At 32.3% G+C, this 72,089-nt stretch overlaps 4 protein-coding genes across 4 annotated transcripts; all 4 read right to left on the bottom strand.

The window, feature by feature from the left end:
- Positions 1 to 1,347: 1,347 nt before the first annotated feature.
- Positions 1,348 to 2,908, bottom strand: LOC117692829 (uncharacterized). Its single transcript, XM_034482027.2, has 2 exons — positions 2,752 to 2,908; positions 1,348 to 2,599 (listed from the first exon to the last, which is right to left on the bottom strand). Exon 2 carries the CDS (start codon positions 2,372 to 2,374, stop codon positions 1,430 to 1,432), a length of 945 nt encoding a protein of 314 aa, XP_034337918.2. The 5' UTR covers positions 2,375 to 2,599; positions 2,752 to 2,908; the 3' UTR covers positions 1,348 to 1,429.
- A 19,319-nt stretch (positions 2,909 to 22,227) lies between these two features.
- On the bottom strand, positions 22,228 to 24,542 carry LOC105340789 (putative ankyrin repeat protein PA3287). Its single transcript, XM_011447008.4, has 4 exons — positions 24,062 to 24,542; positions 23,587 to 23,688; positions 23,083 to 23,289; positions 22,228 to 22,638 (listed from the first exon to the last, which is right to left on the bottom strand). Exons 1-4 carry the CDS (start codon positions 24,360 to 24,362, stop codon positions 22,427 to 22,429), a joined length of 822 nt encoding a protein of 273 aa, XP_011445310.1. The 5' UTR covers positions 24,363 to 24,542; the 3' UTR covers positions 22,228 to 22,426.
- A 29,285-nt stretch (positions 24,543 to 53,827) lies between these two features.
- LOC105340790 (ankycorbin) lies at positions 53,828 to 56,703 on the bottom strand. The gene is made up of 5 exons (XM_011447009.4): positions 56,680 to 56,703; positions 56,238 to 56,568; positions 54,800 to 54,901; positions 54,487 to 54,693; positions 53,828 to 54,362 (listed from the first exon to the last, which is right to left on the bottom strand). Exons 2-5 carry the CDS (start codon positions 56,545 to 56,547, stop codon positions 54,160 to 54,162), a joined length of 822 nt encoding a protein of 273 aa, XP_011445311.3. The 5' UTR covers positions 56,548 to 56,568; positions 56,680 to 56,703; the 3' UTR covers positions 53,828 to 54,159.
- Positions 56,704 to 61,263: 4,560 nt separating this feature from the next.
- LOC105340791 (putative ankyrin repeat protein PA3287) lies at positions 61,264 to 62,812 on the bottom strand. The gene is made up of 5 exons (XM_011447010.4): positions 62,713 to 62,812; positions 62,310 to 62,587; positions 62,044 to 62,145; positions 61,702 to 61,911; positions 61,264 to 61,583 (listed from the first exon to the last, which is right to left on the bottom strand). Exons 2-5 carry the CDS (start codon positions 62,566 to 62,568, stop codon positions 61,411 to 61,413), a joined length of 744 nt encoding a protein of 247 aa, XP_011445312.3. The 5' UTR covers positions 62,569 to 62,587; positions 62,713 to 62,812; the 3' UTR covers positions 61,264 to 61,410.
- Between the last annotated feature and the right edge of the window lie 9,277 nt (positions 62,813 to 72,089).

Raw genomic sequence — 72,089 nt, 5'->3', positions numbered from 1 at the left:
TCGTATAGTCCAAATGGTGTAGTAAATGCTGTTTTGTGTTTGTCGTTCTCTTCTACTGCAACTTGGTTATATCCTGAAGTCAAATCCATGGTCGAGAAATAACGGGAACCACACAGTGTATCAAATGATTCTTCAACACGGGGGAGAGGATATGCGTCTTTGATTGTCTTAGAGTTTAACTTCCGATAATCAACGCACAGACGTAATTCACCATTCTTCTTGCGAACGATAACAATTGGTGATGCATACGCACTGGTACTTTCTCTTATAATATCCCTATGTAATAGCTCTCTATGTTGTTTAACTTCCTCAAATTGCGTCGGGGGAATGCGTCGGTACGGTAGATTGACCGATTCTCCATCTGTCAGCGTTATTTTGTGTTTTACCGTATCTGTAAATCCTGTGTCTAAATCCGACTTTGAAAATACGTCATGATATCTGTGAAATAGTAATTCTATGCTTCGTTTCTCTTGGTCTGTCGCGTCAACTTTGTCCAAGTTTACAGGAATACGAAACTCTGGATCACAGAAACGTTCGTTAGTAGATTCTGTCACATAACACTGCACAAATATTTCCTGTACTGTGCCACAATTGGAAAATTGCACAGGGTCACTAATTTCATTGATAACTTCTTCTCCTTTTGATAATATAGCAGCGCGTGTTCGAGGTGAAATCCAGACATCAGAATCAGTTATGTTCGCTAGCCGCAAATAGAAATGGCTCTTGATCACTTGAACGAATGTCCGGACTATAACAATGCTGTCACTCAGGTGCTCGCTATGCGACAATGGTTCTGCTACGGCTGAGTAATTTCCAGGTATTGGCGGCCCAGTAGCGTTGATCACGATCACAGATCTTGCGGGGACTCTAACGGGATGTCGCGCAGACACTTTAGCAAAACCATACACAGTCCTGTTCTCTTGATCACACACTCGGAATGCTGACTTAATTTTCGAATTGCAGGATATTTCAGATACTTTCTCGTGATAATAATTTCCATGTTTTTGAATAAAAATGTCTCTGCACTGTCCAATAATGTTCATTCCTAAAATGCCGGGGATATTGTGTTTACGTTTCCGAGTCATTCCATCTTCTGTATCTTTAATTATTAGGATACCGCGATCTTCTATAACGTTTCCCATACATTCAACATCAGCTTCTATGTATCCGATATAAGGGATTGAAATTCCGTTTGCTGCTTTTAAATTCAATTTCACATCATTCTTTATATTCTTACAGAGTGTTTCGATGTTGTTTCTATAAAAACTTTCCGTAATTGTAGTCACCATAGACCCAGTGTCTAATAAACAGTTAATTTCTACACCAAGCATTTTAATTTTAACTGTAGGGCTTTGACCAATAATATGATTGACACAGGTGGAGTCCTCTTTATTTCCTACTGATGTCGGACTCTGCTCATCAGCAGGATCTATTTTCCCGATTGTTGGTAATTTGCCGAAGTGAGATTTCGTGGACAGTTTCTTTGGATATGATTTTCGCTTTTACATGTATAGCAACAGCGGTGGTTTAACTGTGGATATGGTACTCGGTATTGTTCTTTGGATTTGGATACAGTTTGCCGTTCAAGTAACTTTGTAAGATTGTCGATGTTTTGTTCCTGCCGTTGTATGACTTCTAAGTATTTGTCAATTCCGTGAGTAGTTTTCTCTGACTTCTGTGAAGATTCAGCGGCCTGTTTTTCTGTAGTATGTCTGTCTGTTGAGCACTTTGAGCGGTTCTTTTCTTCATCCTCTGAAAACAGTATTGTTTCGTCCCGGAAGTCCAAAAAATGTATATCCGGCTGTTGACGAATAAGTCGTTTTAATTCTCTACGTAATGAGATATCATTCACATTTTGCGCAAATTGTTCACACAGGGTCAAATCAGGGTTTGGAATAATATCTGTGTTTTTCGTCGTAATTTTCTTGATGAGGTTCATCAGAGCGTAACTGTATTCTCGTAAAGACTCCCCTTCCATCTGTTTTCGCTCAAAGAAATTTCTCTGTAGGACTGTTATTCCTTCTTTGTCTCCAAATGTTTCACTTAAAATACGCAACACTTTTGTTGGATTGCTTCTTTCTTCATATGGCCGATATTTGATTTCTTCTTTTGCCAATCCAGTCAGATTTGAATATATGAAGTCGGTACTTTCTTCTCTATTCATACGGTGACTTTTGATGACATGTTCAACTTCTTCTATCCAGTCGTCGACATGAATATCGTCTTTATCTTCATTTCCGCTGAATTTCTGCACATTACGGACTGGTTTTAGATAAGTAGTTTTGGATTTGTATTCTTCGTTGTCCTCATCTATGCGTTTATCGAGTTCTTTTTGTAGAGTTTTTATTTGTTGTCTTAATTTCTTTGTCGTCATGGTTCGGCGTTTAAAGGTATTTCTATCAAAAGAGGTAACGGTACGTTCCGGACTTTTCACAGGTGAGTTGTTTTCAGCGATGACTGCTCACTGGATTTTGTAGACATTCTTCCTCACACAAGAATCACCATTGACTGTAGATACCGGCGACGCCATTTGTGACCGAGTAAATAATAAAGACACGGTTCTGTGTTCAGGATATTTTATATGTACAAAAAGGTGATTCTGTAAATAAATATAAACACATATAAATATATACAATTTATACACAATAATTCGTTACGGTTTAAATAAAGCTTTAAACTTTATTATAATCTTAGTTTACTTTATGTAGATACTAAGAAAAGTTATGTTATATAAATTAATACAATAAATACCTTGTGCGAGGTGTTGGTGTACAAAATCGCCGGACCCACAGTGAAACAAAATCAAAAGTAACCGGGATTTATAATAATAGAAATGATCTGATTCGATAATACTAGCCAATGGGAACAACGGCCAATAGAAAAGTGAAGAAAGTGTTCACCAACTCAATCCACCTACGCACAAGAACAAGCGTAATTGGTAAATAATTAGATATTGTAAATTTTAAATCTGCCCACACTAACATAACAGAAATTGATGTGAATTTTGTAATGAATGAGACAGACACAAGTATTACAAGCTCAAACGCTTCCAATGATAAAGAATGTGATACAGAACATAAGAAACGGTGAATGATAATTCTTTATATTTTGAAGATCGTATGCAAGTAACTTAGGTTGATGAGAGGTTATTTTCGTTAATCCTTTAAGTACTCAAAACTGATCAAAGTACTCTAAAACGATAGGAGCAACGTTCTACCGATCATTTAAAGAAATGTATTTGCTCCATGTCAGTACTTTGGGAATTCTAAGATACAGATATCAATGTTATTTACAAGTTAGTTGACCATACAGTTTCAAAAACACTCGAAAAAGTCGGGGGAAAAATCTCAAAATTAGTTATCTACCTAACTATTTGGATTGACCTCTGTACCTCCTAAAACTCAAGGGTATTTTGACTTAAGAGTACAAGCAACTTTCGACCAAGGTTAATCAATCAAAATGATATTAATAACTTCATAACTTGCTCTAAGATCTGCTTATGCAAAGTATGTATTCCCCTTTGCTTTGTTTAATTGGCAATCGGAGAAACCATTTCAACCAATGCAAGTTGAGGGAATAGAAGAAACAATTCCATTTGGTCTTCATATCCAGAAAATAATATTGCTACTGGAAGGTTACTATCCAAACGCATTGATTACCCACATAATCCTGCCCATTTCTGTGGAATATCATCGCAAGCCTGGAGAAAATGCGAAAAATCAAAAGCAACAGCTATTAAGAGAATCTGCTGTATTGACAAAAAAAATAAATAAAATAAAAACAAGGGCACCGCAAAGCGGAGCATCACCTTGCGACATGACTTGTTGTAGGGGGAAATTATTTAGGAAAATACATGTAAATTTTTCCGACCAAAATAATCAGATCAAAATGAATATGACACAAGTATTTCTAAAAACCACTTTGAATTCATAATATATATTTTATCCTTATCCCCAAGCTTTTGTGGTGTATAAATTAGGGGGGGGGGGGTTACATGTACTTAGTTGCACAGTTTTTTTAGTATTCCTATCAAAAACTCAACACATGTAAACATATGCTTTAAAATTAAATAATTTAAATTCATTAAGAGACATTCATTTTTATATAAGCATTCATAAACGATCCGTGTATATTATGAAACGTAGCTGTAGATCAAGTCTGCTCTGATTGACAATTCTAGTTGCTTGTGGTATGTCAACCCATAGTAGTAGATATGCAGCTATTATTAATATGAAACAATCTTCGTGTGATAAATGTGCGATATCTGTTAAAGTCTCTTCTGAATTTTGGACTAGATCTTTTGTAAGTAATACGGGAAAATTTGTCCGAAAGTCGACTGCTTGTTTCGATGTCAATCGGATGACTTTAATTTCTTGCCCGCTTCAACTTTTACCTATGGGCAATCTTCTTACCTTCTAATACTCTATAACGTTTGGTTTTTTTTTTGTTTTACCTTTACTAGATTAAAATCCCAAAATATCAAGTTGTTGATTTGAACTGCATACAGTAGCGATTTACTTAAAGTTGTACATAAAATTACCGGAAATGTCTAATGTCAAGTCGTACATAAAATCATGTTTTAACTTGGCTTTTTTACGATAATTTGAAACATATTAAATTAATTGACTTGGAAATAAATAGGGTTTGTCTTTTTACCATGCCAAAGAAGTGTACAAAGTTTGGTGAATATTTATGAGAGGGTTTTCTTGGAATTTTGCCAAATAGTTGACAATGGACACACATACATACATACATACATACATACATACATACATACATACATACACACACACGTACAACAGCGATGCTGTATGTATCCCCCTCGCACAAGTTGCGCGAGGGGATAAAAATGGTATGACGCCTGCAATACCCCGGGTATCTCTGCGATTGAACGTATTGGAAAACTAATTTCAATTTTGTTTAAAAGATGTAGATTTCACTTGTTTTTCACTACATGGCCGCTACTTAAATGGTACACCAGCAGTCACATTTGAAGGAATGTTAATTGACATTGATACCGCAATTCAAATGCACAATTTAACCAACTCGTTTAATACAAGATATATTGGCAGTCTTGTTGGGGAAACGACTGACGGTATATTACAGTCATTGCATCCAAATTCTCAAGTTTCTATTAAAGCCAGGGATGTATCATCAATTATGTCTAGTGTTGTTGGTGGTTTGTCATGCAAGACCAATCCGAACAGGTGTCTTGAACTTTTACTACATAATATATTAATGGATCAGAGAAAATACAGTATACAAGTTTATTTTTAACCCGTATAGTTTTCGCTCATCATTTACATTTAAAGAGTTTGAGATACTGGAGGTCGTCCTGTCCTCTGACATCATGGGCTAAAAGAGCGAAAATAAGACGGGGCGAATATTTCATTGCATATAGAATGAAAATACCAAATATCGAAGCATTATTCAAAAAATGTTTTTACTTTTTGTAAACATTGTAAAATACTACAAACTGTCGAATAAATAATATAGTTTTAATGGGTTAGCTTCTAATTTCAGGGGTTTTCACATGTAAACTAGTCGCACAAAATAAGATACATCCTTCATATGATGCCGACTCTTCAGAACGTCAAACAATAGATTCAATAAATGAGGAAAATTGTGCCAAGGTGTTCAATTTTACTGTAAATTGTCAATATAATTATTTTGGTATTGTTAGTTAATATGTAATGACAAATGAAATATCTTCCTTTTATAAAACTAATCAGTTCGTATATATCAGATTATACATGTATAAATATAAAAATAATTATTTCCGAGATCATACTTTTGACCTTCTGCGGAAAAAACCTGCAAACAAATCATTAATTGGAAAAGTATCAGGTCCGCAACCTCCCTCCCGTTGCGCTCTGCCAGTACCTCAATAACACAAAACAGACGAATCAAAGATTTAACCTACAAAACGTCTTGGTATCGAAATATAAATTTTGTTGAATATCAAGACGTCAAATTAGGATATAAAGACATGCATATGACATTTGTTATTACATGCATATATTCGTGTAATGATTGTAAGAAATAGACAATTATATGCAGAAAACCATTCACGAAACAATTTTTTTAATTATATTGATAGCCATATGAAAACATGATAATTTCAAAGCTTTTACAAGTATTTCTAGTCCTCTTTCAATAGCTGTTTGAAATTCTCTATGATTGATAAAATCAAATTTTTAAAAAAAATGACAAACTTATATACATGTACAATTGAAGAAAAACATAAAAAATAACAAGAAAAAGAAATTGCTGACCCGACATAAAATTCTTCAAAATAAAACAAGTTTATCAGAAAATATAGGTTAATTAATTTTTAAGCTTTCTGCTTAAGGAAATCGTCAAATTACCATTAAATAATAATTATCCAGTTCTTATTCTGTTGTAGAACACAACAAAAATACAGGTTATGATATGAGGACAAATCAAGTCAAAATACTCATATACCATACTTTGAACACGCCTACTTATGTCTGTTGAGAAATAACCTGTATTTAAACAATTGCCTACGACATCACTGTTTCAGGAGTGGTTTTATTGACTTTTTGAAATTAACACTTTCAGGCATCTTCTCACTGCCTATTTTTGTCGCAATTGTGGCAGGAATGCCTCTGTTCTGAAATCTTTTTTATGCAGTGTTTCGAATGTTTTTTTAGTGTTAAAAGCTTTTATTACAATATGAGCAATGTTGTACTTTGTCTTCATGAGATGACAAATGCCGTTTTGAACTGTAATTGTCTTTGAATTTACGTTCACATATACAATAGTTATTACCAACCCCTTATGCTTAAACCTTGAATGGTTTGAGAATGCACATGGAGTGTGGTATGCTCGTCCACATTGGGGACAGAGGATTTCTTGGCTCTGTATGGACATGTCTTATATGAAGATTCAAGTTATGTCCCCTAGCAAATACATTTGGGCAATAATTACTTTTAAATGGGTTGTTTTTTACCGATCGTCACTTTCGTTCCTTACCGAAAGGTTTCAAACAAAACATGTTTTTAGCGAGTTTAACTGATTTCATTGGCTGATAAGCACTTGGCAAATGTTTAACAGGTCAGTTCGTCCTTTTCTGGTCCTGAGACAAAATACTTGTCTCAGCGAGATCTCAGATTTGGCAGAGATTAGAACAATAAAACTTTGAAGAAAGGTATACTTGTGTTTGCAGATATGTTAAACATGTTTTATTTGAATGATGGTATCCTCTGGTTGTCACAGGAAGAACTTCAAAGATTGATTTTTTCATTATCATTTTTTTCACATGGAAGTAACGTCTGGAAATTTCCTTCACAGTAATTATTATATACACTATTTTTTTCCAACAATTAAAGTCACATACATATCAGAACGGAAAACGTTTTTGTTGCTTTTGCAACAAGAGTCTAGTTTTTACTTGGCAAATAATCGTTACTTTAATTTATAAAAACGGATCTGAAAGACGTGAATGTCATAATGAAGGAGACTTGTTCAAAACATGATGGTATAAGCTCTTGTCGCATATCTGCTGGGTTTTTTTTCTGTGGCGATATATTCCATATCACACACAGTATATGCGATATTCAAATACGTGCCATCCCCTTAAAATTTCAAAAGAAACAACGGATTAAATATATTTTTTTATTTCAAAATACCATTGACAAATTCACATGTCAGGCTTTCAAACTTTTGAAAAAATGAACATTTAATTGAAATAGGTGGAATTTAATCTTATACCCAGTGAAGTCAGCTCAAAAGTGTTCAAAAGGTAACATATCATTTATATTCTTAATCTATCTTTCATCTTCTATTTAAAATATCTACAAATTTTATTTTAGTAACATAACGTTACTTAGCATGTATTTTAAAATACAGCACAAATCTAATGAAGAGTAAAAACTGAATACTTAAATCTATCATACCGTCTATATTTTTTTTAATTAAATCAACGCATATTATGAGCTCATCAAAATATCTAAAGTTCATTTTGCCTCAAATTAAAATATTTAATCACCAAGGTGTTAATATATCCAATATCTATTTGGTCAATTGTGTTTCCTTTAAGTGATCTTGCTCTCTTGGAAAGCGATAATTTGTTTCAAAATTTTAAGTTCCCTTAATTGCATCATTTGTCGAGGTCCAGGCAAAAAAGGTATTCAGTATTAATATTAGGAATGGACAGGATGAAATCATTAGCCAGACTTCATGTATGGTGGCTCGGTTTGGGCTTTGATATTGAGAACAAAGTATTTTTATGCGAATCCGTAGGGCTCAGTTGCCCAACTGACCTTAAAAGCTCAAGCCAATCCATGTTTATGGGCTAACGCTTCCTGGAAACGAGTACACATGGACTACGCTGGACCCTTTATGTAGCGCATGTTTTAATAGTAGTACACGCATCTTCAAAGTGGATTGATGTGATGCTGATGACTTCAACTACCTGGGAGAGTACTCTCAATGCTTCGAGATACCTTTTTTCTTCAAACTGGTTACCTGTAGAAATCGTTTCAGACAACGGATCCCAATAAGTGTCCCAAGAATTTGAAACCTTTTTAAACAAGAACCCAATACATACGTCACATTTAGTTCCACCATATCATCCTGCTTCCAATGGGGAGGCGGAAAAAGACGTTCGTACTTTGAAACATGAAATGAAAAACATGGCAAGTGAGACAAGATTTAAATAATAAATTTGCAGTATTTATGTTGTCGTATCGCTTTTTCCGTATACAACTATCAATAAGACACCAAGCGAGGTGTTCTTCAACAGAAAACTTCGCATAAGAATGGCAGTGGCGAAGCACCCTTTACGCAAATCCCAAACAAAAACACATAATTTTTGCAGAGCACAGGTTTATGACTTTATTTTTTTTTAAACACATCGAATTGCCTCTTATACTTTACGGAATAATCAGCGTAAGTACAAAATTGTCATCGTAAACCTTGTAATTACTATAAATCTTGAAAACACCGTCTTTCTTTACATAACATTAATTCTTACTTTATTTTTCTACATTTAGTTATAGGTAACTACGTAAGTATATCAATACAAGGCAATCTAAATTCGTTTTTGAAAGCAAAACACGACGAAGGCAAAGACGATCGCGGCATCATTAAAGAAAGTGAGATCAGTCCTTCATGCACGAAGTACGAAACGGTCACAATAATAAATTTGATCAAAAGTTTGTCATATAAGGTTCGTAGATTTTATTTTTGCAAAAAAGAGCTGTTTCAAAACGCTATATAAGAAAAGTCATGTGCAGTTGGTTTCCGCTGGGCATCCGTGTTTCATATACACATTCTTTTAAATTCAACATTTCCCTTACACACACAGTATGTTGAAATTGTAACATTTTGAGACAATTATTTCATCATTTAAAAAAACCCGAAAACTCCAAAAGGTAAAATCTAGTTGTCTGACCGTATCCACCGTAAATTACTTTCTACTGAAAAGAATACTCGAGAATTCAATGTTGGTGATACTGTCACCTTGCGTGATTATCGTGGGAACAAAGACTCTTGGATAAAATGTACCATCTTGAGAATACCTGGACCTGTTAATTACCAATGGAGTGTTTGCGGTGTGCTGTGGAAAAGACATGTAGACCAGATACCTAAATGTTATGCCATGTGCCAATTAAAGGTTCGGAGTCAATAGAACCAAGCGTGTTTGACTGCATGGTTCCCCTAAGTGGACCGCTGAAAAGTGGTTAGAAACCAATCAACAATTCAGGTGATGTTATAACTCCCAAGAATTATTGTACAGTGAACAAACTACAAGTGATGACCACAAAATTTCTGTACACCATGAAAACATCAGTCCAACGAAAATGAACGGAAACCGCAAATAAGTGGAATTTATTAGGTCCAAGGGGCATAACTCTGTTGAAAATCGCTCGATCGTATCCAAAATCGAACTCGATATTATATTAATAAATGTGTATACCAAATTTCATTTCAATTCGTGCAACCTCTGCGAAGAAAATGAACGGAAATTGGTGTTGGGACTGATCGACCGACAGACAGACAGACTGACGGAAAGCAGCAAAGCAATATGCCCTCCCTTCTCTGAAGGGGGGCATTAAAAAATGAAACAATTATTGCGATTTTAGTATAAATGGAAAGATAGGTAAAGTTAGCTACTAGTAACTGGCTACGAGAAGTAAGAAAACCTAGCTACTAGTAACTGGCTACGAGATAAAATCAAAGTTCGCTACTCGTAACTGGCTACATGTACTAGTAACTGGCTTCGAGAAGTACGAAAAGCTAGCTACTAGTAACTGGCTTCGAGATGAAAGAAACTTGGCTTCTAGTTACTTGTTATTGTCCATGTGAGAACACATACCTAGGATTTATATTTATGTTCTTAAGATGTACAATGCACTATATCACTGTCAATTGTCAATATATCTCAAGTAGCTGAATATATATATTAAAGATATATATCAGACATGCTAATATCAACATTCTGTCAAGTCATCCATATAATATTACAACACAACTACTCAGATATCTCTCTTTCTGTAGTCAGCTACTTGTGCATTTCCTTACAAATATCTTTATTTTTTGGCGGTTTTGTCAATATATCTCAAGTAGCTGTATATATAAATTGAAGATATATGCCAGACCTGCTTAAATCAACATTCATTCAAGTCATCAACATAATATTACGACACAGGTACTCAGATATCTCTCTTTATGTAGTCAGCTACTAGTGCATTTCGTTACAAATATCTCCATTTTTAACAAGTTAGTTCATACACCTCAAGTAGCTGTATATATAGATTGAAGATATTAAAGTGTGGTTAATTTAAACGTTTGTAAGGTCATCCCATCGATATTACGACACAATTACTCAGATATATCTCTTTATGTCGTCAGCTACTAGTGCATTTTGCTGGTTAATAAACCTCAAGTAACTTTATATACAGATCAAAGATTTCTACAAGTCTGTTTAATTTGAACATTCTATAAGGTCACCTACATGATTTTATAACACAATTATTCATATATCTCTTAAAATCTCGTAAGCTACTGGTACATTTTGTTACAAATATATTTGGGGGGGGGGGGGTTCTATCAACATATCTCAAGTAGCTGTATATATATTTTTTAATGATAATTACATGTACAAGTCTTGCTTATTTCAACATTCTGTTAGGTCATCCACAGGATAACACGGCAACAGTACTCAGATATCTCTCCTTACCGCGTCATCTACTAGTGCATTTCGTTACAAATATCTCCATTTTTAACAGTTAAATTCATGCACCTAAAATAGCTGTAAATATAGATTGAAGATATCTACAATTGTGGTTAATTTAAACGTTGTGTAAGGTTCTCGATATGTGTTACGACACAATTACTCAGATATCTCTCTTTATGTCGACAGCTACTAGAGCATTTTGCTAAAATATCTTTATTTTTGGCGGTTTTGTCATTATATCTCAGGTACCTGTATACTAAGATTCAAGATATTTACAAGTCTGGTTAATTTGAACATTCTATAAGGTCACCTATATGATACGACACAATTACTCCGATATCCTTTTAAATCTCGTCAGCTACTAAAACATTTTGTTACAAATATCCTTTGTTTTTAAGAGGCAAGACGACTGCACTAGGTTTTTGATGAAAATAGAAACACATAACATATTTGAAGATGAAAATAGACCATTTATTCAAATAAATGGCAAAGATGTAAAAAAAAAAAAAAACCCAGTAAATATTGAGGGGGTCAGACGGGACTACAAAAACACCGCTGATACATTTTCAAAATATTATGCAACTTATAATGTATCATCTGACCCCCTACATACAAAACATAAAAAGTATGGCCCTGAACAGATAGGTAAAGCTAGCTACTAGTAACTGGCAAGGAAATGAAAGAAAAGTTAGCTGTATTGTATATATATCTTTACAACATTTTCTAAAAAAAACATGTGTCACTTTACAACATTGGGTTTTGATGTTTATTCAAGTTACTTCGTTTCAAAGACAAAACTTGGTTTATTTCTTGAATTCCTGTTCCTACTATGAAATACACCTCTATCATATAAGGATATCATGTGGTGTTTATTACATATATAATGTACGAAGTCCAGAAAAAGAGCCAATAGACCTAAAATTCATAACGAGAAAGCAAGTATTATGATACACAGGACTTAGCACTAATCATTATGCACATACAAATGAATAAAATGACTAGCATAATAAACAACCAGCCAACCAAAGACTAAGTTACAATGAATAAACAACGAGTTCAAAAAACGTACGCATTCAAATAAAGAATGGATTGACGTTGACAGTGTACCGAAAATCTTTGGTCAAACATATCAGAGCTTCCTAGCCAAAATAGATAAACAAAACAGATCTATGCTTGTGATCTATTTATCCAACTTATATAAACTAGATCATTTGATATGCCTAATAAAGAAAAGAACAGACATATTGCTACGTCACAAAAATGTATTTACATGTTGTCAGTTCTGTTTTATTTATAAATGAACGTATTTGATCAAAACTTGATTACAGAAATTTCCAAGTCATCAAATAAAAATCCATTTCTTTTCTATCAATTCTATCGATGCCTGTCATTTTAGGTAAAACCTGAAAACTGATTCTCTCAGTTGCTCTAACTTTTGACATATATTAATGGACAACTGTTTCATTTGATCTACATCTAAAACGTTCAAGTTTTACAAATCTGTTTTTATTTCGAAGACCATCATAACAATACCATGGCTCATCGGATTTAGACCTCATCAACAAACAGAAGTGGCCATATCTATTCAGAGTTGCTGCATACAAATCGTACTGCTGGTCAATAACGTTGATGGGATCTTCTAAGGAACTGATTATCAGTCTGTCTACAGCAGACGCCAAGTCAACTGATACAAATAATAATACAGGTATCGATTCAAAGTGTTGAATCGTTTCTGTATTGCCACCGCATCTTACCGGACAACGGGACGATGTTCCATGTTCCCAATCAAATAAAAGGTTTTGGATTGTATTTTGGTTACTCCTTTCCAGTCCTAATTCGATAATGTCATGTCGGAAGGACCTTCTCTTTGATATTGTTGAAAGATCTTCGACTAATTGTGACGCAATCTCTAATGGAGTTGAAGTCTGCAGTCTTGCCAATACATACAACCAAAATTTTCTTACATCCTTTATATTTGTGGATTGAACAATTAGATTTTGAAAGATTTTTTTACCATGTGCGCAGCGCAGATGTGCAGAACAGTGCATCTTGATGACATATACATGGATGAAGTTATGCTGTTCCAACAATCTATTAAATAATTAACCAAACTGCAAGAATTAAGAGCCCGGCATGCAGCATTAATCATGGCAAAGCTAAAATCAGTCTCAATATTTCTTGGGGCTCGATAAAGACTGCCTGTGGTAATTGCATGTCTTATGCGCAAAAGAAAATTGGTGATTGATGGAGTTGTATGGTCATTTGTCAGCATCTCTGCAACTCGAATTCCTCCCCTGTGTCGCCTAGTTTGGAGAACAAGACAATTCATGTAAAGTCGTTTGGGTTGATCCATCGGTCTTTTCATAGATAAACCTGTTGCATCAAAGTACAAGTAGCAATCATCTTGTCTGCAAGCGTCCCGAAACAAGTTTATTTGTTCGGCGCAAAAATTTATCACAAAAAATGGTTCAAAACCGATGAATTTAATATAGCCATTGACTGGTTTAGCGACTATATCTATAATCTCTAATGTTCTTTTTACTGCATATATTTCTCGAATACCACATTCGCTTATTTTCTCGTACTGTCTTTCTTCTGCTCTTATTTGATTTAGGACATCTTTGGTAGGAACACCTGAAAATTACCGGCGTTAAGCGTTTCTCCCCATACTTTTCGTGTGCACATAAAAAGATGAAGTGAATGAAAGAAAATAACCAGTGAAATTGAAGTTATAAGTAAACTTTGCCCCCCCCCCCCCCCACCCACATCCCCTTACAGATACGATTTTTACAATCTTTATGATTTTAAATTTTTTGTTTGTTCGTCAATATTTAATTTATAAACTAGATATCTTTAATGTACAGAAACTCGAGTAACATGGAAAGTGTTAAAAATGAAGATATTTGTAACGAAATGCATTAGTAGCTGACGAGATTATGAGTGATATCTGAGTAGTTGTGCCGTAATATCATGTGGATGACCTAATAGAATGTTGAAATAAGCAAGACTGGTTAATATGAGCAATCTATACATAAAGCTACTTGAAAAATGTTGACAAAATCCTAAAAAAAAAATAGAAATATTTTTAACAAAATGTTTTAGAAGCTGACGAGATTTAAAGGGATATCTAAGTAATTGGGTCATAATATCATGTAATATAATATCATTAAATAAACCACACAAGTAGATATCTTCATTCTTTTTACACAGTTACTTGAGGTTTATCAACAACTAAACTGTTAAAAATGGAAGTTTTTATAACAAAATGCACTGGTAGCCGACGAGATTGAAAGAGATACATGTATATGAGTAATTACGAGGGTCAATCAAAAAATACGAAGCCAATGTGGCTGTCTATCATATTTTCTTCATGAAAGTCATACTTAACAGATTAATCTGTGCATCAACACTTATGTCATTGATATGCGAAGTTTAAGTCCATTTGATGAAATGGTATTTTTGTTACCCCTTTTTAAAAACAACATGTTTTGTCACCACGGCGCACGGTAACGTTCAAAACATGACGTCAAGATTAAACACGCACAGTTTATAGATATACCCCATCTTTATATCACGCTTAGTCTCTTCTGCCTTTCTCCGTACAATTTAAAATGGCACTGAACCACTTAACATCTTATTTTCACACATTTGTTCGAGAATCATAAGTTAGTTCTTCGAAGTTTTCATTTTCTAACCGTGTATCTATTAGTTTACAGTAAGGATAACCCTGAACGTCTGTTGACGTTACTTATTTTTTGACCAAATATTTACAGATAGTCTACTCTCTCGGGGACTGTTTTATATTCAAAATACAATTACCACCAACCCCATAAAATTTATTACAGTTAAACACAAACTTGCAAATAATTGTTGACTTATTTTTTGCACCATTGAGCATTTTTACAACTTGTATCGGCTTTTTCCTTGATAAAATCCATTTTTTTTGTACTTCTCGTTGCGCCGTGACGTCCGCCGACGTCGATGTTTTTAGTCAATTCCAAAGAGGACTACCTGTCTTTAGTTACAAATATCTGTTCAACAAAACAATATATCCCATCATTATTTGGAACATGGAATTCCATGACTAAACTTAATGTGAGGTTTCAATATTATTTGGTTTTAAGCCCAATTTATAGAGATATTACTTTCAACATTATATGGTTTATTGTTGACATAACACAAATGTTGACCGTGCGCCGTGACCTCATTTTTGCAGGATTTGATTGTAAATAATTTTTAGAAATAAAGGAATTTATTAACTTTTTTTCTTGCAAATTGTTTGAAACTATTGCTAAATTATGTCTTCCAAATTTAGTAATGATATGACGTTAAGTAACATAGCTATGACAAAAGTCTTCGTATTTTTTTATTGACCCTCGTATGTCGTAATATCATGTGGATGTCCTAATATATTATGAAAATGAACATGACTTGTAAATATCAGCAATCTATATACAGCTACTTGAGATATATTGACAAAACCGCCAAAAAATAAAGATATTTGTAACAAAATGTACTAGTAGCTGACTTCATAAAGAGAGATATCTGAGTAATTGTGTCGTAATATTATGTGGATGACATGACAGAATGTTGATATTAGCAGGTCTGGCATATATCAATTTATATATACAGCTACTTTAGATATATTGACAAAACCGCCAAAATATAAAGATATTTGTAACAAAATGCACTAGTAGCTGACTACATTAAGATATCTTAATATATCTGAGTAACTGTGTCGTAATATTATGTGGATGACTTGACAGAATGTTGATATCAGCATGTCCGGCATATATCTTCAATTTATATATACAGCTACTTGAGATATATTGACAATTGACAGTGATATAGTGCAATGTACATCTTAAGAACACAAATAGAAATCCTAGGTGTGTGTTCTCACATGGACAGTAACAAGTAACTAGAAGCCAAGTTTCTTTCATCTCGTAGCCAGTTACTAGTAGCTAGCTTTTCGTACTTCTCGAAGCCAGTTACTAGTAGCCAGTTACGAGTAGCCAACTTTGATTTTATCTCTTAGCAAGTTACTAGTAGCTAGGTTTTCTTACTTCTCGTAGCCAGTTACTAGTCGCTAACTTTAACTCTTTACACATTTTTATCACATAATGCTTAATATGTTGAACCATATTTTTGTCCATTTTTGTATATACTTTGTCCGAGATTTCATTATCTTATTCTATAAAATTGAAATAAAAAAACCAGTCTGCATTGTTGGATATTTAGAGGAGCGGGCAGGGATGAAAAATCTAAACTGAAATGTGTATATGTTATAACATGTACGTGGCCTTAATGCTGTTTGTTGCAGCTGACTGCAAAAATACACATTTTTATTGTATTTATTTCAAATTAGTAAATGAGTATATTGTGTATCTCTCTCTAAAGGACTATAAATGATATAGGCCTTAAATGGCCCCTTAAAATGAACATCATTTTACGGTAATTCTTTGTTTTCTTTGCACAGATTCCCAAGATTCATAAGAGAAGTTCTGGGATGTAAAGGTTTTTTTTTTAGTGATAAACGTCAATTTTCTGCTACTATTAGACTCCCTGGATGAAATCTAAATCTTTAAAACCTTATTGTGCATCTATAGGACAGCCCCTATCATATCCCAAGACATGATGTGTCTATTCATTAAATCATGAGAAGAGTTGGGGGATGTAGGGTTTTTTTTTAAGTGACAATCCATGATTAGAAATCATTTTTCAAAACCTTTTTGCACAGCTATAGGACATCCCCTATCATATCCCAAAAGTTGACGTGTTCATAAGAGGAGTTCTTGGATGTAGGTTTTTTTGGAGCGATAAACATCAATTTTCTGCAACTATTCGACTCCCTGGATGAAATTCAAATCTTTAAAACTTTATTGCACATCTATAGGACAGCCTCTATCATATCCCATGATATGATGATGTGTCTATCTATTAAATCATAAGAGGAGTTCTGGAATGTAGGTTTTTTTTAATGATAAACGTCAATTTTCTACTATTTGACTCCCTGGATAAAATCTTAATTTTTAAAACCTTAATGCACATTTATAGGACAGCCCCAATCATAACCTAAGAGATGACGCAGTAACTCCAAAAGTTGTAAGAGGAGTTCTGTGAACCATACTTTTTTTTGCCAAAAATCGTCATTTTTTGTTGCCCACCAATCCCCGTGATAAAAAAAAATCCAAAAACTGATAGCACTTCATAATGACACCCCAAATCATATTCTAGAAGATCATTTGGCTACTGCAAAAAATTTTGACGTTTTTTAAACCAGATTTTTCGTTCAAAAAAAAAACACGTCATTTTTCAGCCACCACAAGACCCCCAAGACAAAATTGAAATTTCACAAATCTTATTGTGCATCTGTAGGATAACAAAAAACATATCCCATTAGAAGAAGGTTTTTTGGGGGGAAAAACGTCATCTTTTTACCAATTAATGACCCTCAGGACTACCAGAGAATTTTTTAAACCTTTTTACAAAACAACATGACATCCCTTACCAGCCTTCAAGAGTTCAGTTTGCTGGTTTATAAGATGTAAGAGCAGTTTGAGAAAGTAAAATGTGACAGACGGACGGACGGACGGACAGACGGAACAGGGTAACAACAATATACCCGAACTTTCTTTAGAAAGTGCGGGTATAACTAAACAGTTTGAAAGTACTTCAGCTATTTGTATGGAAAATTGGGTGAATCATTTTTCAATTCTTCTAACGTTCAATGAAAATAACCCTTTTAAACTTAATTTGACTTAGAAATTTCGCTAAAAATTGATTTTGACTTGATTTTAAATGAATTTATTTTCTCTTAACAACAATGGTAAAATTATTTGATAAACCTTTTAATGCCGGTTAGATACCACTAGCATGGAATCAACCATTTATTATTGTTCTTTACAAGTCAGGCGATCCAAATAATTGTAACAATTACAGGGGCTTGAGTGAAAGTTATTTAGTGGACTACTGCAGACAAGATTGTCAATTATCTAAAAAAGTAACACTCTTTTAAGTCCTTTCTAATCTGGCGTTAGTAAACAACGTGGTACAACTGACAATGTCTTTGTCTTTAAAAATCTAATTAACAGATATGCTTATTGAAAAAAAAAAACATAGAGTAATATGCTTGCTTTGTTGATTTTGAAAAAGCATTTGCTTTTTTTCATAAGCTTTTAAATAAAGGTATTGGAGGTAATTTTTATAGAATTATTGAACATGTATATTCTACTATTCTATGCTGTGACACAATCAAATGTTTAGAGTGACTTTTGAGTCCGACACTTTTTGACATTTTATTGATGACTTTACAAAATATTTGGATTTTTCTAAAATATGCCCGGTTAAACTAAACATCTGCTTTAAAAGCTTATTTTTGCAGATGTTGTATTACTTATATCAGAATGAGGGTTACAATATTGTATTGAATCATTGGAAAGATATTGTAGTGACTGAATTTAGAAGTTAATACAAAAAAAACTAATGCTATGGTACTTTCTAGTAAGAACCTTAAAGATTTGAATTGTAAATAAATGAGGTATAAAGAAGATATTATTTCCTAAAAAGTAATGGTAAATTGAAATATTGCTACAGCCAATTAATAAGTACACAAAATCTAAACAAGTTTGAAATTCAACCATACTTAATCTTTTCTATTTCTAAGAAGATTTGTTCTTTTTTTTACTCAATTAAGAATAAATTCTCACAAATTACAGATAGAGGTTGGCGGATATTATAACCCTTTTATTCAAAGGGACGAAAGATATTTTATTTATTGCCACACTGTTGTTGAAGATCAACATCAAATAACTGTGAACGCTAACCCCCGTTTCCCGCCTACATTTTATTTCGGAATTTCTGTCAGATATTTAAAAACAGAGTTATCTACTAAAAGGTATTATCAAATTCTAATAAATTTATATCAAAATAAAATTTGTAGCCTAATTGTTAATTTTTAAGCATAATGATTACGTTTACTCAGGGTTTAAGATTTCAAAAAATATTTTTACAAAGTTCAATATCTGAAGTCCAAATTTGTTTTAAAAACAAAAAATAACAACGTAATTAACAAATAACGATATTGATATCCATGATATGTTTATTTAAGGAAGATGTGCTCCGACAAAGGAAGATTTAAATTGAAACAGAGGAAATTCGGACTACTGTTTTCATTTTCTTATTTATTCTCTTAAAAACACTCTGTTGCGATGTAATTGCAAAAGTTAAGTTTGTATGTGTTTTTTCATATCATTTTACATAGTTTATGGTTGTATTTATTCGTCTATAAATTTATATCACTGGCTGGCACGCGATTGAAAAAATCTTTAAAATAAATAAAATCGATTCAAGATAAAATATCTCGAAATTTTGATCATTGACCTTATAAAATGTTAATGTCAACATTATACAGACAATTAAAACAGTTTTAGGCAATCAATGGTTTGGAGCACCTATTAGTCAGTTTTTTGTAAAACTCAATCAAAAATAGGTACACTTTTGGAAATTGATAGAGGAAATTCGGACTAAATTAAACTTAAAATATGAGCTTAGAACGATTCATTCAGATATGAAATTACTTAAGCTATTCGATTTTTACTTTTATTTGATAGTGAAAAATAGCACCACAATAGTGGGTCTACAATGAACAATAAGTAGTTTCTCGTTTCTTATAGTGGATTTTTTTTCGCCCCTGAGTAAACGTAATTCTTAAACAAAAGCTTTGCTTACGGGGGGGGGGGGGGGGGGGGTTAAAAGAAATTCATTGAAATCGGTCTTTCTCACTGAGGAAAATATTATTTAGCGGCCGATATGTACATAAAAACAATAATCACATGTTTACATTGGATGTTAATTTTTTTTTTTTTTTAATTCATACTTGTTAATTGTTTGTTGAAACGTTACAAAGTTAAATGCACATTTTGGAATATATTTTGGTCTGTAGACATATGGCCCCTCCCCCCCGGTGAAACTACAAACCCTTACGTATAAATATGATAAAACCCATCAAAAGGATTTTTTGTTTCACTGGGGGAAAGAGGTTTTTTTCACTCCGTATTCCGTTAGTTTCTATTATGAAATGGGCTATTTTAACCAAAAATACAAAGTTATCTCTCTTTGTTTGACCAAATCATCTAATACATGTAGTATATTTAATGAAAATATACATTAACGTTTACATTATTATAAAAAATAAATTTACTTAGACATTTATCAAAAAATGACTTTTAGTTAGGCAGCTAGACAATGCTATCGTTCGCAGTTCTTTTATTTATATGTCCTCTTCATAAACAACTACGGAGTGAATATCGTTCACTTTTGAATAACGCATGTACATGTATATCTTGTAAAATTCTTAACCAGCAGATGTTATATTAACAAGAAATACTTTTGATTTCATACGTGATGCATTTAACATAAAAATGTACTAATTATATTTGTATACTGTATGTATGACTTTCGCCACATCTGGTTTTTGTCAATAAATTGAATTGACGTATATACGTACATTTTATACATAAAGTCCGTTTCTCAGTTCTTGTTTACTTTCATTCAAAGAACGATCCTGAAATCACACTCGCATTTATTTACCGGTATAAATGAATTACACATACAGTGGCTGGTACAGGACAGCCATGCGTAAGCCTTGCTGCGTCAATATTGTTAGGTCTCAGGTGCAACTGTAAATCATGTTAATGACTGGTGTCAGGATAATAACATTCTGTGTCAACCTGGAGCTCGGATAAAAAGCATACTAGTTCTTTGATGACGATTCATAATCATTTACTTAGCTTTTTCAAAATTGAATTTAGTATCATGTTTTTAAAAAAAAGATAAGAGAAAGGATTTGTTGCATGGCAACAGATTTTGAAAGTAATGCATATCACATCGATATCAAAGAAAGCTTACATAACTACCGTTAACTGACAGACATTAAACAGAGTTTCAACAAAACGTTTCTGTTATTAAAAATTGTAAAAATGGTAATCAAGCAGCTGAATTTAGTGGATGACTCATGAAAAAGATATGTGCGTAGCACAGGTATTCGCATTTTATAGGTCAAAGCATGTCGGTTGTTTAAAGTCAATTCGGCCTGGGACATATTGTATTTGACTGAACATAATTCTTCAGGAGTCCAACTTCGTTGTGTTTTTTTTAAACTCGATAGATAAATCATTTTATATTTATGCCAGGTGTGACCCATTATGAATCCAGTACACTTGCTAGGTTTCATGAACATATGCTATGTATATTATAACCGTCTTCAAATACAGACAGGTAAATTTATCATTGGACCTTTTAGATATTAATATTTTTGGCCCATAAGAGAAAATATCCTATTTCATGTTATCCTTCAAAAACTTTTGCTTAAAGTGGAATAACACATTGTCACAAAATGTTTTACTAAAGTGATTTTATCGACGATAACATGTAACTTACTGCTTAGCCGAGTGGATAAAACGTCGGGCCTGTGATCCGTACATCCCGAGTTGTTACTTACTATTTGTTTTTTTAGATATTCATTTTTTATCCCCAATCTGCAAAGTTTTCGCTCATATGTCATACCGGTATGTACAGTTTATTTTTTGTTATATCGTTCATAATCAAATAATTTACTGTTAAGTCAAGTGACTTTTTCCAGGTGTGTAATTCCACCTTAATTTGATATATATGTTGATTTAATTATATTGTTGTCATGCTGTAAATTTTAAATTTACCGGGTGGCAGTAAATACAAAATTTGCAACATGACAACTGTTGTAAATTTTGTATTTACTGTTAACCATAAATTTACAACATGACATTGTTTATTACGAATACAAATACCAGATTTTCCAAGCACACTTTATATTTTTATGAAGCTCTTATTTCCTGATACTTGAAAATGAAGGAAATATAAAAGTAATTTCTCTCCGATTTATGCAGTGTCTCACATACGCATGTTGAATGATATATGCGAATGTTTTACTCTTCCTCGCGAAATGAAAAGATACTAAACGATGCTTTTACAACATAAATTTATTGTGTTTTTGGTATTACCACCTTCTGATTACATGCACTATTTTTATTTGCTTAAATTCCATGACAAAATTGTCCTCGTACAATTTATTCTGAATTTGTGCGTACATCTTCAAGATAGCGTGGGTTTTAAAAACAATCATATATATTAAATTATAACTGCGAAAACACATTAACAAATCAACACATGTTGATGTGAATTAAGTTATCTGTTAATTGTCATCACATGGAGACTAGAATGTCCATCAGGGGCTTTCCGAACACTGAAGTAAGACATAAGGGAATCTTGGTTTTCGTTATGGTTCATTCCACATGACACTTTCCGAAGAACGCGGCTCATTCGACCATGAGACTTTTTTATTTCAATATCAAGACCTTCTCTCATCAACCACTCCTTGTCCTTTTCTAGAGAGTAATCTGAAAGATAAAGCATTTCAAATGAAAATAGAATTGCTTCAAATGTTATCTCTTCCCACACCTTACTGGGTGGCAAATTAGCACCCGTTTGTTTCCGTTTACGTACATGTCTCCTTGAGGTAATTTCCTTTAGTTTTACGCGTAAACATGCATTGGCAAATAAGGTAAATGATCGCATATAGGTCGTTGTATCAGAACTTAGAAAGAACGAAACGCTCGTACGTGGGTGTCTGCTTTTAGAGACATGAACAAAATGGTCTTCCTACTAACCTAACTTGAAGTTTATCATTGATTAGTGATACAAAGCTTTTAAATCATTCTTTTAAAAATATCTCGGATGTATTGGAACTTTCTTTGATAAAAATATCAGGATAAACAAGAAGAATTGAAAAAAAAATTACATTAGACTTCAAAAATATATCATTTACATATATGAAATATTACCTGCTTTCAGAAGTTTTGAAGCTATTTTGACACATCCGCTATCTAGAGTGTTGATAGCGATAAACAATGCGCTATGCCCCAGTGCATCCGTGGCGTTAACATCAGATCCATGCTTGATTAAGTAATCGGCTATTTCGTAGTTGCAGTCTTGTAAGGCGATCAGCAAGGATGTTTTCCCAGTTTTATCCCTTATTTCTACATCAGCACCTGTCAAAAATGGAGGTAACATGCACTTTCCATACATTTGATTCAACTAAAATACTAGGACACTTTAATATATACATGCATTCAAGGAAAAATAATTTATTTATTTTTTTTATTAACATTGTCTTTGTCAATAAAATTTAACCAAAAAATGAAAATTGAGAGATGCATGATGCATTTACAAGGACAATTAAAGGAAAAAGAAGTTACAAGCATGGTTTTTAGTTTTTGCTTTTTCTTTTTGTTAAACTGATAAATAGTGTTTTATTTGAAACATGAGGGGGAAATTAGAGAATATACCTGCTTTCATTAAAAGTTTGACGAGTTCCAAATCATTCAATGTAATTGCACACATCAGAGGTGTTTGACCCAAGTCGTTAATACCGTCAACCTGGCACCGATCTGTTCATGAGAAAAGCGCATTACTTGAAAGTAACATACATTTCATTCTACTCCAAAAGCGCATTATATAAATTTCCCTGACTACACTTTTTTTTTACAGAATTGTATAATTTTATTTTTTAAAAACCCAAATATTTACATTTTTCTAAAAAGAAAAAATAATAATTTCATATACTATTTTGTTCTTTTATGAATTTTTGCCTATAAAAGAAGAAAATTTGTAGTTATTTATATTTTCGTAATTTTTTGCATAAATAAACAAAACTATACAAATACTAACAAAATACAACTTAAGAGTAAACATTGTTTCAATATTTAACTAAATCGTTCTTTTGAGAAAAACTTGATACTTTGGGCAACTGCACGTATTTACCATCACATAAAAACATTTCCACGATGTCAGGATCTCCTGCTTCAACTGCCAAGTGTATAAGGGAATTTCCGTTTTTATTTCGAAGATTTGGGTTCTTTCCTAATTTTAAGTAATTCTTAACTGTTTCTTCATCGCCTGATAACACACATTGAAATATATCATTTCCTATTGCAACAGTATCAGGAAAATCTTGTGTTTCGAGAATCTCTCCGTTAGAAGCCAATCTTTTTCGTCTTATCAATATTGGTGCTTTTTGGGAAAACCTTCTTCTTGGGTATGTTTTCATGGTTATCTTGTCCATTGTTTTCACACAGCGTAAAACAAAACCAATAATTGATATTCTCAAAAAATCGGCGTCTTTTGTCCTTTACACGGCCGTTTATACATTTTTACAAAGTGCGTGTATCACTGACTTCCACTAAAAGCAAAGATACTAAGGTTGAAACCTTTTACATCTCATAAAAGTGACAGTTGACTCCTCCTCATTCAATGCTTTATAGAGCTTCAACCCCAATCTTGACAACGAGGTCATGCACACTGACAACTTCACAGACGGTTGCAGAAGCGCATTATGCTCGGTTGAGATAAAGAAAATATAAAAATATGATGGATGATATGGCAATACAACAAAATGTGAATGAAAGGTTATCAAATCAATGTTCGTCAGTTCTGCTTGGCTTTCTTTAGGAAATACGGTTTCATTATTTTCGCCAGGCTGTTTGAAACCGGTATACAAAAATGCAGCTGGTCGTCAAAATGCACCATTTTAAGAAGCACTGTATCGAAAATCGTGTTTACTTCATTTTCCTATATTCTTGTTACAAATAACATGTGATTAAGAAATTTTGTTTATCAATATTGAAATGATGATGTAAATGTATTTTCGTTCATTTTATACATGTACATGTAGATTGAGAGTTAATTTATCGGATGATAAGTGGTCTCTGAACTTTAGCTTTACTTATTTACTAATTTAAGGTGAATGCAGTGCAGAGGCCCCATTCAAGGAGTCCGTTTCAAGTGACTTGTCCAGAGGCCTTTGACGGCTTGGTTCATCATAAAAATAAGGTCAAGGTCAAATTATCAAGAGGAAATAAACTTCCTTTTCGTTCATCTTGACATACTGTTGTCACGTACGATACATGCTAGATATTTTTTTAAGGTGTCACAAACGTCTACAACCAACCACAAATATCTGAGTGTACTCATTTTTTTCGGTAATATTTAATTATATTTAACAAGCAGCGAGGGTACATGCCATTTAAACATCACAGATAAATTCGTTTAGTTTTTAAATAAAAAGTTACATTTTAAAAAAGGGTCGTAATAAATGTAGTAGCATTTTTATAATACACGGATTTTCCTTCATAAACAAGGATCTCTGTAAAAAGAATTTTAAACTACTTGAAGTAATACCGGTAAAATTATAACCAGCTACTCGCTCCCTCTTTGCAGTTTTACGTTTACAGACACAGTAATTTAAACAATGCATAAAAATTAGTGATTTTTTAAAAACATTTTATATGTACACATGAACGTGTTTTATAAGAAGCAAGTAAGTTTAGTTTGTAAACCAAAGACCATGTGTTCAAGTAGTAGTCCTATGGGATTTAGTGACTCAGGTGACATATTGCTATTGGATCTCTGTAAAAAGAATTTTAAACTACTTACATGCTTGAGTTTCTGATAGACAAGATCTATGTAGTTTTTGGAAATCCAGTCTTCCAACAATCTGTTGGAATTCCCATGGGTACCAATTGTGCCCCATTGTTAGCAGACCTATTTTTGTATGAAGCAGAATTTATTAAACAACTTTTACGTGTAAAAAAAATCACTCGCTGTGGCCTTCAACTCGACATTTGGGTATATTGACGACGTATTATCAATTAATAATTGTTATTTCCATGCTTACGTCGACTCGATATAATCCAAGTGAACTTGAAATAAGATACCACTGAGTCTGCGTCATCTGTTTCATATTTGAATATTTTACTGGAAATGGACGTTGATGGTAACCTAACAACAAAACTTTATGATTAACGAGATGAATCAATTTTTCTATAGTCAACTTTCCTTACTTATGTAGCAATATACCTTCATCACCTGCTTATGGTGTTTTTGTCTCTCAGTTAATTCGATAGACAAGGGCATGTTCTTCGTATGATCAGTTTCTTAGGCGAGGCAAGCTACTGACAAACAAGTTGATAAAACAGGACTATCATCAGTTTCGTTTGAAGTCATCTTTTCGTAAGTTCTATGGTCGATACAACGACCTTATCAGCAAGTACAATCTTCCACTGGGTCGCATGCTGACTGACGTTTTTCATACTAATTGTTAGACCATAATTAATCACCTAATTGTCAACAGAGTTTTCCTTTTTTTTTCTCGATTACGACAAAGAGCACACGGCGGGTGTGACCGGTCAGCAGAGGATTCTCACTCCTCCATGGCACCTGATCCTATCGCAACCTTTAAGAGGTCCATGTTAGCTATGCTTTGAATTTGTATTTCGTTTTATGGATTTTTGAGATAGTTGAAAGTTTGTTATTATCATTTTTTCATTGTAGTAATACCGGTAGAATTATAACCCTCTTCTCGCTCCCTCTTTGCTGTTTTACATTTAGAGGTCCAGTAATGTAAACAATCATAAAAGATGGTGAAATATATTATTTTGTCATTATGTTAATACCGGTAAAATTATAACCCGCTACTCGCTCCCTCTTTGCTGTTTTACATTTAGAGGTCCAGTAATGTTAACAATCATAAAAGATGGTGAAACATGTCATTTTGTCATTGTTGTAATACCGGTAAAATTATAACCCGCTACTCGCTCCCTCTTTGCTGTTTTACATTTAGAGGTCCAGTAATGTAAACAATCACAAAAGATGGTGAAACATGTCATTTTGTCATTGTTGTAATACCGGTAAAATTATAACCCTCTTCTCGCTTACTCTTTGCTGTTTTACATTTAGAGGTCCAGTAATGTAAACAATCATAAAAGATGGTGATATTTTCAACATATTTTATAAAGATGACTTTAGCTTATTATTGCATTTACATACATGTATCAACGTCTTTTATAGGAAGCGAATAAGCTTAGTTTGTAAACCTAAGACCACGAGTTGAAGTCCTATGAGATTTTGTGACTCGGGTGACATATGGCTATTCGTCATTATGATTGTGTTTCGTGTGTTAACAAATTTACACGTTTTTCAACTTCTCTGAGCCAAAAAAGCCTATAATTTAAAAGATTTGGCGAATGAAATCTGTAAAGTAAGAGGAATATATTAAAATGTTTAGGAAATATTGCACAACCCCAGAGAGTAACGAATTTGGTTTAGAACTGTACTAGCAATCTAGAAGAGGAATGAAGTACGATTCCGATAAACAAGGAAGCATCAATGAAAATAACGAAATTCCTTGCCCCCAAAATCAGGTCCTATAGTGGTAGGTAGGAGATCTTTGGTAATAAAGTGAATGTGCAAACATTTAATCTTAAAATCCTTTCTGCTATTGGGCATAATTATATATTGTAGTCAAACTGAGTACATCCTAAGGATAAGAATCGAATCATCTACCAAAATTGTGAAACTAATGCCACTGGAATCGAATTTGCTTCAAATTTGTTTGATTTAATATACTTATTAAAGCATCGAGATACTTTCAAAGTGAAAAGTTTCAAAATATTAAATTGTTTGGTCACCAGACTGTGCATTTTTATCATTGCATTTTTATCTCGTAAAGTTAGACCATACATTGATAAATTTTGCTCCTTTTTAATGTTTTTTTTTCGTCTCCTCTAAGTAGACAAGGTAATGGATTAATCAAATGGCATTCTCGATTATTATGCCCCCCTTCGAAGAAGGGAGGCATATTGCTTTGCTGCTGTCGGTCGGTCTGTCAGTCGGTCGGTCGGTCGGTCCACCAACAGTTTCCGTTCATTTTCTTCGCAGAGGATGAACATATTAAAATGAAATTTGGTATACAGGTTTATCATGATAATAGATCAAACAGCTTTACAGGAATGCATGAAAAAGAAAGCAAATTCACAAAAGAAATCCTGTTCAGACATCATTTGGAAAAGCTCAGAACACAATGATTGAATCCTATGTATGCAATAAATTCTACTAATAAAGGAAAGGGGTCAGTTCCCATGAAATGAAATAAAAAATTTACAATGTTTAATTTCTATTTAGATTAACAATTTCATTGTTATGTTTATTTGTTTAATGAGAGTTGCATGGAATAATTTTTTTTAAAAATCCAGGACTGATAGGTCTAGAACAGTATACCATAGAATTGTCAACATTTAAAAGTCCATTTGACATAATTTTCATATTTGCTATTCTACCGACTTTAAAATGCCAAAATTCATCTAAAGACATCATGGCAAATATAATGGACCCTAAAAGGCCTTAAAGGTCATCAAAAGAATGAAAAGCATTTTAAAAGATATTACATGTACTTGCAGTTTGGTCTTAAACTATTAACCTCTGACCAGGCAACTTCGTTAAAGGTCATTCCACAAAAATTACTCCCAAAACAATGTTTCAAGTGAATAAAGGGCCACCTTTGGCCAAAGTTAGAGAGCATGCATGTTAAGATAAAAACAAAAGAAGGTATCATGACACACACTAGGTTACAAACACACCCTAAGTTACAGAAAACGACACTTGGTTAATACATACTGTACTGTAAATAAATGGTCAATTCAATGGACCCTAAAAGGCCTTAAAGGTCATCCAAAGAATGAAAAGCATTTTAAAAGATATTAAATGTACTTGCAGTTTGGTCTTAAACTATTAACCTCTGACCAGGCAACTTCGTTAAAGGTCATTCCACAAAAATTACTCCCAAAACAATGTTTCAAGTGAATAAAGGGCCACCTTTGGCCAAAGTTAGAGAGCATGCATGTTAAGATAAAAACAAAAGAAGGTATCATGACACACACTAGGTTACAAACACACCCTAAGTTACAGAAAATGACACTTGGTTTATACATACTGTACTGTAAATAAAATAAATATGAAATTATCTCGCTTAGAAATTTTTACAAGTGCCTGGCAGTGGTCCAGTCTATCAAGTCATATGGGGAAGAAAGGCCATAAATTTCAATAATTGATGATGCCAATTTCATAAAGTCTCCATCCATTTGAAGATGATCGTTCCTAACTAGTCTCAGCAAACTAATCGACATATTTTCAGGTACTGTATATAAGTACTTGGATGCTCCGAAAATTTCTGGATTGTGAAATAGGACATCTAGAATTCCTGGGATTGTATCACCTAGTTTCTGCCGCCGAATACTGTGGTTGTTCCACATCTCCCTTTTTTCTTTCAAATCTCTCTCTGCAAAGGATTTGGCTTCCGCAAATTAAAGTACATCGCTAAATGCCATGCTTAAATGTATAAGAATACTCACATTCAGGAATACGCTAATTCAAATCCACGTCAACTTGTTCAAAAACTAATTTCTGCGAAATATCGTATAGGCCGAATATAAAACGTTTACAGTATTAAGTCTTTCCAAAATACTTACATGCTTCTGCATAGGAAAGATCTGTTGTGTATTGGGTCAATTTCATTACAAATATTACAATTAGAATTTGGTCTGAGTTCCATTTTACATAAAGACTTGATATGTACATGTGTAATAATTTTAACTGAAGAGATTGTGCAGCACTGAAAAAGGTAATTGAATATTTTTTTGTAATCAGATGTAGGAATTTCTAAACTAAAAATTTCCGACAATTTTTAATACAGGGGGTTAAAAATTTCCGACAATTTTTAATACAGGGGGTTAAATCCCTGCAGCTGTTGAGCAAAATCCAGTAAATATCTTTGCAAGTTAGCTTACATAAAGGTACAAGCTTTCCCTGAATATTCAAAGTGTAGTTTTGGTCCCGTTCACTTGAAAGAATATGTGTTTCCCTTTTTGACCATCTTCGCTAGCCAAAGGTTTTCGGTCCGAAAACCCTTGGCTAGCGAAGATGTTTTGACAGGTTTTCGGAATTAAAGAAAGAAAGCTAGTATATTGCAAAAATGATGGTTTGAATCTGAATCGTTCATAAAACTCATCTTAAGTTAAGAGAGTACCATTGTTGTTAAGAATATCCTCTAAAAACATTATTCCATGTTTATACCACTCTGAGAAAAAGATTGGTTTGTTTTCCATACATATATAATTGTTAAACTATAGACACTCTGTGAAAATAGGAGGATTTAGACTGATTTCATTCAAACAATTTCTTTTTCCTTGAACGTGTTAAGAGGAGATGAGTGTTATTCATAGTTCCTGTGAAAGCGTTTATTAACTTTTCTCACTTTGCCTCATTTGCACTAAAAAACTTTTGATCCAATTTAATTGAAGTGACTTCACTTGAATTTCAAAATTTGGAAAACCTTGGCAACTAATTGTTTATTTTATTTTAGGGATTTTTGATCATATATTAAAATATATATTAGCTGTTTTTTCGCGTAATATTGCATATATGCACATTTTTCGCATACTATTGCATATAAGCACATTTGGCAAGCTTTTTTTTATCCCTAGAATAGTTAATCTTCATGATCTCCCTTAAAAAAGTTTGAACATTTATTTTAACAAACTTGAATTCTCTTTACGTTAGAATATTTTGTGCCACATTTAGTTAAACCTAGTCCAGTGGTTCAAGATGTGAAAAACGTAAACCATTTAAAGACAAAAAATGATCAGAAAAGCTCTTTTGAGCTTTCATTTTAGGTGAGCTAAAAATGAAAGTAGATCATATAATATGTACTCTGAATGATTTGACCTATTTCCACCCCCAGTGAGGTTTATGATTTACCTAGTAGTCCTAGTAGTATGTTTTCCGAGTAAAACAAATTTTTCCTTTACGTTGCGCAGCGTTTGCGTGACATTGAAGGAAGTAAAGAACCTCACCCAGAGAAATTGGGCAAGTCCGTTGTACGCAAGCAGAAACGAATATAATTCGTATAAAATTATAATGTTCTGGTCTCAAATACTGTTTATTTCAATGTACGTGGTTTCTGTTTGTTGCTGTTTTATTTTGTATACGATAGTCTCAGTAAATGACCTTCCCTATAGAAAAGTCTTGGATTGTCTCTGACTAATTATAATATGTTTGATCAAACATTTTGAAATATGCTCAACTTAATTGTTGTTTACATTTTAGTTGCAGACAATTTTTTTCCCAAAATTTTTTTTTCCGTGACGCGATTTTTTTTTTAAAGGAAAAACCATTCAACAATGTCCAGATTACAGGAAGCATTTCTACATATACCTGTCATTCTTGGACATGTGGATTTGCCTTGGTATATACCAAATTTCATATTTGGTAAGTTAATTGTATTTAAGCTCAAACATTTTTTATTTATCTTGAAAAAAAACAGGCCTATGGTTAATATCGAAGTTACGTCTATAGTGCATAAAAAGTGATATTTATTTACTGTCGTTTGAAAATGGCCAAAATGATTGCAGATTTTTCATTATCCGCTGTATGAAAAGTTTCCACTGATATGATCTCATCCTCCATGCCCTTTTAACCTACAAAGGTTGTAGGTGGATGTCATATAATAAATGTATAACAAAGTAAATTTATTACAATTTATAATGTGCACGTGACATTTCTCATTATTCACCGACAGCCTTCCAGTGTTTTATTCAATGTCCCGAGTTCTATCTTAGTGCTCATGTCCATAGCGGTCATCTCTGAGCTGCTTGACAAGGTAAACTAAATCTGCTTGGAAAGAAAAATCATATACATGAAGATTCTTCACAGAAACTTTTCTTCAAGAATTATATACCCTGTAAACACGCAAAAACATAACTTGGGCAAAAAGATATAAATAGAATGTAAAAAAAAATAATGAAAATGTCCTTATTAAGATGGTTTGTTTATTTCCTTTGGTGCAATTAAGAGCATGTCTACGAGAAAACCATGCAAATATGGAAAAAAGCTGCGGGAATGAACAGGATTTTATCATATATTTAAAGGATACCCATCTAGAGTCAGATATATGATATTTGTTTTTGCACTGGATGTTTCTATTTATAGTGACAGCCAGTATTGCATTCTGGTTAATAAGCCTCTAAAATCCAGAAAAGTTAAAAGAAAAATTAACATTTTGTTTGAAAAAAATAAGACTATATTTTTAAAGAGGAAGTTCAAACCTTTAATCGTTGCATATTTTTTTTCATATTTCTATTTACATTATGAAGTCCCAAGGGTGTAAATGTTGGCAGGATGCCAAGAAATGATAATTATACATTTTTGTCAATTTTTCAGAAAGAATTTCTCTGAAAATGGCGCATTATTTTTTGAAATTTTGTGTTAATAAGAAACTGTTTGATGTATTGTTACAAATATATAAAATCCATCTTTGGACTCTCAAGGACTAAAAAGTTATAAATTAACAAAAACATCCCATTTTCAAATAAAATAAAAATGTTTTGGTTTTTGAAATTTTATTTTACAAGCGATTTTTATCCACTGAAGTCAATATTTGTAATTAATCATGAAAAAACACCCTATTTTGCTTTTAATTTAAAAAAAAACTAGTTGTTATCATTGTTTCTCAAAGAATTCTTATTCATTACATTTGCATTTCATTACTACTGTTAGAATTGTCTCCCCTGTTGCACTCTTCTGTAGAGAAGGTAAATTAGTCAGAATATTGACAAAGCTAATATACAAGTTCAAGTTCAGGCTAAGATGCTGTGAGTGTTGTTAATATATGTTATGATATTGAATGATTTTAATTGCACAAAAATTGCCCATCTTGTTAGTGTTATTCGCTATATCCAAATTGAAGTTTGATGGAGACTTGTATCTAGTCTATAAACTGTTATTTTCTGTCCCGATATAATTAAGCAGCACATTTGGACGAATTTTAATCAAAATATACAAACTTGTGATAGAAGTGCAATTAAATAAGATGAAGGGGAAGTTTTCCAAGATAATCTCATTCACAGATTATCATATTTTACTCGAAAAAAATGCACAAAAACGAGAACTGATTTCATACAAAGATTTAATTTATAATGAGGTATGTTGAAAATGACAGATGTCCTACGGACCCGGTTTGACCTGAGCGTAGCCTGGTCACGCTAAGATTATTCTTTCTATGTTGAAATAATTCGGAATTCACTAGGAATGCTTCGTGCAATTTTTCATCGTTATCATCGGAGTCTGTTACAATAGACATCACATTTCTATACGTGTACATTTCACTGGCCATCTAAAAACTACCCTTCAGATGTTAAGGTTAGACTTCATGGAATTTTGAAATGACGGGGAGGGGGTCAGGGTTTTTTAAGTTCTTGAGAATGTAACACAGTAAGTACATCTGAAATAAATAAAGAGCTCTACTCCCTACCTCTCTATTAGCAGTTTATCTCCTCTTGGAAATAAATTAAAGTTTGTACCTTTTCTTAAAATTAAGATATAGTTGTAAAGGAAAAAATGAGGTGTTAGGTTACCCTTTCCCCCGGGGATCTCAACCTGCGAAAACCGCATATAAATATAAACATAAACTACCGGTATAAAAAGTTATCCCAAATATTAATATAGACATCATAACTTGTTTTTGTGGGATTGTTTTTTGGGATGTTATTTAATTATAACCCATCATAAGAAGACCTGGTCCCAGAGTTATGTAGCAGTCTAATAAAGAAGTTAAAATTTTTACACTCTCTTATTGTCTTGTGATTAAAAAAAATGAAAAAATGAAATGCTCATAAAATGTGTCTCTATATTATATTACGCTGATATTCTGCTGATATTTACAAATTTTGAGCGTAATTTATGATGTATCATATTTTTTATTAAAAAATTTTCAGGCTTGATATCGGGTCCCTCTACCCCTCAAACAATAAAAGTTCAATCCTTTATACTGTCGGACAAACATAATTACCAAATCTACCTTATTCTATGATCATTTAATGTGGACATTCATTGGCAAATTGGTTCCACACCACTTCCACATTTTAAAAAATCGTCTGTTAAAATTCAACAAAGATATGTTTAATCATTTTTTTTTTCATGGGGGTGATCCTTTTGTTTTTGTTTGTTTGCTTGTTTTGGGTTTTTTTTTTTATTGGTTTTGGGGTTTTGTTTTGTTTTTTTTTGGGCGGGGGGGCTTTGAAATTTGGTCCTACTTCCTGAATTAAAAGATCCCCAGTTCAAGTATAAAAAAATGAAAAGATCAATACATAATACATGTATCACTATGTTTATCGAATTAGCAGAGAGAGAGAGAGAGAGAGAGAGAGAGAGAGAGAGAGAGAGAGAGAGAGAGAGAGAGAGAAAATCTGTAGTAAACAATATGTAAAATTACACACGAAAAGAGCCTGGCTTTAAGTACTTCAGTACTTTGAATTTTGTAGTTTTGCCCCTGTAATTATTCATTCGTGTATCTAATAGGCACTCTGTTTGTCTTAATGTGTAGCGCTGGCAAACAAGTCCACTTCAGCTTACATGTATATTCAATTTCCCATTTTCCCATGATTTCTCGTGTTTTAATGGCATTGATTTAAAAAAAAAACTGAAATGTGTTGAAGCAATCCTTTAGTTCAGTAAAATATTGTTTGGCTCGCGAATATGTCAGGTTTTTTTCCCTATAATATACATGTGACAATGTAAAGCTAACGCAAAACTACAGATTTTGGAGTTATAAAAGTAGAAAAATGTCTTTAAGACAATATATTTGCAATATTATTGAGAATCCAAAGATCGATTTTTGATATATTGTAAAGATAAATGTCCTTTTATAACTAGAAACAGATTAAGTGAATTTAAAGTGCCATTTTCTGACTTTTAAGCATTTAAAAAATATATATTTTTACAATTTTACAAAAAGTTGGAAACATGCCAGATTCGTGACCTATCTGCACTTAGCAGAAAGAATATATGGGAATTCTCACAAAATGAATTACATAAGTGTATCTTGTTAGTGTTAACTCTAAATGACTTTTTGAATTCGTATTTAAACTAAACTCAGAATTCCTAACAATAATTTGGTGAATTATACAAAATTTTATTCTTAAAAGGGTCAAAATGCTATTTTTAGTAACAGTGCTGCAGAACCAAGTTTAGACTGACCACATCAAAAAAAAATTTGTGGCAAATTAATTCATATAGATGCACACTGTTACACACAAAATATGAAGTTGATCAGAGAACCTTGCTCCCACCACCTTTTGCATGGTTTTCTCGTAGACATGCTCTTAAGTCATACCAACTATCTAATATAAGCTTTATGTAGGTATTTGTCTTATCTTTTGGATTCCTTGAGGTAAAAGAATTGTATTTAGTGACGATCATGCAAGTAAAATAATACAAACTACTCTTTGAATTAAGTGAAACTGTCCAAACATAAAACAGAAAATTATTTATATTTTTGTAAAACAACTAATTTGCTTTCAATTCAGAAATTTAATTTCGAATACATGTATATCCTTTCTTATTATTTGATTTGGGTTTGGTCGTGGTTTAAGGTGGAAGGCTACATCGTCACAATTATTCTGACATCCGTTTGAAACTCCATTTTGTTCCGGATTGATAGCATTATATCGTGGTACAAAATAGCTATACACCGTTCAATTGAACTCTTCTAACGAGTGAGATGAGATAAGAATGAAATCACGAAAAAACGCTTAGAAAATATGTCAATTCCTTTCGTGATTAAAGCTTTCAACTAACATTGATTATCAGCTGTTGTGTACAGAAAACGTGAAATCGAAATAATGTACTGTTTCCCTGTTATTGGCAGTACATATTTGTCATGTCATCTGCAATAGACGATCATATATATACTCTCCCAAAAAAGAAACGCAATGTGGTATCATTTTTGCAAAAGAAATGTTTGTATATAAAAGAACTGAAAGCAAGTTTTTTAATGATATGCTTGGGTTTTCATATTACCAGGAATGAATTTAAATGGCAAATCTGATGTGCGATCAACTGTAACTGTTGCGAAATTAAAATAGGAACATTGTTCGATTGGTGTTTCAAGAAAGTGGAAAGCGCTTTACACGCCTACATTTTTGTTAATTTTTATGTGTGATGTGTGTTTACAAAATAATACTATCGCATGAATTAAATGTTTGCCCTTGTTAGCTGAAGGACGATTTTTACGTATGCCTAGATTAGACTTTGTTTCGCAATAGGGCGTCCCGAAGCTGGGGAGTCACAATATGTTGTTACTCAACATTATAATGTTCACAGGAGTACAATCTCTCGTCTCTGGCAGAGATATTTACAGACTGGGACGTCAAATTATAGGCCGCGAACTGGTCGTCCGCGTATTACAACTGCGCAACAGGATCGCTATATACGTATTCTCCATCTACGCAACAGGACAGTTACAGCAACACAGACTGCTTCAAGCATACCTGGCCTTCGCAGAATATCCGCACAAACAGTGCGCAATCGCCTGCGAGAAGTTGGACTGCGAGCCAGACGACCTTATTTTGGTTCTATCTTGGGGAGACAACATCGGCGTGCACGGGTTGGATGGTGCAACACAGTTAGGAACTGGACTCTAAGGAATTGGAGAATTGGAGATTTATGTTACAGCTCCGAGATGGCAGAGTGCGTGTTTACAGGCGAAAAAATGAACGTTTTGCAAACAACTGTGTGGTAGAAGTTGACAGATTCGGTGGGGGCAGTGTTATGATGTGGGGCGCTATTTCTTACAATCAACGGACGCCACTGGTTCTTGTTCCTGGCAATTTAACGGCGCAAAGGTATTGCGACGAGATCCTCCAGCCGCACCTTCTCCCAGTCATCAACACGCAGAGAGAGGTTTTTCAGCACGACAACGCCAGACCGCACACAGCACGTGTTACTGTCGACTTTCTTGCTGACCACAACGTCACTGTGTTACCCTGGCCATCAAGTTTCCCGGATTTGAATCTCATTGAACACCTCTGGGATCAGTTGGATAAACGTGTGCGCATGCGTCAACCAGCCCCGCAAACTCTTCTGCAATTACAGCAGGCACTACACGAGGAATGGCAAAGAATATCCCAGGGCCAAATTTAACGTTTGATTCAATCAATGCGGAGACGAGTTACTACAGTTTTGCAAGCAAACGGTGGCCACACAAGATACTGATGTAATTGTGCAAATAAACATTCGTTAAACCTTTTGTTTTGAATTTTGTCTTTTAAATGTTTACAACTAACACAAAGACTATCATTATGAACATTATTGAACTGTTCACGCAATGTATTAAGTATTTAAAATTTATTTTTCTATCTGACAAAAACTTGTAAAATAATACATGTTGCGTTTCTTTTTTGGGAGAGTATATATGAGTGATTATCGGTAAAGGTGAGCAGATATAATATTTTCAAATGAACCATATATGCATGATTAATATAAAACTAAAGTTCCGTAGTACCATCTCTTGTATTAATTGATCCCATCTTCCCAAATTTAAAACATTTGCAGTATAAGACTTGCATTGAAAGTTTGACACTTAACTAATGTATAATTGTAATTAAAATAGATAGAGCTAGGTAGTAATAGCAGTGGAAGCCCGGATTTGCAAGTCAAATGAGGGAATGACAGAATCTTGCAAAAGAGCATGTTTTTAATTACCACAATATGGTTGTTTATAATTTGTATTGTATATAAAAAAGTAAAAGGCAATGTAACTACAAACATTTTGTTTTTGTTTTAAAGAGTTAAATATATATATAATGCATTCATTAAAAATATATTTTTTCAGATTCAAACATTATCATAAGCACTACTAACCTTATTCCTACATTCTAGCATATAATTGTACCTTTTAAAAAATTTTCTTCGTGATTTTTTTTAATTAGAAAATGGGTCCCAGGATATTTGAGACCAAGTAAAATCAAGAAAGACAACTCTTAAACAGGATCTTTCAAAACCAAGATTTTTGCAATAATTCAGCATTTCTTTTAATTTTTCAATTTTATTCAATTTCTTTTTTTTTCATCTCATTAACCAACAAATATTGTTTCTATTTTGATTATTTTGTTTTTCATTTTCAAACTTTATAACATTTCACTTTCATAAGAGTTTTAAAACAGAAATGTTCAAAAATTTGACATATAAAGGGTTATTTGGAAGCAGACTGATATTTTAAAAATTCTCTTAAAAATAGAGTATTGTATTTTGAGGCCTATTATTCTTGAATACTGTGCCTATTATTAGTAACAAATGCATGCAACAAAAATTGCCTAAACCTTTTTGGTGTACACATCCCCCTTAAATATCTAAACTCCACGAAGTACTTAAATAAATAAGTCACTTTGATTTACACAGCTTTTTTTTAATCTGCTTTCGACCAAGAATAATTTCAGCGAATAGTAACATTTATTTAGATAAATCAGTGTTCGATTTTCAAGCTCAAGTCGATCTTGAATTAAAAAATGATATAATCTTCCTGAATCTTTATGTGAAAAAGAAAGCAATATTTTCATAGAAACATAAAAAGAGAAAGAATGAAAAAGAAAAAGAGAAAAAAAGAAATTTAAAACAGGAAGTAGAAAAAAGTTTACTCATCAAGGTTCCTCTTTTTTCCCTTTACATGAAAAAATACATACACAGTATACAACTCAAACCCACTGAGATGGTTGTAAAAACATATTTGTCTGTGAACAGACATGTTATTAGCTCTAGCTTTGTCCAGTTTTTATCAAAAGATCATTTTCTCTGTTAAAGTGTGAACCAAGGTGTGAATTTGATACGTATACTGAATAGTTTTCCTGTGAAAAACAACTCGGAGTTCCTCTACCAAAATTGGAGTTTATTCCCTTTGACCACGTAGAACTGGAAATATAAATTTAACCTGTATCATGCTAATCTCTTAGAGTGCCTCATGTTAATTTTGCATGATATCAAAATGGTGTGTTTTAAATGCACATTTGCTGTATTTCAAAGCAGTTTTCTTTTTCCAGAATAATAATGTTTTGTACTAATTTGTTGTTACTGCAGTGTCCTCTTCCAATATACATGGAACAATTTCAGAGTCATGTTTGTAGCTAAACAATGACCCTGCCAGCTAATAAAACTTCCTGTTGTTGATTTTCTGAGAATGCTTTTTTAAATGTATTCCATTGAGCTAAAAAAGGTTAAAACAAATATTTATTGCATATAAAAGTATCAATTATTTCGACCAAACTCTGAACATGTTTTTGTTCAAAGTGCGTTAATATCGAGAAAAAAAAATTCAAAATGGTTTCTTTAAACGAGTTGACAAAATGCAAAGTTCAGTGTTGAAAACAACCAAAAAAAAGTACTAATTGATAATTACAGATAATTCCAAGTTCTTTCATATAACCAAAAGCTGAATTACATCTCTACACGAACTATATATACTAGCAATTTGTATTGAAATTCAAATTTAAAATGAGTTATTTTGAAAGCACTTTTTAGTTTGATATATTAGCAGGTCTTCTCAGCTCTTCTCAGCAGAGTTTATCAAGGCATGACATTACAACATTGGTAAGTACAGAGTGGTTGAAAATATCTCAGACTAAATTTTTTAAATCCCGTGTGTCAACACATTTTAATTTTCGTATTGAAACTATTCTTGCAGCTTATGTCGCATATAATTATATGTTACATATATGTTAAAAATAATTAAATCTCATCCCTTAAAAATTACAATGCTGTTATTCAAGGCATATACTGTACATTATCTCCCTTTTTGCATCTTTATTAAGGGAAAAACCATTATGATTTAATCAAAGCATAAAAGGGTTTGATAAATTAACTTGCGTGTTTTTTTCCCTTTTAAGTAAGGACAAAGGCAAAGATTTGAGATTTGCTGGAATAATTTAATTAAATTTTTTCCTGCTGTCAACATTTAAAAAGAGTTATCAGTAGGTTCGCCCTCCCCCGCAATTTTGAAAAATGATAATTTTTTCAGATTGTAATTATCGGCCATAAAGACATCAGTGGACATAACAGCCCACGCGTGCATATAATTAGTTCTCTTCTCAACATCGTTTTATCTTGTAGTTTTGTTTGCGCTATAATATTTTTTTCCTTATTTAATGTAAATTTCTCCTATGTATAATTCTCAGCATTTCAAAAGAATTACTCATCTGTAATGTTACCTTAATTAACTAATCTTAAACAATAAAAATAAGAAGTTTGATGTGTTTGAAAATGTATTGCTAAATTATTCAGTGAGGTCATTTGGTCGTAATATTCTACATTGTCTAATTTTGATTGGATAATACATCTTCCAGACTCGGTCGTTCTTTGACAATAAACAATTTCAGCTTTAATCTGTTGCTGTAACACTGGCACATTCATTAAAAGATAGTATTACATATAGTACATCGAAGATTATTGTACTCTATCAAACATTCAGTGTTAACTCTAAAGGCTTAATAGCCGATATAGTAGTTGCTCTCGATCAAATTTAGAGAAGGAAGATTATGTGGTGTTAATGATTTTATAAAACTTATCCTTATTCTTTAAATTCGTAGTTTTGAACATAAATAAGACCATTTAAAGGTTTGAAATGAACAAAGCAGTGTTTAATAGAAATTGTATATAGTAAGCTAGCAATGTAACTCATGAAGAATCCGAAGTCAAAAATTAAGGACATTCTCAACATCAGTAAATTATTAAAGGTTTTTAATGCCTGTATTTGTTTTTAAATGTATGTCCAGTTTTCAACAACAGAAAGCCCTAAAAACACCATAACTTTAAAAAAGACAGTCAAATCCCAACTTACATTCCCTTATTTATTAACATTTTCATTCTGATTTAAAACATGATGACCTTGATGGCGATCTTGAATATTATTTTTTTTTTTTTTTCTTTTTTTTTTTATTTGCATTTTTCAAATTCAAACATACATAATTACTATTAAACTGATGGCAACTTCTTTTTTAAATATTATAATCACTCTTTCATACCACTTTCATTCATACACTCATTCAAAAATCAAAATTAAATGAACCTGAGGTTGTATATTAAATGGTTAATAAAAATAATAAATGAAATAATAATATTCGTAGCAAATTCCACCTCTGTAAAATATAGGTATACAATTATAAACAAAAGAGATCTTCCCACTGTGACCAACATTTTTCAAATTTCCTAAGTTGAAATTTTTGAACCGATGCATATTTCTCTATCTTGTATTTAAAACTCAATTAATATAATAGATCAACATAGTTTGGAATCTTATTCTGCTTCAAACATATATATATGAATTGTTTTGTATATAAAATTATGAAGTTCACAGGTTTATTGTCTACACTTAGAGAATTTTCTCAAAATAGTATATTGATAACATTGAATCCAACCCTCTTTGTTGTTTTTCTATATATAGACATACTAAGATCATTCCACAATGGTAAAACATTAGTACAACTAAAGAATACATGTTGTATTGTTTCTATTTCTTCTTTACAAAAAGTACAACAATCATTTGTAATGATCTTGATTTTTTTAAAATAATAGTTAACAGGAAGAATTCTGTGTAGAACTCTGTATTGTAGCCATTGAACAGATGTATCATTAGTTGTCATAAAACATATTTTGAAACAGTCTTGTATGCACAAATTTTGTTCAAGTGGTAATTCATTATTCCATCTTGATATTGCAGTTGGAACCGCTTCAGTATAGTTCAAAATTTTATAAATTGCCTTGGCACATTTTTCATTCAATAAAATCACTTCAAAATACATTGGTAAAAAAGGAGTACAATTTTTTTCAATATTTACTCTTTCAACAAACACTGATTTTAAAAACTTTGAAATAGCGCTAATAATACTGTTGTATTGCATGACATATATATCAGGCAAGTTAAACATATGTAAAAAATTATCGTTTGTCAAAAAAGCTCCATTTGCAAGTAAGAAATCTCCAACTAACTTTACACCATGTTGGTACAATACATTAATAAAGAAAGATTTATTGGCAACTGTAATACAGGAGTTGTGCCATATTGGAACATTGATAATATTTTTCTTAATATAACCAGGCTGTTTGTTTAACATGTTCACTACCTGGTGCCATGATTGAAAAACATCTTGCCAAAAAACATTATTTTGTTTAATCATCTTTCTTATAAAATCATCCCCAAACTCTAACATTTTCATAGTAACATTTTTGCCGTTAATTGCAAAAAAAATATCCATCCATGGTTTGTGTTTGAGAGTTAACCTTTTAATCCATAAGCATTTGAGAGAAGAAACAAAATTATGGACATCCAGCATTTTTAAACCACCTTTTGTGTAATCTTGAGTAACTATCTTTCTTTTTACTTTATCACCTTTAGATTTCCATATAAAATTAAATATTGCTGTATTCAATGAGGATAAAAATGCTTTATCAGGTGTGGGTAGTGAAATAAATAGATGATTCAATTTCGGTAAAATTAAAGTCTTGGCCACGGTTACTCTACCAACAGGAGTTAGAACCCTTCTGTTCCATTGTTGAATCAGTGAAAGAACTTTTGGCAGTTGTATATTGTAATTTAATTCAGTAATTTTATCTAACTCTACACAGAATTCTATCCCTAACAGATTAAAAGTTGTACTTGATCTTGAATATTATTGTGTTTTGAATCAAACTATTATTTAAATAATGCTGGAGAATTTTGAACCTTGTAAAGTCAGTTCTCCTTAATTATTTTTTTCTATAAACCGCATCGATTTTTTGTGTACATGTAATGCAATATTATTTGTTGCTTATTTGACTGTTTAACCATTATGATATATAATGTTGGATAAATTGCGTCAAATGCATTTGAAGATGTGCAACTGTTAAATGCAATAATTATTATCTAATATGCGACATATTGATATATGACCGATTTGCATGAACATTATTAGGGCTCCAATCTGCGTCTGTCCAATCATATGTTTGTCCTACTTCACTTGCCTTTGAGTTAGACATGTGCCCTGACATTGAACCAACATAACCAAGGTTAAGGTCATAGCAGACATATGTTATTCCTTGTTTGGACCACTGGCATATATTCTCCCCTGTTGTCCCAAAATGTTTAATACTTCAAGCCTTTGGAAAAAGGGTATGTAGTGGCCTTGAACCATTTTTCTTGGTCAATGTCTCATCAGAACTCTTTGAAAAGTCCTTTTCTGGATCATATAATACATGTATTTAACATAAAATTCATATCTTGCTTATCTTTCATGTGTATAGTGATTCTAAGCAAAGGATGTGCAGTGACCTTGAACTAAAATTTAGGTCAATGGCTAATATTACAGCACATATCTTTAGAATGAAATTATTTCTGGTGAAGTCAAATGCACATACCATCTTCGACTTGGCGTACTTTAAATATCAAAGTAAAATGGTAAAGATTCACACGTATTGTAAATAAATATATCTGTAATCACATGACGTAATCAAATAATTTGTTTACTAATACATAATCATGTTTTTCAAAGAAAGTTTAATGTTTGTATTCCTTGTTTCAATATATACCTGTTTACTGCCTATGAGGACGATAGCAAGTTTATTGTTCCCCTCGATAACATCCATTTTATGAGGTGAAGCAGAGGAAAATAGTTGTTCTCGAGGGGGGACAATAAACTTGTAATCGTCCAAATAGTCAGTTGTTAGGTATTTTACTATACCGAAGAAAACTTTGTGCTGACGATGCAGATTTGCTTAATTGAAAACAAACTAGAGTTTTTGGACTTAGATTAACTTAGATACGTGGATCATACCAGAGGTGTTCAGAGATTAAAAACGAGGGAAATCGTATGCTGCCGGTGAATAATTCTTCCTAATTGTAAATTGTTATCAAAAATTTGAAAACTACTTTTGATAATTGATGTTTTGTATTCTTTATGTCTTGAAAAGAACGCAATCATGGGGTTTTGTTTTAGAAAATATTTTAATTTAACCTAATTCTTACTTAGATTAAAGTAAAAATAGGTATTGTACTGCAGAAATAATTGCATTTTGTGTTAAACTTCAGCAATTGGTAATATAGAATCGCATTTGCATTTATGACAATCAATAAATAATAGACTAGAACTTTAACATAATAAATTATCGAAACGACAATATCAACATTGCTTGGATAAATAAGTATGCTGTTGCATAGGAAGTCGCTTTTAACACTGAACCGCTATAAATTATATATTTTTAATTTAGACCGACTGTCAAATGCACATTAAAGAGAATAATACATGTGTTTCAGTATTTTAGATTAATTACACGATGAGATTTTGAAGCTCTGCTATCGTTGAAATGAGTTTCTGTCCATGACAATCTTAGGAGTATCTTTAAACATGTTTTGAATATTAATTCAAAAAAGCTAGATATTGATAGAATTTGAATACAACCTAATATCGTGTTTAGTGTACAAATGTGTTTATAATTTTAATGTTAAATATTCGAGTAGCGAGATATATGGAGCAATTCCTGATCCCCAAACAGTTTAAATGTTGCAATAAATGTCTCTCTGACGATTTTCTTTTAAAAACAATAATAGATGTATCCTTATTATCTTCTTCGGGCTTCTCAATCCCAAAAAATGTGGAACAACTGCTAAATATGCCCAAGGAATACGTCGTATGAACTAAATCTTGTCTGACGAGATTGCATTATCGAAGAAATAGAGACCAGAGAAGGCTACACCGGATATTAATTTGGTTATTCAAACCTGACTTTTTTAGCAAGACTAACTTCAATGTAATTTTAAATTACAACAGAGGGTTAAGGGTGGTTTTTTTGTGGTGTATGATTTCAGTTTAACGACTCTGAGAGTCCTACATGTATAGACAAGCAGCCAAAAGGTATGCTTATTACATTGTTCTAAATGCTGTGAAACCCTGTTAAGCATCTTAAAGGGGCATGGTCACGATTTTGGTCAAAAATCATTTTTTCGATTTTAATGTTTACAATGCTTCAGTAAGGCATTTTTAATAGGCAACCAAAACTTGAGTGTCAGTTGTTGAGTTATAAGCGAGTTACAGTGCTTACAATTTTTCGCTATGTAAACAAATCGTTTGTTTACTTTTTGAATGTTGAAGTGAATATTCCCGTTTTAGACCTATAATGAATGTGTTAATCGTTCGGAACTGTTTATTTATGCTTAAAATCAATAAGAAGATAGACAAATCAGCTTGAAAAAGATTTTGTACTAGTATATTGAACCTATGTAAACAAAAATAGGGCACGAGCCTTGTTTAGATGACGAAGAATGGTGAGCCCTGTATCTTGCTTAAAACTCATCGACTGGCACCCAAATTTCATTCGATCATTAGAAATGCATTTCTATAGCATTTTAGATAATAAAAATAGAAAAATAAAATATGACCAAAATCGTGACCATGCCCCTTTAAAAAAGTCTGCAAAAGGGAACTTATGTAATCAAGTTACTGATAGTACTGAAAAGTGCTAATCTAACGTGGTTCTAAAGGAAATTTACTTTGTGCAAGCTTAATTAGAAAGTTCTATATATCAGATTCTGTTTAGGCACTGTATTTTCTTATCACTGCGTGGCAGCCCCTGCAATGATGTACATAAGCTCCGCACCTTAGATTCACAATAGCCCGTACTTTATATATTAACAATAACCTGTGCAACTTTGTTCGTAAACCCCTGAAACTAGTTCCTTTATAAGTTTAACTGATGTTTATTTCTGCTCATAGGGGGCGGTTATTTGATGCAGCGGGAGTAGAAGTCTAAAGACAATAAAGCGCTTAACTATGCTTAGCGCTTTAAAAATGGACCATTCATAAACATCAAGATAATTTTCATCATATCTAATTTTTAAAAAGTACACACTGTATAGATAATGCATAAAATATATTTAATGTGATGAAATTATAATAAATAGTTTATATTATTGTATAACAAAGATCATTTTAACCAATTTCTTAATGTAACAGTTGTATACATGCAATTATTTTTTTAAAAATACAGCTGTTTTGATTTCAATTGCATTCTTACTTGTTTTGACACAATGTAACCGTTGTGCAAACGCAATAAACGACGCGAATTTACACAATAAACAAAAAGAAATATGTACTTTTTGCTATCATCATTAGCATATTTAAATGTTGATTAAATTTGCCACCATGCTAATTTTTTGAAAACTAAACTCTTTCTTTAATGTATTGTAAATTACGTAGAAGATATTCATGTCCTTAAATTTTAGAAATAGGAGATGGTTGTTTTTACATAAGTAATGAAAACAATCTTTATATGCATACCTATGTTAAAATGTCTAAAAAGAATATTGATTTTAGCATACTTTCAGACGAGTTTATTAATGTCAAAAACGACTCATTGTAAACATTGTAAAACTATACAAATCTTTAACGCAAATATGGCTAATATGGACAAAACCCTTAGATTTGCTATCATTTTGTTTTATTAATATGAAAGCAAGAATTGTTTGCGACAATTTAAAATGCCTGATTCATTAGATATGTAAATACTACGCTGTGTGTTATATTTGCAACCCCTTTTTATAAATGTCCTTTAATTTTGAAAATATAAGAAAGGAATATCGATCCAGGAAACTGGACAAATAGAAGGGTTTGATTCATGTACATGCTTATCCCAAAACCACTAAAAGCGCTTTACAAAGCAACGGGTGCGAAGTAATATAAGTTTAGGTCTGCCGCAACTTTTGATTGAACCAAGCACCAAGTCCGACCACACACGAAGCAACGATTGTGGACTTATTGTTTCAAAGGTTTGCAAAATTGGCTGTGTGGACTAAAAAAGTTAATAAATTAATGTATATAGTATAAGACTTATACATTAAATTTATCGTACTTTATCTGTTACGTAAAGGTTTATAAAGTGCAAAGTTTCTACGATTATCACGAGAACACAAGGAAATTTGACTTGTCTGTTATACAAAGCCCGAAATAAGGTCAGACATACCACCGAGGATGATTACAACCCCTCACTGTGTCAAAGGCACGACCCACCAAGACCCACATAAAGGTTAGACCCATTACATTATCGTTAACATCAAAAATGATTAAATACAGCAGTCGTAAAACCATCTCATTGCAAGGAATTTCTTAGAAGTACATGTACAATCTTTCGACTGTCTAGAAATTTATAATCATTAACATGATATTGTTCAAAATGTTTTTTTAAGTTCGAAGTTTATTTATGTGCACTAGTGCCATGCACTTTTCAAGACAGACATTTTTATATTGTATCCTCCTAAATTATTAAGAAAAATGGTATGCAGTATAGGAGTTTTATTTTTAGATAAATGTTACTTAGTTTTATTCGTGACTAAAGATGCGTATACATATACATGCACATAAATCAGTAAATAAATAATCAGCAAGGGAATGTGCAATTTAAAAAAAACAAACAGGACCTTTATTTCGTGTTATTTGTTTTCGCATAGTTACTTGTGAGCGACAAACAGAGATCGGTATGAAAGACTGAACTTTAACCAGATTTGAGAATTTGCAGTTTTATTTCTCAGAGGAATATGCACGTGTCTTCAAAAGCAGACATTGTTTTTTAAGCATTTATTTCGTTTCTGTGTTAAATGTGATGTGTACTATAATACATATTAAATATGTTAATTCATACAAAACGTGGCTTTCTAATTCATCGGTTTTAATCTATTTCTGTCAACCATGTCGTTTAATTAAAAAGGCATTATTTACTACATGTAATTAATGGAACTCATTTTACAGTTTTATGAACCGTATTCTTATATCTTCTTTTTTTATAATTGACATATTGCAACTTAATCAAGGAATTTTTAACATGATTTACATAATGTGGCCCTTTTTGTAGAACCTCATCCAAACAACCAATTAAACTATTAATTTATCAGGCATGGAATTTTCTGGCAGTTTCGATTTAAAAGCAATTCGTAACGACAAGATGGAAATTTATTGATGTTATCTTGTTGTTGGTGATATATATAAATTATCTGTGAAAATACCAAAAAGTACACGGCAACAATAACATTTATTAAAAATACAATCCATCTTCATCATAAAATATCATAAGAGAGAAAAAAAATGTAAGTTGTGAAATTGCCACCTCCAAATAGTTAATCTGTATCAAATCTTTTTTAGAAAAAACTTTCTGAGTTTGTTTATTGAATTCAAACAGTCAAAAAGCTTTAGTAGTAGTAGTAGTAGTAGTAATAATAATCAAAAAATTAGTGTAGGAAAGGAATGAAAAAGGCAAGTAGTGCCAGTTTAAACCCTATCTAAAATAGGTAAGTAAAACCAAGCGCACCCACATACACGTGTTATCCCTGTGGAAAAAAAGAAAAATGAGATAGCCATATGTGTAACCTTTTCGGTGGGTAATTGCGAATATAAGGTAGGATGACCTCCTTCAAAACTAGAGCAAAATATGACGATACATAATAAATCACAGACAAAACAATAAAATATATCAAGAAAGCGTTATTGACAAAAATATTAAGATTAAACTGAGTTATATACGTTTTGTTATACAAACTTGCATTTTGTTACATCCCAAAAACAAAATTCAGTACATTCTGAGTTGACTAGATTTAATGTTGTGTTTTCATTCAATACACAATTGGTATATTAATGTTCAAGGAAAAAACGTATTGCATTGTGTACAGAATAATGGCCGCTAAGAAATTCTTTGAAATCCTAATAACATACAGTAATATTTTTTTATATTTAGAAGTTAAAATGTTTTAACCTTTTTGTGCGGAACATATGTGATGCCTCATAACGGAGTGGAGTTAATACAGCCTTGTCCTATTTTACTTTAAAAAAATTTCGTGGTAAAAATGAAAAATAGGTTTGGCAACATTTTGAAGCTTTCTGGTACACTATCATAAATTTGAAGAATTTGAGTAATGCCTATACTTTTTGTCGTATACGAAACGCGTGTTTTCGTTAATTATTATAAATGCTTTTTGGAGACATTTTTACAGGCAGTTATAGTTGTTTTAAGTCATCGACTACATCTGTAAAGCACGTGTAATTTCATTAGACAACGATCAATGCAAAGTAGTAATAAACTTATGCAGTGCAAATTCATCTTTCTGTTAATGTATGGTAAAAGAAAATGAAACATTTATAAGATATGACTTTATATGCAATAACAAGTTTTGAAGTGCAATAAGATCCAAATAGCGGCATTCACTTCAATGAAAAAGTGTTCACACCCTTTAAGATACAGTTTTAGATACAGCTGATAAAGCTCTAACCGATATATAATAATTTCGATTCCTTCGTTTACATGTTTCTCGGTTTCTTCCTTGGGAAATTTTTCAATTTCCTTTGTCGTTTGGAAAAAAATTGATTTTGAATGTTCGAAACCTGAAAAGGACCTGTCTAGAGTTCAAGTACATATATGCGTCGTCATGTTTTTTAAATACAAAACTTTTGTGCGTGACACCAATAAAATCATGAACCGAACTTGTTTTGGCATGACCGGTACAGCTGTTGAGGTAATGTCTGATAATTGTTTCGTGTGTTCACATGCATTGTGCATTTGCATGCTTTGTTTTACCTGATAGACATGTACTTGTTCGTTACTCATCAGTCGTTGGAACTCGGACGTGACGCTGTTTGTGCATATACGAACTGTTTTCAGTAATAGGACAGCTGCTGTCCATTTTAATACAAATTTATTTATTATTAATTTAATACTTTGATACATTTACACTAATTGCATGAACCTACAAGAGACTCTTTACAAAAACGGACATCAAAAATACCTTCTGTTTTTTAATCGTCGAACGTCCGTTAACGATATCTAGTGAAGGTTGACTGTGGCACAAGGAGAAAAAGGCTTTTTGCACATGTATTAGATAAATTCTGGTGTTCTTAAACAATTGCGTTTATGATCATGCAAATGTTTGCATGTCAGAGACCAAAGACATAGAAGCTTTTTCATTTGATAACGTACTAATTGACAATACGATATTTTCATTTTTAAAATGCGAGCACTAAAACACATTTTTGATGTAAGGGTTATAGTTTTGACACATAAATGGAAGGGAAAAACAACTCTTTTTTTATGCTGTGTACCATTTGCTAGGCTTTTTAATGGCATTTAGAATATGCAATATATTGACATATTTTGATTTTTTTTTTTGAAGATCAAGTCACACGCCAGAAATAATAGATCGTTGCAGACAAGTGCCGTCAACTGAAAAAATATGTCAATAAAGTCAAATAATTTATAATAAGCTTACTTTTAAAGTGAACTTTGAAATGAACTTGCCTATTTATACTTTGAATTACATGTAATTTATCCCAATGAATATGTAAATACATGAGTCAAATGATAGCGATACTGAGCGTACCAGGGTGAACAAAATATAATGTCGATTAGTTGTGTTTTTGATTTCTAAATAGTTTACTTGGAAAAAGTTCGGAAATAAATAAAAATAGCATGCAATCCATATTTTAATACGTGATAAAGATCAATGAATAAAGGTTAATAACCAAAATTTATTCAATGGTTAATAATGTCTTATTAAAACAGCCGTGCTTAAATTCAAATCTTTGCAAACTTGCTTCAATTCGGAATCTATTGTACTGGGTGTGCGTATATTTGAGATACATTGATATTATTACTTTTAATAATACGGTTTAGAATATGAAGAAAACAGATAAAAACGTAAAAATAGGAAATAAAATATGAACAAATAATATCGTTTGCACTGATACAAGCGGATAATGTAGTAGTTTTTCTCACAAGACAAGAAAGTGATAATTCTAACTAGTATGTTCTTACTAAAACAGAACGCAGGAAACTTTTAACATGTCAAAATCGATTAATTATTTAAAGGTAAAAACAAACGTATTGATTCTAATACTCTTAATATTCCAGTTCTGACATGTTCATTCCTAACTGTGCAAGATTTCATTCCTGTTTTTATTGTTAAGACAATTTAGCTTGTATTAAGCATTTATTTATAGTGAATACACATATGCATTGAGTTTGTGTAAGTAAAACACAAAACTTTAACATATTGAGATTGGCGTACTTTCAATCTATGCTCAATTTTAATCCGCCGTTGTACAATAACCTATTAAAGGAGGTCTTACAACTAACTTTGGCTACCTTTCAACGGATCCTATATAACTAAATACTTTATCTTTTATATTCCCGATGCAGATGATTTTTTTAAATAACAAAATCATCAAAAAAATAATTGAGAGTTAATTTACTTTAGAAGAAGCAAATGCCTGTTACAACAGTCAACTAGGCTTGGTTGGTATAACAATACACCTTAATGATACTCATTAAGTTAAGTAACGCAAGATTTTGTGTTAATGCGGCTTCAAACGTCAACCAAAACCGCATATTTTTAATTACTCTGAAGGCTTACTTATGTAGCTGTGTACTACAATTTGTAACTTGGCAGTCATATTGTGTAAACAAGTTAAGTACACGCCTTCACTTCACATTATCAAGATGTTTTTGTGTTGTGGTTCGTAGTACATTGTTTCGTTTCTATGAAAATCTTTTCGATTGTATGTTTTAATATTAAACCATTCTAGATGCACAAAAAAAATCATAATTCAGTTTCATAAACAAATTGTTCATGTAACTGTGTTTCCTATCAAGTTGATCTTTTAGTAAAAATGTTTTTTATCATTAAAATCGTCGGGCTTGTATCAGGTGCAGATCCGGTAATTTTTATTACGAAGACTATTGTTTCGAAGACATGCCTTTGTTGGGAACACATGAATATGAATTTCATATTACTATAATATAAACCCATACATGTACATATAAAGTTTACAACAAAATATTTAAAAATATCTGAGTTAAGAGGTCTATATCTTGCTTTTTCTTAAAGTTAATTTGAAAGATATATGTTCTTCGAAACAGGGTTCCTTAAACACTGGCTCTTTGCAGAAAATATTGAGTGTTGTGCATATGACTTTTGTCTTGAAATATATAGGCAACACTTCTCATTGGTTATATACAAACTTTAGAACTCTTTTAGAAAAAAAAAGCTACTGGGTCTTTACTAGCTTATGTCTTGCTTACATTCTCTAATTAAGTACGACCAAAATCTAGATATTAACGTTAAAGGCTTATAACATAAAAAAGTGTTCTCCATGCAAGAGGACACGTGTGAATCACACGTGAACTTGAGTGCACCATCAGTTCATCGGGACAACCTGCAGTATTTGATGATGTACAGTGTTTGTTCCATTCATTTACGTTAGTTGTCACGGATCGTAACATCTGGTGTCCTTCACCAACTGGAACGACCTACACATAAATGAAAACACCTACACGCTCTCTGGTACTCAGGGCCATTAACTTTCGCGCATTCACAAACGGGGAGGTCATGGTTAAAATTTATAAACGTTTGAACAATTAAAATACATTTGAACCTTTTTCATCCTTAAATGTATTAAACGAGTAAAATCAAAAATGTGTTTTCTTGCATCTTTTCAAAATAAAAAGCGAATTGTTTTAAAAAGTATAGCTTCCTACCTTGCATGTACATGTACCTGTGCACGCCCAAAGCGTATGGTTAGATATTAATGTAGGTATAGTTGGACCTTGGGGGAAAATGAAAGCATGTCAAGATGACTTACATGTACATGTATCTCAATGCATTGGCGAGCATGTAACCTTTTGACCGTATAAATGTTCACGCATCGATTTACGATACGTTCATTCATACAGATGCGTTAGGGTCAAATCAAAATCTCAAAGTATAAATCACCGGTCAAAAGTTCTGTCTGTTGATGGAGGAATGTTAAAATTTCAGAATAGCTACTACAGTACTATGCATAATGTATCGCTGTACTAAATCGTGCTTTCTTGTGGTACTTTTTAATCAGAAAATTACTTCACTCTCACAACTACTTTCAGTTCAATTAACGAAAAAACGTGTGTTTGTTTGACATTATAGTTTTTTACATCAATGAAAAAAACGTATAATGGCTTTTTTGGTAAAAAAGAAATACAAATTTGCCGTACACACAGTTATAAAGTTTCTTCGAGAAGACAAGAATTTCGCATATACGTGTAAGTGTTAAGTAATATGTAATCGCAAATATTGTACTCTTTCAAGAGCAGGAACAAAAGAAATACAAATCATCTAGATCACATTTAATTTAAAACAAAAATATCTAATTTTCAATTTGTGTATCCAAAATTTTTGGAATGATTGATACGATTATAGCTTTCTTAAATTGATAATCTCTAATACCATTTTTCTCTCTCTAGTGATTCGTATAGAAAAGGTTTGAGCAATGACCAAATTTCTCACAACTCTCACGTGCACATAGTTACATGTTTTACATTTTATACCATACTAGTATATACTAGTAATGTCTTCAAAGTGAGTTAGATAAAAGTAAAGAATTACTATGCTATAAACAGAATAAACAGGATGTATTATAATATTTTTATATTATTGCACTTTCTGAATTTGAGAAAGATAATATTTTCTACTGTAAATCTAAAATTTTGTGTATCCATATTTGATAATTTTTAACTAGTATATATACTAATTAATTGTCAATATGTATGTAATGTACATTAATCGTCTAAGTTTCATTTTTTTTACAAGAACACAGAGTACGTGTATTTCTACATTGTACATTGGTAGAGGTAGAGGCTGGTAGCAGAGTGAAGAAAATGAAAGTGATGGGTCATGACCCAAGCAATTAAGAGAAAATATATCATGTACAAATTTAGAGCAAAATTCAGGTCAGAGGATAAAAAGGCTAACCTCCTTGGGTGCTGAGAGGTCATCACGAAAGTTTGAATAGAGACTTGTTTGTATGAATGAAATAAAGAATAAAAATCGTATCATAAATTTTCGAAGAATTTATTCATAATTAAGACAATCATATTAAGTTAAAAAAATACAAAAGTACAATTATATAAAAACAGGATTTCACAATAGCAACCTCAATGAATACAACAACAAGGGACAAGCATGAAGACATTATTCATAAAAACTGAAATGTACATCAATTGTAAATTTGTTGATGATAGCAAACTAAAAGCAAACATACTGATTCAACAAAGAATAAACTGCCTTTCTTTGAATCGAAATAGTAACAGCGAAAAGAAGAAAGACAGTTTACTTTATATTCAAGATGGGTTCAGTATTTCTCGTTGTCGATCGGCCCTACATAGTTTCACTGATAAATAGTTAAGACACGTGATTTTGGCATCGCAAGACCTGTATTCGGTGACTGGGTTGCATGTTGACTTGATTTTAGCGTGTGCAATTTGCTAGCAAGTTTTCTAGCAAGTTTCGACATCCAGTTTCCACTTTTCACAATATCAACATCAAGACCCTCTTCTTTCATCCATGCTGCGTCTTTCTGTAGGTCATATCCTAAAACAGACATTGACAACAATATAATTGAGATCTTAAAGGATGAGTTTACAAAAGAATAATTAATCTTTTAAAAAGAAATTTATTTATTTTCTAAATCTAACTTAATAGTAGCAATTTATACCTGCTTTTAACAATTTTTTCACAGTTTTAACACATTTGAGGTCCATGCTTTCGATGATAATGTATAAGGCGCTCTGACCCAAACGGTCAACAACATTGACGTCGCTTCCGTGTTTTATTAGATAGAGGGCGATGTCGGATCTCGATTCCTGAAGAGATATTAAAAGAGCTGTTTTTCCTGTTGAGTCTGTTCTGTTAACATCTGCACCTGCAATAGTAATTTTTTAATATAAAAAAATCAGACACGTTTTGATTTAAAAAAAAGAAAAAAGAATGCAATCAGAATACTAGGATTAATTCAAGAGTTTAATTACCTGCTTTAACTAATGCCTTGACCATCTGAAAATCATCCATGATTACAGCGATAATAAGGGGAGTCTGATGGAAGTTATTTTCTCTGTTGACATCACAGTGTTCTACAAAGATAGAATTTAGATATCAATTTAAGCTAAAAATATCTCTATAAGGCACGAGTGACATCACTAATACAACACTTAACAGGTTATTTCTGACGCCCTTCAGCAATAATCTTCCGTCCATGAATGTATTTACATTGCAGAACAACAAATGACCGATTTATGGACAAAGCATTATTTCGGGGGTGTGTATAGACAATAAAGTCAGGTCGAATATTAACGACCGTGTTTACTTGTACATGTTTATATGTACTTCCACTGCTCGGCTCAACTATAGGCTAAACAACTGTCCCCGTCTTAATGCTTACGAACATTCAAACCGCAAATAATAAGTGATAGTAAATAACCAGGGAAGTAATCAAAAGGATTGTTATTTCAATATAACAGTAGAAAAATGTTGAATTAATTTTTAAATGTCTGGGGGTTATGCCCCAGAAGTATATATATATATATATATATATATATATATATATATATATATATATATATATATATATATATATATATATATATATATATATATATATATATATATAAACTTCTGGGGCATAACACGAAATTATGAACAAACTGTATCAGTATGTTAACTATTTGCCAGCTAAATTCCTTAGCATTGTAAACAACACATTCCAGTTGTTACCTTTTAAACGAAAACAGAATATAAATTGACAGGCAACAGAAGGTTAAACTGAAGCCCGCTCGCGCCTTGAAACAAAGACCTGTCTAGTCGGCTGAGATACAAGTAATGCAATAATGTTACGTCTGCTTTCACAAGTTTTGAACTTTTTACGATGTAGAATTAATCTGATTATGGAATACCATTATTTTATATAGAGCTTGTAGATCTGTGACCCAAGGGATTTTGATTCGGGTCAACTGACATCATAAGTGACGATATGTAAACAAAGATATAACAACACGTCAATAAATAAGTATATCAAAAATTATGATTGATTTCACCTTAATGAAAACATGTTTACTTATTTGTACCAAAACACTCCTTCGCACCTTAAGTGACGTTGTTTCCAGAATGTGTGGACGAGTTACGTAAATGTTTGGAAACTTTTCGACGTTGACGACAGAATATTTGCGTAGTGCAGAGCAGGATTAAAATCTTATTAGCATAATTACACACGAAACGAAACAAGTCACACTGTACCTAATATCCCGCATAATATATCACTCAAAAAATAATGCTAATGTAAGTTTGGTAGTCATTTATGTGATCATTTTTGTTATATTTTTGTACACAAATACCTTGAAATGGTTTCTACACCCTTGTAACGAGTAAATTAACTTTACGGGGATCATAGTATTTGTCTTGCATCCTACTTACCATCTCTTAATAGGTAATCCATCATTTCGTTGTTTCCGTTTTCAATAACAATGTGAAGCAGGGGGTTGCCATCACAATCACACATGTTAGGGTCTACACCAGAGTCAAGCATGTCAACAAAAGTTATGTGATCATTTTGGTAGATGGCATGGAGGATACCAAGGCGTTCTGCCACACTGGAATGGTTCGACATCACTTCGTCGTCGCTGAATACATCGTCGTCTGCATCAGAATCAATGTCCATCCAATTGTTCTCCGGCTTCAGGCACTGAGCCCCAGATCTTCTGCATCTATCAGAATCTTTGCCCATTTTTTATCTGTATTATGTAATCTGCAAAAGACAGTTAAAATAAGAGTAACTGTTTTGAATTAAAAACGGCCAAATCGTTTCGATTGAAAATGTTAAGGAGTATTACTACAAGTACTTCGGCCGACTAGTTACCTTTTCCAAAGGTTGAATGAAGCTTTCAAGCGTTGTCGTATAGATATACTATACGAAGAGAAGCACGTGATTTGTCACGGTATATTTATTTGGGACATGCCCCTCCTACATTCTGCACCATCGTTGGCGAAATTGATTGGATGGATGAGCGCGTTACTTGATTGACAAAATACGCGATGTTTTCCTATATACCGTACACTTCGTCTGACATTCTTTAGGACCCATAATAAACAGTTTCCTTTACTACAGCCAAACATCTTTCTAATGTGTTACGGTAATATTTTATTATACGGAAATGATTACGGACAATTGATAAGTCTTGCATTTTCAAACAAGTGTATTAACTGGTGTATAGAAATAGAGAGTGGGTGTCTTATCGGTCTGTTCATGGTTTTCTTTATAATTGAAATTATGATAAAGTATTACAGAGTAATTGTTGTTCCTAACAAAATTCCTACATTTAATTATCAACACATTAAATCTTTCTTAGTAATTATAAAGGATATCCAAGGTTCTGTACGTTCAAAAACATCTCTGTTCGTAAAATTAGAATTCTACGATTATACATTGTTCAAATAGTAAATTTACGCAAATCAGAATTTGCAATTTATATTAATTTATAGCCTTGCCGATATATTGCACATTTTACAAATTTGTAAAAAGCAATGATAGTGTAGGAAATTTAATGCAACAAAGAGTGCAAAAACGTTCTATTGTATTGCTTTAGTTCAAGAAGTTTACGAAACAATCCATTTTAAAGTCAACAATCCATTTTAAAGTCAATGATTTGCGATTGTAAACAGGTAAAAGAATTTGTTTGATATGTTTATATGACATACTTTTAGATTTAAGACTGAAAATTTAACAAATTATGCATATGAATAAGCTCATGGCAGAGAAAAAAGAGTTATGATCAAATTTCTCTCCTGATTAACTTAATTAACGTGTTAAATTCGTGAATAGAATAGATCATAAATATCACAAATATTTAATTAATATTCAATTAAAATAAATATTATTTTCGTTATAATCTATAAACAAATATGATTTATATTGACGTTTTTGCGATTTCTAAAAAGCAATTGCGAGGAACGTGAGAAGGAGAAAACACTTTCTCTCAGGGATGTTTAAATATATTAGGTTATTTAATTGGATGGAAAAAATGTACTTAACAGACTTTGACTTGATTGGTTTATATTATTACATCCATCTTTTATAGAATATATTCTATGGAAAAATTGATACTGAACTTCTGAATTTGAGTGCTCTTATTAAGTGACAATAAATCTTGAGTATCGGAGGTGTTACAACCTTCGTTTATTAAAGTTGTCAAAAGAAGTGCACAATTTAATAACGGAAATTTATATTTTTAAACTAACACCAATATCATAATTTTAAATGCATATAGTTGTATACATTTTACAATTGGAAATTGTGCACGCGTATCGACAATTTATCTTTTCAACCGTTTTAATAGTTTACATTTAAATATAGTAAATAAATGTTATTTTTGTACCAAAATAAATCTTATTGATATGATTAAATCCAATTTCGAATATCCGAGAAAAGTCAGTAATCCTACACGTCAAATAAGACAAATATCTCCCACTGTTCCCCTGTCAAACTGCGAGGTGAGTGACACATTGCATTTTCCCAAACAGGCGTTTCATTATAATGACGTTATGCACTTATACAGAATGCGCATTATGGAATTAAGAAAAAATGTCTATAATGTACATATTTAAATCTTTTTTCTGGCGACCCTCTCAGACAATGTATGCCACAGAGCGACAAATCGCGCGACGTCATTTACTATTTGGCAGACGGCAAACGATTTCAGTCGCGTGTGTCACAAAAGTTTGGCAAAAATTTATTTCTTTAGATTATTTTTTCAAGTTGTGGTGTACTCTACTTTTCTAATGTGGTCAACTCGGTTCCACAACTCTGTGGTTTTTGATCTTGATGGATCGTTCAGCTTAATTCAGCATTGAACCACCATGCAGAATGCCTCTCAAATGCTAAATATAAGTTGATTTATTTAGTATATAACCTGCAAGATCATATTCTCTGAAAGATTGTGTTTCTGCAAAGAGTTAAATTTAATTTTGATTTTAAAAATCAAAGTATTTATAAAGAAATAAACCATTGACAAACTTCACGAATCTGAGCATTGAATAAATCGGAAGCGAGCATTTTAACACCTGTACGCGTCATCGCTCGATCATTTCTTCATTGTTACATGAAGAAAAGAATTTTCTGGGGATTTTATTTCATTCAGCTTAGACATTAGTACAGGAACATAATATTAATTACAATTTGATTTTATGAATAAATATATATTACAAATATGTTAAGATTTGATAACCAATAAAATTCATATATGTGAACTCATTCTGACAGCGTTCGTTTTTATTATGTTCCACTTTTACAAAGTTTGTTTACAATTATCTCGAAGTCTCTTTTATTTTGGGTGAGGTGTTAACTCACACACAGCAAACAATTCCTTTTTTCCTGCAAGCGTCTACACCCATCTTAGATGTTTGAATTTTTTTAACTGTTACCTGTACTCACGTTCACAAGTTAATCGATCACTGCTGATTGTGTTCATTGACTGAAGGAAGCATTGTTTACATGACTTGATCATGACTGAATGAAAAATTTATTGTGTTTATAAGTGTCATCTAAAAGGAAACATGGAAAGAAAAATATTGTGTTTCTAGTTGATGACAATCCCGTGATCAATTTAACCGAATTACGAAGGAAGACTACCATTACGATTGGTAAAAAATTTTAAGAAATCGGTTGAATAAATTTTTTGACATTTTGGTTTTTGTTTTTTTTTTAATTTTATCTTTCTTTTCACCCTCAATTATTTCCCGAATCATATTCTTACCGATTGAAAACTAGAACTTTCTTTTTATTATCGTGCACTGTATTTTTTTAATCAAAGCTGTTTTTCAAATTCTATAAGGAACTGATCTGTTAGTTTCCGGTCCATGATATTGGATACATTCAAAGAAATCCCCTAAAAGATTAGAAAAATGTTCTTTCGTAATCTGGATATAATATTTCTTTGCATGTTGAAGGGAAATAAAAAAAATTGAGACAAAGAACGCAGATTATGAATGGTCGACGTAAAAGGTCTTTATTAAAATGCGCAGGCTTTTTTGTGAAATTAACAGCAGTTTAAAAAACACGTACAGAAACTCATTCATTATAATTATGGTACTATGCCGACATAATTTTTATGTACATCTCTCTCTCTCTCTCTCTCTCTCTCTCTCTCTCTCTCTCTCTCTCTAACAGAAGTATAAGAGAATTTACTTATTGAATGACGGAGAAAAATCATTATCACTTAAATTGTCAATTTGCTATTTGCTTTTGTGCTTTCAACTTACTACTCAAGTTTTGAGACTCTCCAGGTGCGACGAGTTCATGAGACGAGACCTTACTCTGTGGTCTTGGTCGAGGACCCTCCCACACCACCGTAAAAAGACATGTCAAGTAACAGTGACAATTAAACCTAATTAGTATGGTCAGAGACACATAAAGACTTATCTACTATCTCCCGATCGGTAGTTAGTTCAAGTACATCATAAAAGTATAGGGCAGGACCCCTGTTGTGCAGGTGCTCTATGTCCAAGGATTTTATCCCACGCCAAAATAAAACTTGTTGAAACATCTGTTTGACTGCTTTGAGGTTACATATTTCATGTGATTCACACTTAACGAGCTGCTACTAAATGAAAAAAATAGAGTAACCCAAGGTTTTAGGACTTAATTTTAAGAGGTCGGCGCTTCCTTAAAGCTAAGGTGATGGACGGTTAATGAAATTAATGTTGACTTCGTATATCATTTCTAACACATGACATATTGTCCTTATAAGCAACGGTTGAATTTACAAGGATGAACATATCAAGATGAAACTGTTTACCTGTAACATTAAGGACAAGGTCACCGACGCTACTATAGGACGCAACGCGTACACAAGTCAGTAAATTGTCCATGCGGGGGATAGGTGGCGTTATTATGGCCTTGATCAGCTAAGTAAAGGATGTTTTTAGGATTCAGCTAGCATTCTATGTTACAATATAAATGCAACGCTTTACAAATAAAAATGAGTGTGTGTTATTTTCTCTTGAGTATGAGGAGATTTAATATGCATGAAAAAAAAATGCCATTTCTTTCGCAAAACCTTTAATTTTCAATAGCATAACTGTTATATTAATTAAGATAGAGGATGTCATATTTTGGTTAGGAGTTTTACAAATGTTTTAATTTATAAAAAAAAAAAAAAAAAAAAGATCAGGATAAAACTCTAAACTTCTGGCTAAAATCTCAAACAGTACATCATAAAACGTGTCAATTAAATCAATTAATTACTGCAAAGTTGACCCACCTACAGAACAACAAGCGTTTAGCTTAATTTTAACGCAACATACTTTTTCAAGAGCATGAATTTGGGGGTTTTCTCTCATAGTTGATTTCTCCTTTGTCTACACTCTTTCAAACACTGTATATCGCTGTACTATAGGACAGTTAATACCTTCCATGGACGGCAACAAAAGTAGAAAAATATAATGATTCATTTGTAAACTTTTATTGACATAAAGGCATCACAATAAGCATTTGTACATAATTCATATGAAAATATGGTATCACAGATAAATATATCACAGTTTTGCAAAAATAATAATAATCGAAAGTGTTTTTGTTCATCTTGTTTTTTGTTCATCCAACTTTTGTGAATTCCAATGGGAAGTGAGTGCTTAGGCTTCTGTCCAAAGAGGCGCGACTACAATCCAATTTTTTCAAAAGTTTTGACACAGATTTATCACAGGAACAGAGTGAATATCCAAAACCATCGTCCTTCAGCCAGAACCTGTCTTTTTCGAATGAGTAACCTAGAAAAGTGAATACATATGAAATAAAGCAAATGTTTAAAAAGTGAAAGCTCACTAAAGGTGAATATCAAATACTTTGTCATCAAATTTGATTAAAAAAAACTAACTAAAACCTTACCTGCTTTAATGAGTTTCTTCAGAAGTTTGATGCATTTGTGGTCTGTGTTATTGTTCATGGTTAGAAACAGCGCACTTTGACCCAGATGGTCAACTGTGTTGACATCCCCTCCATGTTTGATAAGGTACTCTGCTATGTCGAATTTCCCATCCTCCAGCGCTATAAGGAGAGCGGACTTTCCAGCATTGTTGATCTCGTTCACATCAGCCCCTGAAAAAAGTAAACAACTGTTGTAAATGCATATATAAAAAATCAACGTAAGGCGTGGTGTATATTGATGATTTTATTGTCATGGGTTCCGCATAACGTCTGATCTGTCAAAATAAATAACGCAATATTTACCTGCCCGCACCAAAAGACGGATGATCTCTTCCTCGCCTAAAATAACGGCTAGCATTAATGGCGTCTGTCCATTTCGATCTTCTTGATTGATGTCGTATGCATCTAAAATCAAAAATTGAAATGAAACTTAATGCAAAGTAACTCCCCTTTTGGTGTTCGAATTGCACACAATGTAATTTCATTTTAACAAAAAACAGGTTATACATCAAGATGTATTATTCATAAAAGAAATACAAAAGTTGTATCAAGTACTTAAATGTACTTACTGTGAGTAAGTAAAATTTCCACCATATCGTAAAGTCCATTTTCAATAACAATATGCATCAGAGAATTTCCTTCACAATCCGTTGAATTTGGGTCAACTCCGGCTTTCAACAAACACTTGAATTCTGCCAGATCACCTTGATACACAGAGCTGAAGAGTCTGAGCATCATTCGTATTTCATCCATTGCACTTTCTTTGGTCACTTTTGGTGAAGAAGTTGATGCATGGTAATGCAAAGCTCGGCGTAATTCTTCCAGCATGATTGACGGTTTACCGATCCTGCAAAGGAAAACAACATAATAAAGTTAAAACATTTTCTTGTTGTAAGGTTAAAACAGAAAATAAACATAGGTATAATCTTTCGATTAAAGGTTCTTTCTGTGTAGTTTTGCTACAATACTTACTGTTTTCAGTAGAGGAGTTTGATAGCAATATACAATTAACCAACCTGTCGTCTGTTTTATAGTTGCACGCGCCACGGTCCACGGCTGGCGAAGCGTGACGATTATCTTTGTTCAGCCCTCCGTCGACGTAGATTGGTTGATTCAACGTTCAATAACTGTTTGTCTTTATTCTGTTAATGGTTCCAGAAAACCCGGTAGTTGTTTATAATTTATTACACGCTCTAGTAATTTCTTTGCTTATTTCGTGCCGTGACGTGTAATTGATTTTTTGCATGCTTACCTTTTTTCTTTGTTTACTTGGCGTTTGTGATTTCACGTAGTTTCCTGAACCTGTGCACTTTGTTTGTTCATGGGCGTTTTTTTAGCCCGTGCAAATTATAATTAAGGTACACATTTATTGTCGAGCAAAGACATATGCTTTTGTAAAAATCAAAGATTTGTAAATATTATGATTAAGCAAAAAAAAAGGAAGATAAAAATATACTACTCATATAATTATGGTTCTTTTTAAACAGTATGTTTGATTTGAAATTTTACGTTTTTGCATCCCCTTCCACCATTTACATCCAAAAATCAAGCACTAGGTCTTATCCGGAATGGGTTTCTCTATGGGTACTGCTTATGTGCAACTTTATTCTACTGATGACTCGTCTAAGCATCATGTCGTAAGGGTGCTGTATTAATCCTTGGGGCATAGAGGCGCGTATACGGTAGTGCAAACATTGTCAGCCTAAACACGTTTATTTTGTGCTTCATATGTTTCTGAAATTAGTTGTACAATTTAACTGTAAACGAGTGTGACTTTTCTCCTGCTAACAGTACTTTTTTTCTATACCAAAAGTAAAATTCCTGATACAGTGGTGTAATTTATAAGTTGATGTATAAAACTGATATCTTCAGCCAATTTTGCACTTTGCCTCTTTGAAACCATTATCGTTAATGTTTAACAGCGAATTTTCCAAGAATCGCATTGTTTGAAAAATTATAACGACTCTGGCTGATACCTTTATCACATCTAAAATTAAGATTATCTGACAGAAAAATTAATGTCATAGGTTTGAAATAAATTAAGTATTTCCATTAATTGAATAAACAGCTTAATGAAGTCCTATTTAATAAAGAGTTAATGGAAAAGTACAGATTTGAAAATCTAATTACTTTATTCCTGCAAGGTTTAGACGAATTCACAGGTGGTTCTTTGCATTGTAGATTAGGCTTCAAAATTTTAAGTTATAATCGTAAAAACTCGTTGCCCATTATTTGCATAAATGGCATCAAAGGTAAGCGTGATTCATATGCTTACCTTGATTAATATGAAAACTCAAATTATTTTTTAATAAAACGCAGATGACCCAGAAAGCGCAAAATAATTTCAGAATATGTATTCACCAGTTTTGTGCGTGCTTAAGTAGAGTAAGAAAATCCAATGATTCAATGAAGAAGTAATGACCATTTCAAAACTCAAATATAGATACACTATATATAGTTGTCGTAATGTTACGAAATTAAAGCCAAAAACAATTACACAATTTTAAATGTGTACTGATATGTAAACCTGTTCAATGAAATATGTATTTAGTCAGGTATAAATGTTATAAGTAGTATATATGTGTCTTGTGTCATTTTATTCAAAATTGCATTGCCTCGTTTCGATGTTCAATTTAAAGAGAGAGTGAAACAAATTTTATGTAATGAAAAAACTTCCGATGTGAAAACATTACATTAACGTTTCTAATGTATGCCCCTGTGGAGACACCTGGCATCCTTGCAATAGGGCATATGTTTTGTGTTTGATTGACATATTTACTCGTAGGTAATACACATGAATATAAACTACCAGACGTCATAACAATGGAAAGCCTTGACAGTGTGTACTTCATGTAGACTTAATCAACAACGTTAAACAAAATATTTACAATTGTTATATGATAAATATTTTATGTGGTTAAAACATTATGTCACTTTTTGTGTTAAGATAAAGACTAAATAAATGCATTTGTTATCTGAAAGCTTGGGCGTATATGATAAAATTTACACCCTCAATAAAAATTGTACAAGTTACTCGATACACCAAGCAAATGTTGCCTTCATAACATTTTCAGAACCCTTTGCTTATCTGACAACAAACTTGAAACTCTTGTATCATTTTTAAGAGCAATAGGCTCATCTTGAGTTTAAGACCCCGAGCTAAATGTCAAACTATCCTGCACATTACATGTTTTCCGTTCAGATCTGGGTGACAGACATTACCCGTAGTATTTTGGTAACCTCTATGGGAGAAATTGACATTACCTGATCCGGTGAACGACCAAAATTTAAAGGGTGAATTGTAGTTTCATATATATACACATGTACTTCAGAATTATTTTTTTTCTTGACTGCATATGTACATTTTCCTTTACTTGGTTTAAAAAAAAATTGTACCACTGAGAAGGATATTTAACACATGTATTTTTTAGATGATGATCGATTTTCACAGGGACTAGTTCTTTCAAGGCACATGCAGCAGCTTCCGGGGGAGTGAGCAGTCTTTTTACATACAAACGGAAACATGTTGTTTTGAGGGTAGACCTGATTTGAGTTAGATATTTTGAAAGAATGCCGTATCGCTTGCCCTTTTTATGGCGTTAGCTGATGAGATGGGTAACAAATACATTGTAACATTTTCTTCGAATATTTTGTCGAGAGACATACTATAGTCTGTCCCAGGTTACTGCTTCCGTCACTTTTTGATGAATTAAAACAAAAATACACATACCTGAAATCGATATAAGGGGAAATATCCAAGATTTCTTCACTGACACTTCATCAATATTTACCCAGAAGAATTGATGTGAACAAAAAAAAATTTCTTACGGAGATTTATAATGGGAAATGTTTACATCTTTTCTCCGTTCGGAAGTACTCGGGACACCTCGCACAATTTTTCAACGTTATCATCCGGGTACTTTTCATGTCGTTTGCATGCAAAATCCCCGTAGACTTTTTATTTTGGGTTATGTATTGAAACCTGAAGGGTAGAGGGGGCGTTTCAAAACAGAAAATCTGGACATTTTCCGTACTGATGGATGAACTTAGTTTGGGTTCAAAGGTATTTAAAATTATTGAGATATTGAGCATAAAGTGGCGGAAGCAAAAACTTGGGACAGAGTATAACTGAATTTTTAAGATTTGTTTTCCTTCTGTAGTGTTATATTGTGGAAACATTTACCGATGTGATACTTATTTTTTTGCTCAAACGTATTAAGTATATCGTGATGTTTGCCTTTTACAACAATGTAGTAGAGATCTATATTTTCATAACTCAATGCATCCAACAGGTCTTATGCTGCAAAATGATTGAAATAGAGCCCAGGTTTCTCGTATTTTGTAAAGGTTTTCCATTAAATATGTAGTTCGGGGTTTTTTTTTAGGTTTAGCAAATGATTTATTATGTATAACAGTAACATCATTGGTCAGGACTAATAACAAAAGAATGCGAGCTCGTCTGAAGAAGCCAAAATTTCTAATTAAGAATCACAAGCTAGGTTTAAGATATATCTTGTCTAGCAAATGGAAACGTTTAGTAAATGTAGAGATCATTCGAGTTCCAAAGGTCTGCATCATCAAGGAAGCTAGACCTTAAAACCCTGTGTAAATAGACATTATATTTGCTTTTCCAATTATAATTCCTCAAACTGTTCTTGACGAGCAGACATCAGAATGGCCTTTGGTAGAGAAAGACAATCTACAAATATATGATCTTTTTTAAATTTTGCCCACGTTTAACTAAAAATCATTAAGTTTAATACATGTTTTCCTTAAACACGAGCACTTCTAGTAGGATTCCATGTCACAAGATACCACAATATTTGGTGGTTTTTACACAGTTGTGGTACCTCTCCCATGATTATTTCATCTTGATTCGTTTTTAATCGATATGCTGTGTCATCAAATGTATACCATTAATACCTTTAAGGAAATATACTGGTTGGTTTAAGTATATACCAGTAATTTATGTACATAGATATACTGTATATCAGTTACAAAGTTTAACATTAGGGAGGTTCTTCCTTTTTTTTAGTTCCGGTAATACTGTAAATTCCTTATTTTACGCGAGTACTTTTAAAATCCGCGATTCTACTGTTTTGCATCAAATCATGAGAATATAAAATCATGAGCACCAATTTGTTGTTACAATTTCCTAAAGCTGAGAGTTTACTGTCTAAAAAATAAAAACAAGATTTGAAAAATCGCGAGGATTCCTTCTCACGATTTAACGCGGATGTTAATTCCCTCGCGTTTAATTAGGAGTCTCAATAATCAAACACCACTGGAGAGTCAATCACGCCAATTACAGAGTTGAGTACACTAAAAAATATGTTACATGTAAGTATAATATAATACAATTTTGTTTTATTACAATAGACCCACCAGCTAGCGAGTCTGTTATATGAAGACATGTGCATTAAATCCATAATATCGTAATAGTGTGGGCTCTTATTACAACCAGGTATTGTCACTGCAGTATTGTATAAAAAAAATTTTGAAAATCATACTACGTTTAAAATTTCATTGTGATAAAAGAGAAAAAGGGGGAATTTTTGTGTACTGAGAATGTACTTAGTACATCCACGTACTGTCGGTAGGCTGTGGAAGTTGGCGCCCTCCGTGTCATATAACAGTGCACCACAGAATTCCATAAATTATCGATCGTTTTTCTGTCAGTCGTAATTCAGTGTAATCGATTGTTTGTGTATCAATCAATGGAAGGGGAAGTTTTACAGTTTCTCGAAAATAACTGTCAGGGCTTCAATCAGGCGATAAGGAGACAAAAGGAAGAGGGTGTGGTCAAACATTCAACTTTTTATTACGAATTAAAAAATTAAGGTAACGTCGTTTCTCTTTTCGTATGTAAGTGTACAATGTACTAGGATTAACTTTAGGTACATGAATATATAGTAATTTTGAATTTAAACGTACAAAAACAATACTTGTACATTTAATTTTCTATATAAATTGAGAGTATGAAAACTTGACAAATATCAATTATGCAATAATGAGGGAAAAACCATACTTATTTAATATCGATACTTCTTTATACAGCGATTGCAGTATTAAGCGACAACAAATATTGTTTATGAATGCCTTAACAAGAAATCACTTCCTATAAATATCTCCCCTGATCCCCTCCCCCGGTACAGCGATTTCACAAAGATAACAAAAACGTAATATATACATACTTATAATATGACAAGTTTCATCCCATTAATATAATTCATGTGTATACTGACATGGTCTCCTGTTAGACTTCTGTTTATTTTTAAAAGTTTTTTGTAAGATTAATATTGTAAAGAATATTGACGGCCATAAATATAATTTTTTGTTTCTGCTTTGATGTTGATCTCCTTTGTTAACTGTACACTGGCTAATTGAAGAAAGCGGCAATTTGTATCAAAACCACATTTCAAGGTTTTCAGTTTTAAGCATTGTGAGAAGCCAAGAATATTTTAATGCACACAAAAGTAATAAAAAGGCAGACAAGACCTATAGGTGTCACTTTCTTGATTTATTACAATTCAGAAGACCAATAGTTATAGTTGTAGTTATACAGATGTACAGTTTTTAAAAGTCGACTTCCGAAGTGAAACATCTACTGAATTGATATAAATGTATATAGAACTATTTAGGCCAGTCCTGAAATGCCTGTACACAAAATATTTTACACTCTGATTTAAAACATCCATATATTCGATTGCAATGTTTTTGACAAAAAAGCCGAAAGATGTTAAAGTTTGTGAATACAAATGTAGTTGGATTATAATAATTGATAATTGTTAATAATAATTAAGAAGATTGAATACGTAGAGAATATGAAATGTACAAAAACATTATTAGTTATGACTTTAGACAGCACTCAGTACAGAAATTATCTCTCATTAAAGAATATAATGCTAAATGATAGTTGGTATAGTTTTAATGTAAGGTAACTATGTAAAGGAGTGTGACTGTATGAAACAACATTTTTTTCCATTTTTCCTCTTATGAAACTTGTTGCTGCACAAATGTGTACGTTAAAAATAATTTATCTGACATGAATTTAATACTATTGATTGAAGTCTTATGGTCCAATCTATCACTATTTGTGAAATAAAATACCATGATTTAACCTTTTGGGTACAGCAAAACTTGTTCTTTAGTGAGGGCCATTGGGTGTTATGTTTAGTGTAATTCAGATCAATCTTATTTGTAAGGACGTTTGATATTTTGTTTAAACCTTATTAATTTCTCTTCAGTTTTCGCCGTTCAATATAATTTTTAGCTTCCTTTGCGTTATAAAGATGGTGAATTTTCTAAGCGTCGCTGGCAATATCACTATGATGATTTATCAAATATGATGGACATGGCATAGTTGCTATTTATTGCACGTAGAACATAGGGAGGAATCTGTTTTATTTAATTCTTTTATCCTTTCCATGTATTTATTGTTTGGCTAATAAAACAAGTATAAAAGCGATAATACATGTACATTAAATCTTACAAATACCGAATCTCGGAATAAAAGATACAATGCATGCAATAATTGTAAAAGGGTGACCCACGTGCACTTCCACGTTGGAGACGTTTCCCTAAAAAATATCAAACTTTTAAAGAGTTTTTATTTTCTCTTCTTGATCACTAAATTGTAAGTTTAACAACTTTATAACTCACATCAATACATATACTTGTATGTAGCAGTTCATTCATAAAATCATTTATATTGAGTTCCAAAATGATAAAATCTTATCGATATTGAATTGAAAGTAATGTAATATTTTCCCTATATCTTTAACCCCCTACTACAATTTATATGATCACGCATATGCCACAGGTATGGGTGGCAAGGAAGCTGCCAAACTAACTGTCAAACGTTTTTGAAAAATCGACCCACATCATTTCATCTGATTTGACGGTTTACACACAGAAATGGGAGCGCGTGGCAGCTGTTGTCGCCTTAGCTGTCTGTTCTATTCATTCGTTCATCAGAATATTCATTTGACTCTACGTTAATTTAGAAAGCTTCATTTCTATACAGATTGTCCTTTTATTGTGTAATAGGGGAACATCTTACAAGTAAAGTTGAAATGAATTTCTTTACTCTTATTTTCCTTGATTAACTCAGGTATAAGTTGAATTATTTAAAGATAAACCATTTAGCCTTACTAATATGCTTTACATGGTGTTTGTCGTTATAAGAATTATTTTGCACTCAAAGGTATGGATAAGTCGACTTTTTATAAATTTCATTCAGACCTTTTTGCACTGATTACACAGCTGTATATTTTGTCAATTAACGAAGGTTAAGTTGATAGAACGCAATCAATCAAAATTGCCGATTTAATTTGTAATGGCAACTAATTCACTTGACTATATATGATGAGGGTTTTTTTTCTACCGTCCAATTTTTGGAGCAATTTTGAAATTGTGAGATATCATCCTTCGTTCACCTTGCTTCTTGAACACCAAATTAAAGACTATTTCCCACCCCGCCCATTCTCAAAAACATAAACATTCTCCATATTAAAAATAGGAAGTCAAGAGCACCAGGTTGATTCAGCAACGTTTTCTTACATGGCCATTCATAATTTTTTGCATATTGAAGTAAAAATGTTGTTGGAAATTGTGATAGCAGATACCCGATTTTTGCTGTGATACGTAACTTTTTGTGAAAGTAGACTTTATCTTTATTATATCATCGATCAGGCAGTATATCATAATACTTTAATTGTTTAGGAGTTATTTTATCTTTCACCAAATGTTCAAAGCCTTATAATACATTTGGAATTTTTGGCATATACATTTCTTAAAAGCACATAGTTGTGTATGACCAAAAAATATTATAAATAACAGACATCCTCAACAGTAAAGACAATTTGGATAGAAGTCTTATCCTTAAAGACTGCTTTCAATGCAGAATTTGCACTTTTTATTTTATAAATTGTTTTGCACTTTTAATACACAATTATACCTCAGTGTTGCAGAATGATTTATCGTTTAATTGCTATGCTTGTGTATATTTATGATGATTTGCTGGTTTAGACGGCCATCGTATCTTATGTGTGTATTATATGTTGATACCATTGTAACAAATTGGTTTTGCTGTTGTAATTTTATAGATGAAGGTAAATTATTTTATAATGATAATGATATGATACTTTTATAAACCTGCTTTTTTAAATACCTGTCGGTTGGAATATTCTTGATTATGATAAAAGTACAAATGTTTACTTACTTGCATAATTTATCTTTACAACTTTTATCACTTGATGGATGGCATACCTATGTGTGTGTGTGTATATATATATATATATATATATATATATATATATATATATATATATATATATATATATATATATATATATATATATATATTAAAATAAAAAAAAATAACAACACTAATCGCAGAACGTAAGTGCTTTCATTTCTTCCTCAGATGTTTCACAATACATTTAAAAATAAGTGACGTTAAAATCAATTGTCACTTAATTTTTTAGCACACTAAGGGTGCAACCGATGAGCAGGTTATGCTTACCCCCACCCCCGCCCCTAGGCACCTGATCCCGCCTCCAATGTAATGGAAGTCCGTGTTCGCGCAAGGGTTGTTTTTTTTATTTTATTTCACAATACATTTAAAAATAATTGACGTTAGAATTAATTTGATTGATTTTAACGTCAGTTATTTTTAAGCACACTACGAGTGCAACCGATCAGCAGGGGATGCTTACTCCTCCTAAGCACCTGATCCAACCTCTATCTAATCCATCCTTTTTCCTTCACCTCACGCCCCCTTTAAGGTCAAAAACCAAAATAAATATAATTTTGAGTGCTTTAGTTTCAACGAAATCATCATCGCTTTGATATGTGATATGACAACCCCAGTTGTGTTGAAGGTCAGGATTGAACGTGTGCATTGAACTGATTTTAATGAGTTAACTTAAATCAAAAACAAGTGCACACTTTACGGGTTCTATTAAGAGTCATTGTAACAGAAGTTCATTGGATGGCAATGTGTTGGGTTTAAGGCCAGAAGCTGGTCGATTTTTGAAAGTCCTATATGTTCATAAACACGATTTCTTATCTGACCTTCAACCCAACATAATGTCATTTACTGAATTACAATTTTTAAGTTTTTCTTTCATTTTAATCTTTTTGCATAGAAAAGTTTGGGGTTACTTAGGATTAAACTTTGCTTTTTTATGTTTATACATTTTGCAATGAACTCATTGTTTAAAGAAGTGGTAATTTAATCGTTTATATTCAAAATAACGAAATTCTTTCTACATGTATTTAGCATATTGGTCGCAAATATACGATTGGACGAAAAAAGGTTCAAACAAAAATGCGGTCAGGTATCC

This window comes from Magallana gigas, chromosome 2 (genome assembly GCF_963853765.1).
Source record: "Magallana gigas chromosome 2, xbMagGiga1.1, whole genome shotgun sequence".
NCBI lineage: Eukaryota > Metazoa > Mollusca > Bivalvia > Ostreida > Ostreidae > Magallana > Magallana gigas.
Note: the sequence above shows the minus strand (reverse complement) of the source record. Positions and strands in the feature narration are given on the sequence as shown.

Bases quoted from the DNA above. Each gene is read 5' to 3' on its own strand.
- LOC117692829 (XM_034482027.2), bottom strand. From the start codon at position 2,374: ATGACGACAAAGAAATTAAGACAACAAATAAAAACTCTACAAAAAGAA.
- LOC105340789 (XM_011447008.4), bottom strand. From the start codon at position 24,362: ATGGACAAGATAACCATGAAAACATACCCAAGAAGAAGGTTTTCCCAA. The intron at 23,290-23,586 runs GTATATTCTCTA...CATTTTTGACAG, and splicing joins CAAACTTTTAATGAAAGCAG to GTGCTGATGTAGAAATAAGG. The intron at 22,639-23,082 runs GTAATATTTCAT...TTTATCTTTCAG, and splicing joins TTCAAAACTTCTGAAAGCAG to ATTACTCTCTAGAAAAGGAC.
- LOC105340790 (XM_011447009.4), bottom strand. From the start codon at position 56,547: ATGGGCAAAGATTCTGATAGATGCAGAAGATCTGGGGCTCAGTGCCTG. The intron at 54,902-56,237 runs GTAAGTAGGATG...CTATCTTTGTAG, and splicing joins GGATTACCTATTAAGAGATG to AACACTGTGATGTCAACAGA. The intron at 54,363-54,486 runs GTATAAATTGCT...TGTCTGTTTTAG, and splicing joins GAAAAAATTGTTAAAAGCAG to GATATGACCTACAGAAAGAC.
- LOC105340791 (XM_011447010.4), bottom strand. From the start codon at position 62,568: ATGCTGGAAGAATTACGCCGAGCTTTGCATTACCATGCATCAACTTCT. The intron at 62,146-62,309 runs GTAAGTACATTT...TTTTGATTTTAG, and splicing joins GGAAATTTTACTTACTCACA to ATGCATACGACATCAATCAA. The intron at 61,584-61,701 runs GTAAGGTTTTAG...TCACTTTTCTAG, and splicing joins GAAGAAACTCATTAAAGCAG to GTTACTCATTCGAAAAAGAC.